The sequence below is a fragment of the Miscanthus floridulus genome, unplaced genomic scaffold (assembly GCF_019320115.1).
Source record: "Miscanthus floridulus cultivar M001 unplaced genomic scaffold, ASM1932011v1 fs_276_1_2, whole genome shotgun sequence".
NCBI classification, from domain to species: Eukaryota; Viridiplantae; Streptophyta; class Magnoliopsida; order Poales; family Poaceae; genus Miscanthus; species Miscanthus floridulus.
This window is the reverse complement of record NW_027096502.1, coordinates 14,875-80,000: the sequence shown is the minus strand read 5'-3', so window position 1 is coordinate 80,000 and position 65,126 is coordinate 14,875. Positions and strand designations below refer to the sequence as shown.

Genomic DNA, 65,126 nt, shown 5'->3' with positions numbered 1-65,126 from the left:
CTGACATGTTGGGTGCGTGCACCGTGTTTGCAAAGCAGTGAGCGAGCAGCATGCTCGCCGGTCGAACTTGTGAGTGAGATTAATGCGTAGCGTGTGCGACACACTATGGCAGTGGTAGCGCGTCGTGCACTGATGATTTTTTTCAAGGTGATTAGCAAGCGAAGTAAAGGCGGGATAATTAGAACAACGAGAGATGACAGTGGCGCGTCGCGAGATTAATGGAGATAAAAATCTTGCCAAGTGGTATGCTAATAATTAGTGAATGACAATAATTTATCATTTGACTTTGTGGCTAAGGAGCTCTCACATGGAGATAGATGACGTGCTGGAAGGACAACTTGGACAAGGAATAAATTAGAGCTCAATTTGAGAATTAGTGCAATAAAATTTAATTTCTCATTTACCACATGCAATAATACATAAACATGATGCTCATGACATGGTTTAATATTTTGATTAAGGCGTAACGCCGAGGGTGTTACACTTTATCTCCTTGAACTAGTGCTTTGTATGTACACAACATAGAGCCTTTACCTTGTCACAAACCTCCTTCCTCTGGCGCCGCAAAAAAATTAGCGATAAAATGTCGCATGCACCATCTGTGCACTAGAGGCGGGAACCCATTGATATGTTCATCTGCAGCATTAAGAAGCCCTGCGTGACGGTCCAAGATCAAACATATAGTGCGAGATGGGCCAAGCATTTGTACACGTAGAAGCCGTATGAACCATGACCACGATTCATTGTTCTCTCCCTCTACGAAAGCAAAAGCCACGGGTACTATCTGGTCCTCTGGATCAATAGCAACAGCCATCATCAAGGTGCCCCTGTACTTTCTGGTTAGGAAAGTGCCATCAATAAGTACGACTGGCCGACAATACTGAAATGTATGTTCCGTCTACGCGAACGACCAGAACACACGATACAGGACATGCCTCAACGGGTCCTCTAAATACATCCCTTCGATGTCTATAAACCATTTCAAGCCAGGGTTATAGTAATGCATTGCACATAATATTCGGGGAACCCTGTTGTACGCTTCCTCCCAGCTACCCCAACGAATCACCAGGGAAATTTTCTTAGCATGCCAAGCCTCTCCGTACTTCACATCATACTTAACGAATTTGGATATGGACTGTTGTAAGAAAGACACCGAAATATCGTTATTGTCATCAACGAGCCCCAATATACGATGGGCAAGGTAACGTGCAGTAAGCTGATGATGATTTTTCTTCCTCTTATTTGATAGGCAAGTGTGGGGTTAGACCACTTTACTTATCCTCCACTTATCATCACTTTGTCTCTTTTGTGCATTTAACCTCCACATACAGCTATTTTTGCATATTACGTGGTACCTCAACTCCTGGTCCGAATGAGTGACGGTGTACGGCACGTGGTGATAGACAGCATAGTCAACTTTATCTTTGACATTGTATTGAATATCATCCCCTTGCTTAGGATTTCATTCTCATGGTCATACAATGATTTCCTACACATCTGCAGACCAGTGTCACAAACTGTCATATCCGTCATGCTGACATCCCTATAGTTCGAAACACCACTGAAAGGTACGTTCATGGACCTCAGTTGCATAAGCTCTGTCGCTATGTAAGGTGGTGGTGGAACGTACTGTTGTGCTTCGCTAATTCTAGCCCATGAATCATAGGGGGTATCATCTTCTGGTAAATCTGTGACTAATCTACCATGAGCCGGCATAGCATGAAGTAACTCAGTTGGTACTGGTAATGGCATAGCATGAACCGGTACTGGCATGGCATCAACCGGTGTTGGCATAGCATCTCTACCTTCTTGGTCATCATCCGAATCGTCTGAATCACTACTAACTACATCACTGATCCTATCCTCCTCCTCCTGCTCCTCCTCTTCCCATTCGAACTCGTTCACATCAAAGTCATTGCTTATACAACCTATTGGGAACCGCCTAGAATCATCGACTGCCATTGGAGTTGAATGAAGCTGCTCCTGCGTCAACTGATCGTCTAATTCCATGTTACCCTAAGTTGCTTTCCCTTCAACCCCCAATTCTTGTTCATTGTCTCCAACACCATCAATGGACGGCCCATCCTGGAGACCCTGCATCCTCTACCCATTCTCCACCACCGCCTCAGCCATGGGCACATTGGAACCTTGGATCATCCTATTGTAGCGGGACCAGTGAGCACGGTCGCGCAAGGGCATTATGACATAGTGTGCCCTAGTCTTCCCACTATCAAACCTCCATTCAGTGTGAAGTCACCGCCAAACTTTACAATCAAACGAACATAAAGGTCGTTGAAGCTAGGAGGTTCACCAAACCATTCCAATTCTTCTTCCATATCCTCAAACATACCATCTTCTTTCCTAACACTTCCTCCGTAAAAAAACTCAGACACAACAATCCATCTACAAAAGCATTTGAGGAAACTTCATCAAGTCGTCCAAATCACCGTACCTATACTAACTATAACTATACTAACTAATATAATATTAATACCTATAGTAACTATTCTAACTAACAATACTAGACTAAACTAACTATACTAACTACACTATGTAATCTAATATTAATACCTACACCAACTAATCTAATATTACAGCCTATACTAACTATAATAATTAAAACCAACTATAGCTAAATATACAACAAAAACTATAATGCAACCTAAATAATATCATCAAATTGGTAACCCTAACCAATCAGTAAATTTTTTTTGAATCCTAACCCTAACTAACCAAAGTTCAATTCATCCACCAAATGGAGAAGGGGATTACCTTCACTAACAGCAGGGGCAGATTGGGGCTCACCCCAAGGCGACGAGGTTGCCGCCAGCGGCAATGGCCGGCCGGTGACGCTCGGATCCGGCGAGGAGACGGAGGGAGATGGGAGCAACTAAGGGGATGGTGGGAGAGTGGAAAGGGAGGCAGGGAGGGAAAGAGGGGGCCGCCCGGCGACAATGGCCGCCGGCGGCGGCGAGGGATTGAGGGAGAGCGGGAGGGAGAGGGCGGGTGGCTGAGGGAGTCAGGGAGAGCAAGGAGGGTTGTGGGGAGGGAGAGAGGCGGAAACGGCGGCGGCGGCGCGTGGAGGGAGCGAGGGGGTGGCGGCGGCGCGTCGAGGGATGCAAGTGAGAGAGAGTGAAAGAGGGATGGGCAGAGGATCCGGCGGCTCGGGCCTGTGTTGGGCCTTGCCGCGCTATATGGCGTGGCGCGGCGCGGCAGCGCCTGCCACGTCAGCGGTCAGCGGCCGGATCCGCTGCCATGTCAACCAAGCTGCCGCACCGCCATGCATGGCGCGGCAGTGTGGTTTGGCTGTGCCAGGGCAATAGGCGCGGTCAAAAGTGTTAATTTTGAAAATAAGAAATAAACAGTGTCAAATTTAGAAATAGTTTTAAAAAAGTGTTAAAAATCCATGACGATGAGCCAATGGCACTATTTTTAGTCATTTACAGAATATTTTGTGATGATCTTTAGTGTAGATTATGTGCAGCTGTGGTCGGTGTTCAGTTACCAGAGGGTGGTCGGAATTTCAAACGACGACCACCCCATGAACATTTCTCTTTCCCTCCTCTGGATCGGTACGAGTTTGAGATTTTGCATGCAAGACTAGGCGTTCCAGACGCCCCGAACTTCTGCAAAACCATACGCGGATTCGTCAAAGAAGAGGGTGTACGAGTTTGAACTTTGAAATGTCCAGCTGATGCCTGGATTTGATATTCTTGAAGCGAGGAGAGCACAAAGAAACCGATTCTGGTTCCTTGAGAATTTGTGATTGTTCCCTCGCAAAAAGAAGAAGAAGAAGAAGAAGAAAACAGGGTCATGCTTGTTTCTCGTCCTATGTTTCTGTCTTTATGGCTACGTACCATTTCTGAAGCTTCAGGAAACTGATGGCGCTTTTTTTATGAAGCGACATGCTTAGCTGACTTCTTCGATTACTGAGGTCGGTTATGAGTCGTCATAGGTACATGCTTTTCCGTCTGGATGCCACTGGGTTAAGGGCGTGGCTGGAGAGAGATCTGCCTGATCAAATGGGCCATTCTGTCGAAACAGCTTTTATCATCTACTACATGACTACAAGCTACTTTATCCGGTCATAAAAATATATCATTTATCAAAATATTTAATTAAACCTTATGAAAACTATTGTTAGACTGTGTATATGTGTATATAGGAGCCAAAAAACCCATCTATTTTGAACGTTTCTGAAAAGTGAAAACCAACATTAGGCAGCCCGTTTCTTTGAACGCCGATGGCACCTCCGCCCCGGTTGCTACTTGCTACTGTCTTCCTGTGGGTGCACCAGCGACAATCAGATACTCCATGCCTTCTACTCCACTTCATCAGAAGGCAGAGTACCGTTCGGCAAGGAAATCACCTTGGCACATTTGTTGTCAGTATCACATCGGCAATCCTGCTCCACTTCTCTGAAGCTTTAGAAATTCGATCTGCTTCTGCATGGATCGACATGCTTACCTGGCTTCTTCTTTTTTATTTATATATATATAATCGTGGATAGATAGCGGCTACACACCGTCTGTTTTCCTGAATCCTGGTGGCACCGTCACCGCCGCGCCGGCGGTTGCAGCTAGCGCTGGTGTCTGCGGTGCACAAGAGACGAACACACGCACTGTTTTCTATGCTGCTTCTGTTTCTAGTGAGACATCTCTGTTCCGAAACCATGCATACTAGGATCATAGTTATCCTGACTGACAACTGACATCATTGGCAACATGCATGGAGAAGCATCTGCTCATCTGCGTGCAACTAACCATGAGCGCCATGGCAGCAAGTTGGTGCCGCCGCCGGTTTTCATTCCTTCTCCTGCACCGAGCATATCCGTTGTATCTGCGCACGGCCGGATAAACAAGTGAGTGACGTCTCCGAACGGGAAACTCTGTCCCGGAACAGACGAAGGAAAGGAACAATTTCAACCACGGCAAGCTGACAAAGGCGCCGACCAAACAAAATGCCACGGCAGTGGTCATGCAAGTCTGTGCTGTACTTCATCAGTTTCCCTTTTATTCAGATCATAAAAGGCGTACATGCATGTGCCGCGCTCCCCTCTTTTTTCAGAAACTCTCGGGTTCAAACGTGCCGTTCGTTTGGGCTTGTTTGGCTTATAAGTCATGGCTGAAAGTACTATTAGCTAGTTTGGTGCGGGAGAAAAATATTGTTCGTTGCTGATAAGTCATGGCTTATAAGCTAAATACGACCAAACGTAACGGGCTGAAAGTTCAAACATAAATTTAATTAGTGGGGTCAATTAATTACGCGGCCATCATGATGTTCAGCTCTAATACAAGTATACAACATACCATGCACGCTTCACATCTATTTTACTCTCGTGTTATACTATCGAATCCATGACTTTATTAGTGTTTTATCATTTATCAAAGCAGGTGTTCTACCATTAGCAAATTGTAAGCTATGCCTTACTCTTATATTTGACGGACGCTACAACCTCAGATATATGGTACTCTACTACTCTCTTCATACAGTTAATTCAGGTTGTTTTGGACAGAATTTAGCATATCAAGGAGTGATGAATTAATGTGTATTTTTCCACGTTTGTCCTTATTAAATAGGGTTGCGGGCATCTCTCATGCAACAAACGTTTGCAGCTGGAGTGGTTAGCGCAGCGAGGCCGAGGCAAGAGGATCAAGTTTTGATCCCTCGCTGGCGCGGTATTTTTGCCTGACGCCCAGGGGCATTCATGTCCAAAAGATGGTTACAAGAGCTAAAACGACTTTAATTTTCAATACGGAGGGAGTACGTTCTTATCTATTCCATTTTATGACATATACTCATTTATTAATGGCTTCATTGACATGTCTTCTCATCGCTACAACCTTGATATATGAGTCGCATCCTATACCATCTTGTACAATTCAATTTTATGTCATACTCACTGACTGATGGCTTCATTGGCATTTCTTTTCTCATCGCTAGAGTTTATGATGCTAGCTATGTGGATTTTTTTTTTTTGCGCCCGAATAACGCTGTGACCTCAAGCTATAGGCTCAAGCCGAGTACAGAACGCTAATAGTAAGATTAGACATATAATGTAGACTTGGATTGTTACTAGCATTTTTTTATAAGTATTTTATTTAGATAGAGGCAGTTGAGAGCCACCTTCACGGATCAGCCTTCCAATGCATTTGATTAGGGTGAACATGTGAATTGTGATCCATGTACAACAAGATGGGTGCATTTATGGGAAAATGTCTAAGATAATATAGATTAATACTCTGGATATCTCACCAAAAAACTTTTAGAGATACTCTTTATTTACATACTTTAGTTAGCACAATAATAGATGCGCTTTTTGTGATCACTAAAGTAAACTTACTTGTTAAACTAATGTAGATATACTCTTTATTTACATAATTTTTAAATATATTCTTTATTTACATACTTTAGTTAGCACAATATAGACTAAGCACATGCCCAGGATGGCATCTCCAAAAGTTCTTTAAAAAAATACTTGTTAAACTAATAATTGTGTCAAGTAAACAAACCAAACATGGAGCCATATCATTGTCTTTCTTGTTTTTTTCTCCCAATAGTTAGCCTTTTGAAACTCAAAAATTGGAGAGAGAGAAAACCCGCGTGAAAACCACGGAGGAGGGGCGTCCGGACCGATAGCAGCGTTGAATGCATATGCATATTTGTAAGTTGAGGGATGGATTTATCAAATGTTTATTTTCATATAATTCAGATAAAACATTATTGTAGGGTTGGTTTTTTACAATAGGGACTATGAAATAGTTTTAAGGCGCTGTCGAGGTACTCTAATCTAACGTGTAAATAAAATGAGTATCACCTGGTTGTGTAGTTGTGTGTGCATGCATCTCATCCGATCACATCTAATAGACAAAATTTTGCTCTAAATAAAACGGAAATTTTATATTGAAAAAGACCAATGTTTTCATGAATGTAAAGAACTGCATTTCTGTCCAACCGCGAAATTGATTAGTTTTCTGAGAAAAAGAAAAATACATGCTTTGTGAATTGAATGTAGCTCAACTTGTGTTCTTTGTGGTGGAATTGTCCAACAAAGTTCAAGTTCTTGACTTGACGTGAATGCTTATATTTTTTTGATTTATTTATTTCATGATTTAATGTTGTTATTCTTTCGGTGTAAGTGCAGGTGCCTGTAATGATTTCATCAATCTCAAAACAGACCTATTCTAAACCTGTTTTTTTCTTCATTTTTTTTAGTAAAACTAAGATTCGGGTGCAACCACACATCAATTTAGTTACTATTAAATTATGTTAAATTGACACTCAGTATACTGGAGTTATAATGATTATTTTGCTATAGTTTCAAAGTAAATTTTGTGTAACTAATCGGGTGAAAGTCTTCTCTCTTGCTACTCAGTTTTAGTTACTATCAATTTATACAGGATTTTAGAAGAGTTACAGTGTTCATGTTTGTGTTTCTAGATAGAATTGGTGTAGCTAAAAATCTAGGTGTGGAGATGGAATATTTCACTCCATTCTTGCAAAACATTACATTTGGATGGGGAACTACTCTAAAACATTTTTTAACATGCTCATAATTTGGAAACAAAAGACAGGTGGTCAGGTGCACAAATACACTTTTAATTCACGCCGGGTAAAATATGTATATATATTCAGAAATCATTATTTTTCGTATATAGAATCCCGTCTGTCTCCGTTAAGAAGCCCCCCGCCACCGCCACCGCCACCGCCACCACGCCCACCGTCCAGACACTCGAATCGCAGACACGAACGACTCCTCGGGAGGGGAGAAGAGGCAGGGGGGAGAGAGAAGCGCGCGACGAGTCGACGCCATGGAAGAGAGGGTGCCGCTTCTGCCGCAGTACACGTTGCGGAACGGCGACGGACGGGAGGAGAAGTGCGGCGGCGGCGTGAGGTGGTGGAGGGACCTGCTGGCGCGGGAAGCCGGCAAGGTCGGTTGCGTGGCCCTGCCGATGGCGGCCGTGAGCATGTCGCAGTACGCGGTGCAGGTGGCGTCCAACATGATGGTCGGCCACCTCCCCGGCGTCCTCCCGCTCTCCGCCTCCGCCATCGCCACCTCCCTCGCCACCGTCTCCGGTTTCAGCCTCCTCGTACGTTTCACATTACGCACACCGTGCCTTCTCGTCTCCTTCGTGCTTAAATTTGTTACACAAGCGTTTTACTGTCCTGTCCCCATGTTAGCTGAGTTCACAATTCCTTCAAAATCCGTAACTACTGTGATTACAGAATCTGAGAACAAAAAAAAGGAACTAGCGTATTTAGAAGGAATTGTATTCACAGTTCCGATCTAATGTAGCATGGTAGCCGGTAAGGAACCTTGAAATTACACAGTGATTCTTCAACATCGCGTCGTATTTAGAAACTGGCATCGGAAATTTTAGATACAAGCTTTATAACTTCTTTGATGAAAAAGGAACTGTATATATCTGTAAAGGCAAGTTATACAGGTTTAGCTTATTGAATATATAAGTATCTAGATGCTTCTGCCGAAATTGTTTGCATGCATGCATGGCAGGTTAGTCCTTCATGATTTCGTCAACTAAAATAAATCTTTGCAGAATGGTGGCACATGAAGCAGACTTTTTCTTGCGAGGGGTACATCAAGCAACTTATGCTTTTCAGTAAAAAAAAAATAGCAACTTATGCTTCATTCAAGTAAAAACTTGCTCTCCTTATCCAGCACTTCTGGCGTAACCACGTATTTAGCACAACTACTAGCATCGTCTTCATTTTTTTTATCTTTGTGCAACTATCTTCTGATCTAATGAAACTATTGCCAATATTATTGTTCTTCCTGTAAGCCAATATTATTGTTCTTCCCATAACTTAACTTTTGTGCTTCTAAAACAGATTGGGATGGCAAGTGGATTGGAAACTCTATGCGGTCAAGCCTATGGGGCAAAACAGTATGACAAACTGGGGATGCACACCTATAGAGCTATAGTCACACTCATTGTTGTGAGCATTCCAATTTCACTTCTGTGGGCATTCTTAGGCAAACTCCTGATCCTCATAGGTCAGGACCCCTTGATCTCAAAGGAAGCTGGGAGATACATAGCCTGGCTGATTCCAGGTCTCTTTGCATACGCCATCAGCCAGCCTCTCACAAAATTTCTACAGTCTCAGAGTCTGATATTTCCTATGCTTTGGTCCTCCATTGCAACTTTGCTCTTGCACATTCCTCTTTGTTGGTTATTAGTGTTCAAGACCAGTTTGGGGTATATTGGAGCTTCTTTGGCGATAAGCTTGTCATATTGGTTAAATGTGATTATGCTTGCTGCTTACATCAGATGTTCGAATTCTTGTAAGGAAACCCGCTCACCTCCTACTGTTGAGGCTTTCAAAGGAGTTGGTGTGTTTCTACGCCTAGCCCTGCCATCTGCACTGATGTTGTGGTAAGTATAGTGATGTTCTTAAGCTTCTCTCTTTTTTTTTTAGAGAACAAGCTTCTTTCTCTTCTTCTGTGTAAGATTCCATATTGGGTTAATGAATTCTATTCCACAAATTTATAGTTTCGAATGGTGGTCTTTTGAGATCCTTATTCTTGTCTCAGGGATTTTACCAAATCCAGAGCTGCAAACTTCAGTTCTTTCAATCTGGTAAGTACTTTCACATCTACAGTAACGTGCAGTTGCAGTACATTGCTTTTTTCTAAAAGTATTTGCATTCTCTTCATCAGTTTGACGACTATCACGTTAATGTATACTATACCTTATGGGCTTGGAGCGGCTGCAAGGTATGAAGAAGCTTAACCACTCCTAGATACTACTTCCATATCAATACAAAGCCACAATTAACTTCGTTTATGCTGTCCAATGAGCAGCACTAGGGTAGCAAATGAATTGGGTGGTGGTAACCCTGAAGGAGCTCGATCATCTGTTCGGGTTGTCATGTGTATTGCAGTGATGGAAGCAGTTATAATCACAATTATATTGTTAGCGTCACAGCACATCTTGGGCTATGCATATAGCAGCGATAAGGATGTTGTCACGTATGTCAATGCAATGGTTCCCTTTCTGTGCGTCTCTGTTGCTGCTGACAGTCTACAAGGTGTTCTATCAGGTTACATCTCTTAACTTTCTTAAATTGTTTATCTGTCTTTCTCTTCATCCAAAGAGTACAAAGGAAAAGTATTTTCCTGCTTTTTGAACCTCGAAAAGACATCTTCCAATTATACCTGTGAAGTTATGAAACAATTTGTTTTTGCTCTTTACACCAAATTACTACACCTTTTACCCATAGTTTGACCTGCATAATTGAATCTGCGTGCTCTTCTCAATTTCGGTAACAAGCTCTGTCAGGTGGCAAGTGAACATTAATGTTTTTGTCAGTCATACCAATTTCATACCAGGTAAGATGCCGCTTCTGTTTTTACTTTGTTCCACGATACTAATGCTATTCTGTGTTGTGGAAGCAAAATTTTGTTACTTGGGGAGTTACTTGTTTGTTCCTTCAAAAATGGGCTCTTACGTGAACATGGATGCCGGTGTTTTCATCAACACGCATCTAGCAGAGATGTTACCGTAAGCAGGCTCCACATCACTATGTATGCAAATTACACCTTTTCTCCTAGCTACTAGTGGTATTTCTGTCTGCTACATATTTTGGTTTACTTCTTCTGAAGAGTGTTTGGGCACGTGAATAGCGATCTGAACTTAAAACAACACGCAAGAGTGTGGCTGTCATTTTGTAATGCTTGATGACTGACACCACTGTACTTCACAACAGAAGCATTCTGATTGTTCATGTCCTCTATGTTCCTCCCAGGATACATTGGTGTTAAATGCTAACCCTTCTAGTTTTGTGATCATCAGGTATCGCCCGAGGATGCGGGTGGCAACACTTGGGCGCCTATGTCAACCTGGGCTCGTTCTATCTCGTTGGGATTCCAACAGCACTCTTCCTCGGTTTTGTTCTGAAGATGGAGGCGAAAGGGCTTTGGATGGGCATTTCCTGCGGCTCCATAGTGCAGTTCTTACTTCTTGCAGTTATAACATTCTTCAGCAACTGGCAGAAGATGGTTTGTGCTTTCTATAAACCTATGCAAGCCTTTTTCCCCCTTATCAACGCTGAGTCGCTGACCACAGGAAGAAAACTGATTTATAGCTTATTGACCTGTTTCCGTCTTTGCAGTCTGAGAAGGCAAGGGAGAGAGTTTTCAGCGATGAGCCGTCAGATAAGGAACCTTTGGAATCGGATGGATTGAATTTGTTCTAATTTTCGCACGAGTCATCTGATCCCTTGTAAAGACGCAGCGGGCAAGATCTTGTAGAGAAAGAAGCCCCTCTTGGAACAGGTTTATGATGCCTTGCTTTCTGGTCTCTGAACTGAATGTACAGGGAACTCGCTGAACTCTGACCAGTGTTCTGTGTTCGTGCTTGCTGTTGTTTGTTGAAACAATGGGACAATTGTATCAGAAACATAAGGAATGATGATAACCACAGTTTACAACTTTGCATGTCTGTAGCCTGCTTTTGTGTGACCCAGATGTTGGTCCATTGTTTTGCAACTTTGTATGTCTGTACCCTGCTTTTGTGTGACCCTAGTGTTGGTCCATTGTTTTCTGCGCCAGCAGCTCAGCGTCGACTCACCATGGCGGCCGATGCAGGAGCTAACGGGCGTGCTCGGTGCTCCGCATGACTTGTAAGTGTCGATTATTAACTGAGGCAACACAGATAACACGACATTTCGGCAGATTTGTAGATAAACCAGCTGTGATGAGTTATCTTCCTTAGGAAAAACGGTAATGCTACCATTAAGTGCACTCATTGCCGCATGCGCCGCTCTCAACAAGAAAAAAAAATCAAATCCCCACGGGCTAGTGTGTCATGGCTTCACAGCGCCATGTGGCCATCCGACCGTTCCAATCCGCCGCGCCACCGCCCCTCCGACATGCTGCCGCTGTCGTCATCCCCCGCGACGCCCCCCATCCCCATGGCACCTCCGTCTCCCGCGGAGAGGAGGAATCCTCCGCGTCAGGTATGCTGCCAGCCGCCCCACCGACTGCAGCTGCTGCCAGACCCGGTCACCGGTGCCTCGTCCTCCGTCTCCAAGCTCCATGCGCATGCTCGACGAGTGTAGCAGTGCCTCCGTCCCCCGCCGTGCTACGTCCTTCGCTGCGCCTAGGCAAGGCAGCCAGGAGAGGAGCCCGTCGCTAGCAAGGCCTAGGCCAGGTGCAGGCGCAACTGGCCGCTGCCAGGCCGCGCCACCATCCACGGCTGCCAAATGGCCAGAACCGGCCGTAACGCGCTCTGCGCTTCATCGTACGGAAGAACGGTGAAAAATACATGTTGCAAGCGTCTGTTTCAAATGTTTCCGAGGTATGTTACATTTCATACGGATGTTGCAAAAGTAGATCGAGATGTTGTATATGTTGCAATGGTTGTACACATATGTTGCAAGCAGTATGTTGCATTTTCATACGGATGTTGCAAAAGTAGATCGGATGTTGCACAGGTTGCAATTGTTGTATACGTACGTTGCAAGCTCATATTCTCAATGTTTCATCTTTTTTTTAACGTATGTTGCAAGTATGTTTATCTGAATGTTGTATATGTTTTCACACATATGATGCAAGTGTTTTATCTGGATGTTGTGTATGTTTACAATGGTTCAAGTGTTTTTAAGTGTTTTTGCAAGTGTTTCAGACGCATGTTTCAATTGTTTTCAGACGTATGTTGCAATTGTTGCATCTGGATGTCTCAAAACTAGATCAAGTGTCGCATCTCCCTCCTCGCATTTCTACTGTGTCGCCTCGGTGTATGTTGCAATTGTTGCATCTGGATGTTTCAAAACTAGATCAGTGTTGCATCTCCTTCCTTGCCTTTCTGTTGTCTCGCCTCGGCGTATGTTGCAATTGTTGCATCTAGATATTTCAAAACTAGATCAAGTGCATCTCCCTCCTCGCCTTTCTGCTCACACCTCGGTGTCAAGCATAGGTAGGCGGAGGCGGTCCCCATCTGCGTGGGCGGGCCCCATGTGTTAGCGGGTGGGCGCAGCACCCAAGACGTGGGTCGGTAGGCGCGAGACTTGAGATAGGGGGGCAGCGGCTCGGGCGTCCGGACATTCGGGCACTAGACACGCCCTAGGAAAAAACTGGCCGGAAAACAAACTTCTTCGCTTAAACTTATCAGCCCGGTTTATCAGCCATGGTATAGTGTTTTTCTCTCACAACAAAATAGCATCAGCCGACTTATCAGTCGCAGAAACCATCAGCCGAACGGCTCGTAAGTGACTACGGGTCTGTTTGGTAGGCATGAGCACCTGAGAAGCAACCACTTTTGGTGGCTCCAGCTCCTGGCTTAAAAATAGCTCCGGCTCAATGGTCCGTCTTCCTAAAGTGTTTGGTAGAGCTCATCCGGCTCCTCTGCAGAAGTTGCTACAGGGGCCTAAGCCATGCAGGCCCTAAGATCTGGTGAACTTAAAAGTTCAAATCACCAGCATAAGATTTCCACACAACAAAGGATTAAAATTTGAGAAAGGTATTATGTTCCCAAATCATGATATCTCTCTCAAAAGGTACTGAATGTAAATCATGAGCCACAACATGGTTACATTGGAGCACTGGGCACCAATTCATATGATATCTTTGCAGAGATACAGAGGATAGATAAGGAGACAGGGGAGACTGGGGCATGACATCAACCAGAATATAGGCATACAAGCATTTGCCAACCACAAGTCCAGAAGTAGAACTACACATGCTGTAATACTCCAACTGTGCATGCTTTTTATCTCAATTTTGAAAATAATTTATTCCATGTTTCCAGTTAGTGAAGGCTATTCCTCAACAGAATAAGAGGAAACACATCATGGCATTAATAGTTGAAGAAAGTTGAAGACCGTTGAGCCTCAAAATTTCAGTAACAGTGCCGAACCAAGCAGCATGCAGCATCAACCCTGAGAATAGAGAAGCGCATGGAGCTGGCGGACATGAAAAGGATACAAACTAAGACTGTCAACAGCACCTGCACATAGCAACAGTCAACAACTAAGTTGTATGCAGTAAGAAACGATATGTGAATTCACAGAAACAAGATCAAAATGTTATCGGGTGTTCGCTTGAGCTTATTCAGCACTACTTTTCAGCCACGGAACAGTGTTTTCCTCTCACAACATTTCAACATAAACATCAGCATAAGCCAAATTTCAGCATAAGCGAACAACAGCTTATGAACAGTATAACTAACTAGGTCATTTTAACCCCACAACAAAATCTTTCATAGCAAATAGCAATGAAATAGTTCCTTTCCATCCCACAACATATATAATGATGAGTGATTGATACAATACCCTATAGCATTGCAGGATCACAGTTCATTTGATTAACGTGCTTGAAAACCTATTTGTGCTGTGCCACAACAATTTCCACAAGTTCATAGAGAAGAATTGTCCACAAGCCACTCATCCCTCCTTGCACTTAAAGTTGATCTGAAATGGAGCATAAATTTTCCGGATCTCACCACTGAAAAGGCTTGTTTTGATCAGTCCATAATGACCTTGGCGCCAACTGCCTTCATCTTCTCAACAATCGCCTCAGCCTCCTCCTTGGATACGCCGCCCTTGATCACCGCAGGCGCCTTCTCCACCAGCTCCTTGGCCTCCTTCAGCCCCAGGTCAGTGAACGACCGGATCTCCTTGATCACCTTGATCTTGCTCGCCGCGTCGAACGCCTCCAGCCGCAGCTCGAAGACCGTCTTCTCGGCTGCCGCCGCCGCCTTCTCCCCCGCCGCGCCGGCCGTGGCGCCGCCGCCGCCGCCCAGCCCCGCGGCGGAGTTGAGGATGGCGATGGGTGGTGCGGAGGGGATGTCGAGGCGGCGGAGGAGGAGAGAGGAGAGAGCGGCGGTCTCCGCGAGGGTCAGGGAGGAGACCTCCTCGACGAGACGCCACACGCGGTCGGACGGCGGCGGGCGGGAGGGGGAGGACGGGTCGAAGGTGGAGGGGTCGTAGTCAGTGGGAAGCTTGCGGACGTCGATGAGCTCCTCGGCCGCAGCGGTGGAGAATGCCGCGGAAAGGCGATGGCGGCGGAGGAAGAGGCGGTGGCCTGAGCGGAGCAAGGAGGCGGCCATGGCGACGAGGCTAGGGTTCTGGCTGCGGGATGCGGCATGGGGAGAGGAAGATGCGTTCGGAAGTTTGGCTCTGGGCTTAGGCCCATTTAAACATTTCGGCCCGATAACCCTCTCAGATGAGATGGGTTCTGTTAGATTGGGCAGGACTGAGCTACGCTAAGCAGGCCGAGCAGCTTCATTAAGGCAAGGCATTTTGATCTGGAAATAACATGGCTGTCAGTTGAAGCATCGATATAGTGTGTACCGCCACAAATAGCAAACATAACACAAACCTGAGGACAATGCGCCAATAAAACAGGAGATGAATTCATTTCACATGATTGTGCCAGCAAAATCTGAGTGTCCATCAATCAAAGTTTATATTCATTACTGGAAATGACAAATCGCAACTGCTACAGATCATCCAAGGAAAGGAACTGCTACATCAGTTCATGAGCTTTGCTTAGGTCTACATTGATAGTCTCACTAAAGATTATATCAATTACCAATACAAAAATTGAGTGTACAAGAGTCCATTGGGAATGTTCAACGTCATATGAAATTCTGCGTTTTCTTTGGCGAGTAGATCTTTCTATGTCCATCAGAAGATGTGAACAATGTCATAAGCAAATCTATATCTCTCGTCAAGGATGAACTCAAGAAGAAAAGGACCAACACTGAAACAGTTGAATATAGACAGGAAAGATGCATAAACATGTTTAGTGATTAGGAAAATAAACTGCTTTGCCCGTTCAGGGATTGGTTTGTATGATTGTCTAAAATATTGAATTTTCATTTATATTCCACCTTGACAAATTTGATGGCAGCAGTAAGCAGAAATCTGAAATATTCGTTGGTAGGCTTTCAGTAATAGCAGTATGTTACCCAATATGCAACCAGTAGAGTATGAATATGTTGGTTTACCATCCCAGCTGTAAGCAATATTCAACCTATCTATATAAGCACATGAAGAAGAGAAATGGAGTATGGACAAGACTCTTTATAAATTATCAAAGAAAAAGGATACGTCCAGAACAGCACAAATGACTGCAAAGGAAATTGCACTGTATTAGGACATCATTAAACAACATGATAAGCAACAGAATATGACATGGCAGTAAACAAGGCTTACCATAAGACCACCAAAAACTCCTTCAACTGAAATCCTAGTCCAACTATCGAAGTATGTCTGGACTGAAAACTTTGACTTCGCTAAGAGCCCAATAGATGCAACCATCATTATCAGAAAGTAGAAGACAAATCCCGTCAAGCCTGTGAATCCCCAGATTCCAGCAACAACTCCACCAATGATCGACAAGAATGTTCGACTGTAACATGAAAATACCTCATGTTTAGGATAAACCACCATAGTTAAAATAGCAAATCAGTCAGGCATGTTCAACATATGAGGTCCTTATGATATATTAGAAGGGGAAGTTGAGGGGTATGTCATCACACACAAAATAATATCTTCATGAGTTTTACATTGTGCCTTAAACCTGATTATAAGGAATACTATGTACATGTTCAGTTGATCCAATTATACTCACTAAAGTGTGAATATTCTCTGCAAAGCATGCTAAAGAATAAAAACCCTTTATGGCCAAGCGCAACACTAAAACCACAAAACCCTTTGCACACTGAACGTGCCTAGCGGTTCTAAGGGGTAGTTCTCACCTCTCAACAGAATTAAAAAGTCATATCAGATAACTGCTCAGTGCTCATGGATAACAGCATGAACTTCACTATTCATCAAGCATCATGGAATTCAATCCCTAGTTCTTAGGCCTAGCAATGTAATAGCATGGAGAACAAAGCGGGTCCAGATAATTCAACATAGAAAGGAGCAACTAACCGGTCACAAAACAGTTAATATTTACTAAATCTCTCAAAAGTGACCTCCACAACTTGTAGGAAAAAATATTTCAAGTTATCAACTCACAACTCTAGCGAATCAAAGGGGCAGTTCTCACTTCTCAACAGAATACACAAGTCTTAGCAGATAATAGCTCAGTGCTCATGGATAACAGTACGAACTCCACTATTCGTCAAGCATTGCAGAATTTAATCCCTAGTCCCTAGGCCTAGCAATGTAATAGCACGAAGAGCAACTCAAATCCAGTTAATTATAAGTAGCAGATTCAACTAGGCATCTATAGTAAGGAGCAATTCACCTATAACAAAATTTACTAAATCCCTCTGCAACTTGACATCAAAATTGTAGGAAAAGATATTTCAATTTATGAACTCACAACTCCCTTCTTCCTCTCTGATCAGCATTTAAACACTCTATAGTCCAACCTTTACCAGCAAAACTCCCCAATATACAGGGGACGTAAATTACCCCGTGGTTAGGCTACCAGTCCAAGAGATCTCGCTAAATCCAGATCAAACCTAACATTAAACTAAGCGCACCTCCAGATCGGATCGAGCGCATGGGGAGGGGGCGGAGGAAGAGAGAGGCAGACCTGTAGTAGATGGACTTGACGTTGCTGGTGAGGTTCTCTGCCTGCAGGATCGGGACATCGTCAGCTGAAACGCCGCCGGTCGCCGCCATCGCCTTGACAGCTTCGTGGGAGATTCGGATGCAGAGGCTGGGGCGGAACCGCGGAAGGAACAGCGGGGCGGCGCTCGTCGGCGGCAAGAAGGCAGGACGTCTCCGGCGCGGGGCGGCGCTCGGCGACGGTGCGGCGGACGGAGGGAGAGGAGCGAGCGACGCGGACAGCTAGCGATGCCGCCTCAGCCAGGTGCTGCTAGACTGCTAGGCTGCTAGCCAGAAAAGAAAAAAAAAACGAGAGAAGATCCTCGGGCTGTCAGGCTTTACTGGCGATGCCGCCTCAGCCACGAAGACAGCCTTTTTTTAATTAGATCTTTAAATGATATTTTCTTTTATTTAAAATTTCTCATTAGCCAAAAATAAAAGAACGGGATGTCTTTTAGATTTGTGCATAAGATATAAATGAGTCATTGGTAGGTGAAAAGATATAGAGAACAATTTTTATTCAAATGACTCTTTAAATGATAATTAGGACAACTCCAATGTTGACTTATGAGTTAGCTCTAACCTCTAAGCATAATATTAATTTAATACAAGGAAGAGAAAAGCTATCTCTAGATAAGAACTAGATTTCTACACATATTTTAAAATTATGTGACAGTCACGTAAAGTTATCCATATTACGAGCTACGCACTAAAAATTATAGCTAAAAGTTAATGTTATTGAAGAAATTTTCTTAAAGCTAGTAACTACCTTATATACTACAAAGCGCGCCTCTAGAAATGTTCCACGTTTAGTTGTCTCCCCTTTCTAAGACAGACATCTATATATTTTTCAAACTACTAAGTACTTTATCAGTCCAGTTTACAAGTCATAGTCGGAAAACATGGCTTTCTAAATTATTTTTTACTATTCATATATTTTACATTATATTTTGATAATTATAAATTTACAATTAATGGATATTATATTCAATTAAAATAATATCAAATTTGTACTCCCTCACTTCTAAATCATAAGGCATTCCATTTTTTAGAGGCCATCACCCAATTTTTCCAAGGGAAGCTCCACCCCTGCCAAAAGTGTCCCCACCACGATTTTTTTAGACCCCCTCATTGAGGACTTTCCAAACTTTTAATTAACATTTGTCGTAGAAATCTAATTTTTCATTTTAGAAAGGTACTATAATAACAACGGTAAAGCTCTGTCTAGGATGTCCGTCCGTCCGAACGGCCTCGTTGGTGGGCCGCGATGCCCACGAGGCTTTCTTAAAAAATATCACTGCAGCGTCGCGAGTCCGTGACTGGGCTCCGTGGGCACCTCCCGCCCACCCTTTCTCTTCGTCGCCTCGCCCGGACACATCCCGCACTGCTCTGTGCCCCGCGCCATGCCCATCCACCTCGCTCGTCGCAAAAGGAGAGGTAGGGGGGCCTGCACCTGCAACCCCCATCCAACGTGACCATCAGCAGGAAGGGGAGGCCTGCGCACTGCGCTTGGGGTGTACACTGGACCGTTGCTCTCGACGTCCTACTAACCCGAGCTTGCTAGCTACCAGAGTTCCCCACCAGGTAGGTTGTGGCCGTCGACTACGCTGTGTTTCAAGTGTTCCAGCGTTTTGGACTTATGTTTCAATTGTTTCATCTAGATGTTATAAAAGTAGATCTGGGATGTTTTATATTTTGCAATGACAATATACGCATGTTTCAATCCTATGTTCAAAGTGTTTGAGTTGTTTCAGACGTATGTTTCAAGTGTTGCATATGTTTGCTATAGTTGCACACACATGTTTTAAGTGTTTGTTTTCATATAGTTCAGATGTTTCAGACTTATGTTGCAAAAGTGGATCTGAGTTACCTATGTAGCTATGGCTATACACACATGTTTCAAGAGCTTATTTCAAATATTTCATCTATTTCAGTTGTATGTTGCAAAGGTTTCATCTTTATGTTTCAAAAGTAGATCTAGTGTTGCACATGTTGCAATGCGCGCTGGTGGATGGCGGACAACGGCCTGATGCTACTGCGGGGGCATCATCGTGGTTCACGTGCGAGCGTAGGATGGGCACGACAGGCCTGGTGCTACTGCGGGGGCGCCGCCGTGGTTTACGTGCGGACGCGGTTCCAGACGCTGGCGCGCGATGCGGGTGGGCGTCGGCTGCAGGCGCGGAGCTCTGTCTGGACGAACGCGGCCTACATAGCGGGATTTGGCGTGGGGCGAAGGGAGTGACGTGCATTAGGCACAGGTGTGGGAGCTGCGTCGCGTTCCGAACGTCTGCCGGAATGCTCAAGCTTATCTTGTATTCAAAATACATGATGAATCCATGTCTATCGATCCCACCTAAAAACGAGATCATGCAAAAACCGATAAAGAAACACCTCGTCCCGTTTCGCATGTCCTTTTCACATTTTCTTTTTGAGAATACAAAAACGTGCGAGATAAACATAGAAAACGAAACGGGATTTTTTCGTCCGTTTTATCCCTAATGCCAACCCTCACTGAATGACCCCAACAACCCTCTTGCATTGCCTGATCGATAGAGAATCATGATCATGAGATCAATCAATGATTTGACCAAGGGGAGGGACGTCCCTGATTTTCATCTTAAGAAGTTGGTGCCTGTTGACACCGTTTTTTGCACGTGTCAAAATGATCAGAGTGGGCTAATCGGCAGGTGGAAAGTTACTGTATACGTTGACAGCCGATGAAAATCAGCTTGTAAAGATGGTTGCCGATGAATGGTGGTGATCGATGGAAAAGTTGATTTACTCGGGCGTTGCCGATAAGGTTGGAGATGTTATTGTCGATGCCGATGAAGGGAGGCTTGAAGACTACTGCCGATGAAACAGGAAGTATGCCGATGGAAAGGAGGTTGGTGAGATTTCCATCGTAATTGAAGCGGACAGGGAAATAGATAGGAGTTGATTTCCTTTTCTATATTTGTTAGAGTATAATTCATGTAAAGAGTCATGTGTTTCCTTAGATATGGACTTGGTGTCCTAGTTGTATTTTGGTTATGTCTCTTTAGATCAGGGTATAAATATAGATTGAGGAGCAATGTAATATATATATCAATCAATATCAAAACCAATTTTTACTCCTATTTGCATCTACTTACTTTTCGGCGACTTCGTCAATTTGCATATTTTTTCTTTTTACGAGTTCTCATTGATTCGGTGAGTTGCATCGTTTCAGTGTGACCTTCGGCGATTCTCGAGTTCCGTGTGAGTACCTCTTGGCCGTGACTTCCGGGCGTATCGCTGTTGTCAGGACCAAAGTGCTCGTATCTTCATCCTTGTCGATTAACAGGTCAAATCGACTGGCACGCTTTGGATATCGATTCGGGTATTAGCCCTTTGTGTTTGTAGATCCACTTTTGCATTAACACATCTTTTGGCACGCCCGGTGGGACCAATCAATCCGATCAATATGATCAATTCCGAGATCGATTCAGGGAACATTATCGCGGTATCAGAAGAAGATCTTAAGGAAGAGCAGAGGCAGGCCATGGAAAAGGCTATAGAAGAATACAGGCAGCTTTGTCTGAGATCATTTAGCCTGAACAAAAGTGGACAAGTCATCTAGAAGCAAGATTTGCCTTGCCTCGGCAGGTTACCTTTGACTCCAATCCTGGTAAACTTCAAGAGATGGTTAATTCTGCAGTAAATCATGCTTTGATTAATCATTCCAATGTGCTGTCCAATACTGTTCATAATGCTGTGGTTCGAACTCTCAAAGAAAGACAAGCGTCACCGCATTACGTTGGGCCTGCCTATCACCAACTAGAGCCGGCATCTGTCAATACTCCATCGGCTCCCTCGGCCGTTGTGGGTACAGAAGTTACTTCTCCTCCAGTATCGGCAGGCTTACCTAATATTCAATCTACACCGATACTATCAGATCTGGTACTACCAGGAGGACGAGTTCAGCTTAATACAGATCTATCGGCATCAGCTATGTCCGGCCCTGTGTCTCAGAATAGCCAGATTCCTGCTAGTTGGTGGGGATATGGTATGCCTCCGGAGTCATCTGCTTTCAATTCTGGGTTACCTCAAGTGTTTGATGCAGTAGGAAAAGCTCCTATACCATCGGCTGTTTTGCCGATGACTCAAGTGCCTGAATATGCCACAGCAACTACTGTGCAACCAACTCCAGGAGGTTTCCAGATGCCTTTGGTTCAAACACACAATTCAAGTCCATCGGCAAGCTTACTGCCGATGCAGCAGAAAGCCCCTGCTATAAGTCAAACTGGGGTTCAGTTCATGCCTCAAGCTGGTTATAATTATCCAACAATGTCAGCAAATTACCAGCCATCGGTAAGTTTTGTACCGATGAGTTCTAATAATGGTTGGTTAGGACAGTTACCTGTTCAACATGCAGTTTAGCAAAATCAGCAGGTTGCAGGGATTCAACAAGGTCATATGCAAGCTGGTTTCCAGAATCAAGCATCGGCAGCTCAGCCGATGAATCCTTTCCAGCAGGTTAATGGACCACAAGTAACGGCAAATATGCCGATTACTGGAGATCGTGGGCCACAAAGATATGTGGAGGGATATCAGCAGGTACCTCCTATAGAAATTTAGCCAGTTCGTCAGCAGAAGGCTGATGCTTTTTGGGCCGATAAGATAGCAGAAATTATGAAGGATCAGTTTGGGATAAAGCCCAAGGTCAATACTTATTCTTATCGGACTCCATACCCTCCTGCATATGATTTAATTTCTCTCCCAAATCGGTACAAGGTACCAGATTTCACTAAATTCTCTAGGCAAGATGATACATCAACAATGGAACACGCCAATCGCTTCATTATTCAATGTGGAGAGGCAGCTAGCAGAGATGAATTAAGAGTTCGATTATTTTCATCATCTTTGTCTGGATCGACATTTACATGGTTTATTTCATTACCACCAAATTCTATTATTACTTGGGCTGATCTAGAAAAACAATTTCATAAGTATTTCTTTGCTGGAATCTATGAAAAGAAGCTTACCGATTTAGTAAAATTGAGATAGCGTAATGATGAATCGGTAGAAAGCTTTGTGCAAAGGCTACGAGATGTAAAAAATAAGTGCTATAGCCTGGTGCTGGATGATCGGCAGCTTGCCGATCTGGCTTTCCAAGGGTTATTGCCACATCTTAAAGACAGATATGCTTCTCAGGAGTTTGAAAGCCTTAGTCATCTTGTGCAAAGGATCTCTGATCAAGATACTAGGGTCTTTGAACCTAAAAAGAATTGGAGTAAAAAAGTATCATTTGTTGAAGAAGTAGGAGATTCTGATTCTGATGAAGAACCAGTTATCGGCTTAGCTGAGTGGGTTAAAAATAAAAAGCCGATATCTTGTCCCTTTGGTCAGAAAGAGCCAGAAAAGTGTACCTTTGATATCACCAAGGCCGACAAGATATTTGATCTTCTGCTTCAAGAGGGCCAAATTAAGAGGTCACCTAATCATGTGATCCCATCGACAGAAGAGTTGAAGAAGATCTTGTACTGCAAATGGCACAATGTAACTTCGCACAGTACAAATGAGTGCAAGGTGTTCAGGCAACAGTTACAATCGGCTATTGAATCTGGGAGAATTAAGTTTGGTACTTCCAAGGCCCAGAAGCCGATGAAAATTGATCAACACCCTTTTCTAGCAAATATGTTGGAGGCCAAAGGGAAGACCAAGGTATTGACGTCAGAGGCTGCTGAGAAAAACGTATCAGTGGATCCCCAACATCGGATAACTACCGATGATGCAAAAAGTAAGGGTTTGTTGGGAGAAAGCAGTAGTTCCAAAAACCCTCCTCGACCTGGCATTGTGATTACCCATCGAAGGCAGCAGGAGGGTTGGCGTCAGCGTAAGGACCGATATCAATAACAGCAAGAAGAGAGATGTTGGGAAGAATGGTATCGGCATAAAGATCATTGGAGGTTCCCGTTTTTCATCCATTGCTGGGAAGAAGGTATTAGATTGCCAACTGTTGAAAATTGCCCTGAGTGCAATGGTTATTATGGGGTCAATCGGTCAGAAAGAGGTTTCAGCCTGACAATCAGGGTTTATTTATCAATGAGCCGATCAGAGGTAGAGCATCAGTGCATGATCGGCTGGGGGTAGACTTAGTGTACATGAGAGGCTTGGTAAACGCGCTGGATATTTTCCAAGGAATCAAGAGGAGCTGGAGGAAATGGCAAACGCAAGAGTTCTCGATGAAGAAATATTCTACAGGGACCCTAATATACGCCGTGTAGAATCAACTGGGACCTATTATCAGCCGGTTTGGAAAACCAAGTTTCCTCGATGGTGCTCGGAGGGTCTGACAAATACACAGAAAAGAAGGATGCAACGTGAGCATCAGGAGGATTTATACCGAGAGGAAAATTCCTCTAATGAGAGGTCTGGTCATCAGTAGTGGCAGGTAAAACACAAAAATAAGGGTCCATCGGCAGATGTTAATATGGTATTCATGTTGCCGATGAAGTTTTTGGCACTATCTGATAATGAGGAAGAAGTTGTTCTCTCTGATCAAGTAGCTCAGTTGACACTAGATCCGATGATGGCTGTTTTTGAGAAACCTACCGATAACGAGAGACAGCATCTTAAGGCTTTGTTTGTGAAAGGCAGAGTTGATGGACAGCCTGTATCTAAGATACTTATCGATGGAGGGGCTACGATTAATATTATGCCTTATGTGATGTATCGGAAACTTGGTAAGGGAGATCAAGACTTGACCAAAACCGATATGATGCTGAAGGATTTTGAAGGCAATGTGTCACCAGCTAAAGGGGCAGTATGCGTTGAATTGACCATCGGCAGCAAAACCTTGCCGACAACGTTCTTTGTTATTAATGGCAAGGGTGCATATAATCTGCTTCTAGGGAGAGATTGGATTCATGCTAATTGTTGTGTTCCTTCTACAATGCATCAATACCTTGTACAGTGGATTAGGGATAAGATTGAGGTTGTCCCTGGTGATTCTTCTTATATCATCGCATCGGCAGAATCAGATACTTATGAGCGAACTAAATGCATATCAGGAGAAGTTTGAGAAAAAGAGTTCCTTAGAGTTGCTGATTATGAAATTCCACCGATCCAAGCAGCCGGTTCTGAAGAAGAGTTTTAATGGATAGGTTTGCCGATGATGGAAAATTAGGTCAAGGGTTCACATCGGCAGATGATTTAGTAAAAGTAGATATTGGTGATGGCGATAGGCCAAGACCTACTTTTATTTGTGCTAAGTTAGATTCCGAGTGTAAGCAGCAAATAACTGATTTGTTAAAAGAGTATAAAGATTGTTTTGCTTAGGATTATACTGAGATGCCTGGATTAGACCGATCGATAGTTGAACATCGGTTACCTATCAAATCTGGATTTTGGCCACATCAGCAGCCAGCGCGCCGATGCAACCCTAATATACTTCCTGACATTAAGGCCGAAATAACTAAATTAATTGAGGCAAAGTTTATTCGGCAGTATCGATATGCAGAGTGAATTTCTAATGTGGTTCCTGTTTATAAGAAAAATGGAAAACTTCGTGTTTGTATTGATTTCAGGAATCTCAACAAAGCCACACCGATGGATGGTTATCCAATGCCGATTGCCGATTTATTGATTGATGCTGCAGCCGGACATCAAATTATCAGCTTCATGGATGGTAATGCAGGTTACAATCAAATATTCATGGCTGAAGAAGATATTCCCAAGACTGCTTTCAGATGTCCAGGTCATGTAGGGTTGTTTGAGTGGATAGTCATGACGTTTGGTTTGAAAAATGCCGGCGCTACTTATCAAAGAGCTATGAACTTTATTTTTCATGAATACATCGGCACATTAGTGGAAATCTACATTGATGATGTAGTGATTAAGTCTGGAGATATCACAAAACATCTAGCCGATCTACAAAAGATACTGGAGTGCACAAGGAAGCATGGATTGAAGATGAATCCTAATAAATGTGCATTTGGTGTATCGGCAGGTCAATTCTTGGGTTTTATGGTGCATCAGCGGGGCATCGAAATCAGTAGGAAGTCTATTGATGCAATTAACAAGGTGGTTGCTCCTGCCAATAAAACTGAATTGCAATCTTTGATCGGTAATATTAATTTCATTAGAAGATTCATATCTAATCTGTCGGGTAAGATCAAGGCTTTCAGTCCATTACTTAAATTGAAGGCCAATCAGGAATTTGTATGGGGAGCTGAGCAGCAGTTAGCCCTAGATGAAATTAAGAAATATTTAACGAATCCTCCAGTGCTAGTTCCACCTCAACACGGGAAACCTTTCAGGTTGTATTTGTCAACTGATGATACCGTTATCGGTTCAGCTCTTATTCAAGAATTTGAAGGGAAAGAACGTGTTATTTATTATTTGAGCAAAAGATTAGTGGATGCTGAGACAAGGTATTCGACCATCAAAAAATTATGTCTGTGTTTATACTTTTCTTGTGTCAAATTAAGATATTATTTGTTATCTGCCGAATGTACGGTCATATGCAAAGACGACGTAGTCAAGTATATGCTGTCGATGCCGATAATAAGTGGTAGAATCGGCAAGTGGATTTTAGCATTATCAGAATTTGAACTACGTTACGAATCGACTAAGGCAGTTAAGGGGCAAGTTATGGCTGATTTTGTCACTCAGCATTGTAAAACAGTGGACTCTCTGGAGGTTGCTCCTTGGACACTTTTCTTCGATGGGTCCACATGTGGTGAAGGAGCAGGGATCGGCATTGTGTTGATTTCACCTCAAGGAAGGAAGTATGAGTTTTCATTGCCGATTGTTGCTACATCAACAAACAATCAGGCTGAATACCAAGCCTTGATAAAAGGGTTAGAATTGCTGAAGGAGATACGTGCCGATGCTGTTGAAATCTTTGGTGATTCTATGCTAGTTATAAATCAATTGGCTGGGATTTATGAATGCCGAAGTGAAGTTTTAATTTTGTATTACGAAAGATGTTTGCAATTGTTGAAAGGGTTTAGAGATTTTCGTCTTGAACATATTTCTCGACTGCATAATGAGGAGGCTAATCGACTAGCTCAGCATGCTTCAGGGTATCAGCCTATTCAGGAAGTGCTAACATCGGCAGTTGATACCGATGACTGGAGAAAGGAGATTGTCGATTATTTAAAGGATCCATATAAAAAGGTTGAAAGACGTATAAGGTTCCAAGCTACCAAGTATGTGCTCCTTGATGATGAATTATATTATCGAACTATAGATGGAGTTTTACTCAGATGTGTTAGCAGTGATGAATCGAAAAGTTTGATGGGTGAAATTCATAAAGGAGTGTGTGGAGCGCATCAATCGGCTTTCAAGATGAAGTGGATGATCAGAAGGAATGGATACTATTGGCCGACTATTCTTGAAGATTGTTTTAGATATTTTAAAGGATGTCAGGGGTGTCAAAAGTTTGGTAATATTCAAAGAGCGCCTGCATCGGCTATGAACCCTATAATTAAACCTTGGCCGTTTTGGGGATGGGCTATCGATCTCGTCGGTCAGATTTATCCGCCATCGAGCAAAGGACATAAATTTATTCTGGTTGCTACCGATTATTTCACAAAATGGGTTGAGGCAATTCCTTTAAAGAAGGTGACATCGGCTAATATGATCAATTTTGTGAAAGAGCATATTGTTTACCGATTTGGTATTCCTCAAACTATCACTACCGATCAGGGTACTATGTTTACATCGGGAGAATTTGATGAGTTTGCTATAGGTATGGGAATTAAAGTTTTAAATTCTTCTCCATATTATGCTCAAGCTAATGGTCAGGCTAAGGCTTCTAACAAAGGGATCATCAAACTCATTAAGCGCAAAATTAAAGAAAATCCTAAGAGGTGGCATACAGTATTAAATAAAGCCTTGTGGTCATATCGGATGTCATGTCATGGCGCAACCAAAGTAACACCTTATCAGTTAGTATATGGACACGACACAGTATTGCCTTGGGAGATTAAAACTGGCTCTAGGCGAATACGTTCTCAAAATCAGCTGACAGCCGATGATTATGATACTCTTATGAAGGATGAGTTGGAAGATGTGGCGGGTCATCGGTTAAGGGCTTTAGTTAGCATCGAAGAAAATAAGAAAAGAGTAGCCAGATGGTATGACAAGAAGGTGAAGGTAAAGGAATTTACCGATGGAGATCTGGTCTGGAAATTGATTTTACCGATTGGGACTAAAAGTTCAAAGTTTGGAAAGTGGTCTCCTAATTGGGAAGGTCCATATCGGATAAATCAGTCTGTTCCTGGTAACGCATATATTCTAGAAACCCTTGAAGGGGTTGTGTTTCCCAGAGCATTAAATGGAAAATATTTAAAGAAATATTACCCTAGTATCTGGATGGATGCATAAAAGTATAAGTGCCGATAACAGTCCTATCGGCTAAAATTATACAAGGATATCAATGTCTCATAAAAGTGCCGATGCAATAGATAAGATTTACAAGTTTAACAAGGATTGGATAGCCAATATCGCACGCAGGTGAATCTGGTCGGCTTCCTTCATTTCTTTGATGTCTTCATCGGCAGCACCCTCCACAGGCTTGAGTTTTTTCTTCATGGCCAAGGCTTTACGAGCCTGGATGTCTCTTTCTTGCTGAAGGGCCTTGATGGCATCGGGTAGCTGGCTTTCTTCGTGTTGGGCATGAGTTAAGGCTGCCTCGACTTCTTTCAATTCAGCCAATAGAGCCATCCTCTTTGCCGATAAATCTAAGATTTTCTGCTTAAGTTCAGCGCCCGAAGTCTGCAAGTTGCCGATGCCCTTGTGCTTCTCATCGGCAATCTGTTTTAGTTGTAGCATCTCTTCTTTGAGTTGAGCCTGAGCTGCTCTATCGGCAATGCGTTGAGCAGCCCGTTGATATTGCAGTTGGTGGCTTTCTAAATGGGCTGCTGGGAAGAGTGCTTCTTCAACATCGGCAGGGACCTGGCCACGGATTGTTTTGAAAATTGCCTTTGTGGGGTCCGAGTCATCTACTAGTTGGGCGGTATCCTGTTGTAACAAGTCCAGAAGAGCTTCCAACTTGGACTTAATTTCTGCCGATATTGTTCCCAATGCAAGGGAAGAACTTGTTTCCTCTCCCTCATCGTCAGAAACATCAATGGCAAAGGAAAATAGGCTATTTGGGGAGTCTTGTTCCTGAGAAAAAGAAAAAGAGGTCAGTTAAGGATAAGTATGAATGTTATAAATCGACTAGGTCAATAGGCTTACCTGTTTCAAGGCAATTTCCTGTAATTGGCTGGAGGAAGCAGCCTGGAGTATGCCGTGTGGAGGATCGGCTGAGCTTGCCGATGGGATATCCTCTGTGGCCTCGTCGGTGGTTGGCCCTTGGGGTATGATGACCGATGGTATGTCCTATATAGGAGGATTAACTGCTTGCTCAGTTGCATCGACTGATTCTGGCCGGCTTGCAGACGTTGGGGCAGATGTGGGGATCAGCATGGACTTCTGTCGTTTTGGCTGTGCCTCGGCATCTGTTAAGGCTTTGTGCTTTGCTTGGGCCTCAGCAACGGTTGGCTGGGGGGCATCGGCACTTGTTGGTTGTGGAGCTTGAACATCTGGTACGCTTGCCGATGTACCCATTTGTTGCTGCAAAACAAGTGTAAGGTATGATATTTAACAGATAAAATGTAAAATCAAAGGAATACCTCTGAAGGTTTGCCAGAGGTAGTGGTGCTTGATGTCGAAGGAATTGCCGATGACGATCCAGCAGCGGCTCTTACACCTTGATGATTAATGTTAATACAGTTTGTGATCGGCATGAATAGAAATAAACAGGGTTGTTACCTTGAATGCCTTGACCAGGGTTGTAGCAGCAGCCAATGGAGTGGCCCTAGCTGTAGCCAATTTGGACTTGGAGGTGATGGTCTTGGCACAGGTCTTCTGGTGAGCCAAAGCAGCTAAGGTGGGGCGTTGTAGCCGATCGGTGATATTAGGGAAACAGGCCGAAGATCGAAGGGTTTCCCACTTTTGCTCATAGATGGTGCTGGGTTGTTAACCTGTCACGAGAAAGTTAGTTACCAATATATGAAAGGAAAAAGCAGAAGGGAGTTAAAAGAAACTTACTGCGTCATTGGGAATGGCGTATTCAGGGTCGATCATGTGCCGATATGTGTGAGCAGATGTTGCAAACAGTTGTTCCCTCCACTCTCACCACCATTGCTTATATGATTTGGTGATGAAAGATGCTGGCGTCCAGATGGATATATCGACATCTGTAGTATCGGCATCGGGGAAGAGTTGCACTACCTTGCTCCAATCTGTTCCGCAGGTGATTGTTTCTCTGGGTTTGATCACATCGGCAAAATAAAGTTTGATTGGCAGTTGCCCAAAAGCCAATTGATGGGATACTGCCGATGGATTGTAGAATTCGTACGTGATATTGGTGTTTTTTCCCGCTACCGAATGTGTTTATTGGGATTGTCCTGGGAGTAATGATGGCCATCATGAGTTCATTATCTTGATTCAGAGTGTCATCGGCAAAGTTGAAAAGAAGGAGGAATCTATTTTCTTCGTCGATATAAGGTACCCAGGCCCTATGATCACGAGAAAGACCATTGTAGAAGCTTTGGAAGAATCTGCCGATCTGGTCTTCATTGGCCTCTGTCCCAGGGAGGACAATTATGGCTTCACCAAAATTGAGGGGTGAGCGTGTTGCCGATTCCTCATCCCCAAGCACGTGGTCTTCAGTAATTTCTCGTGGGAATTATTGGGCAAAGAAGTCCCATTGCAAACGTTTGTGCATATGGGCATTCAGCCACATGTTGATAAACCACCACGGGCCTCCTAAGTTATCGATGGGTTCGCCAAGCAAAAGTTTCTGAGACACTTGATGAAGAAGATGATAAGCAGAGCTCAGAAGGTATCGGCCAAGAGGGAACCTTACACCATTGGTCAAGAGTTCAGCCGCGGGGAGGAAGGCGTTGGTTGGTCCTACTGATCGACCACAGAAGATAAATTTTTCTAACCACATATTCAAGAATGTGGCATGTTCTGTTTGGTTAACTGTCCCAGTCCTCTGGCATTCTTGAATATATCCTGTCCAACCGCCGATGTTGCGGGTGTTCACCCTATGTTCAGATTTTCTGCCATAGATGGAGCCTTCATCGGCAGTTGAAATGTCCAAGCCAGTGAGCATGTAGACATCGGCAAGTGTGGGAGTAGCTGGGCCATGTCCAAACATAAAAGTGTTTGTTGTGTCTGACCAGAAGTAAGCAGCTGCAATCATCATTGACTCGTTCTTTTGCATATCGGCAATGGATAGCCTGATGCATTGGTCTAGCTTCCGTTCTGCCCAGTGTACTTGCATCGACCTATTGACCCTTAAGTACCAATCTTTCCACCCTTTGGTGGGTTTGGGCCAAGATCGGAATGTATCTTTCCATAGATTCAGAGAAAAATTTTGGGCTCTAAAAGGGATTCTGTTAACCTCTGCATTAATCAGATCAGTTGGATCTGGGTTGCCCATTGGTCCTAGGCATTGGAAATGCGGCTGATCGGTTGGAATAACTAATTTATTGCGAAGTTCCTAAGTTTAGAAGATCCGAAGAACAAAGAAAAAGAGAAAAATTACCAACTGTATGAACTCACAATCAAGGTAAAAAGTAACGGAAGTGGAACGAACCGCAGGGACGTCGAAGTTGATTACCATTATCTTGAGGTAGATGGGGGCACGAGTTGGAGACTCGAGGTTGACGCTGGAGAAAAGTTCTTGTTGGTTGAGGTCGCGCAGTTGTTCGTCGGAGTCGCCGCCAGAAAGAGAGAATGCCAAAGATTGGAGTCTGAGGGTAGAAAACGAGGGTTCCGGAGAAATCTATTTATAAGCCGCTTGGAGTAGGGGTATTTTGGACTTATCTCTATGCCGCGTGCATGTAGGTCGAGATGGTTCAGATGGATATGGTAACTGTTCACACGATAATCAAGGAATTGTACAGATGATTTGATGACAAGTAATCATGATTTGGAAGAGATCTCGGTACAGGATATTTTAATTCTGAAAATGGCGGCATTATTGTGTTAGGATCTTGCCGATGGATTATTGTTTCGGTATCTTAACCATAATCAGGGCAAGAGTGGTTGGAAATTGTGTGATATTTACTGAGGTGCATGAATCAGGACTAGATTTGATTAGATTTGATAACAGATCAAGTTTTGACTTGGAGGATGAGTTACGGTAATTGGGCGAAGGCAAACGTTATCTGTAGTAAATTTTAGAGCAATAATGGTTTTATACTCCGAAATTGGGGGCATGTGTTGACACCTTTTTTTGCACGTGTCAAAATGATCAGAGTGGGCTAATCGGCAGGTGGAAAGTTACTCTATACGTTGACAGCCGATGAAAATCAGCTTGTAAAGATGGTTGCCGATGAATGGTGGTGATCGATGGAAAAGTTGATTTACTCGGGCGTTGCCGATAAGGTTGGAGATGTTATTGTCGATGCCGATGAAGGGAGACTTGAAGACTACTGCCGATGAAACAGGAAGTATGCCGATGAAAAGGAGGTTGGTGAAATTTTCATCGTAATTGAAGCGGACAGGGAAATAGATAGGAGTTGATTTCCTTTTCTATATTTGTTAGAGTATGATTCATGTAAAGAGTCACGTGTTTCCTTAGATATGGACTTGGTGTCCTAGTTGTATTTTGGTTATGTCTCTTTAGATCAGGGTATAAATATAGATTGAGGGGCAATGTAATATATATATCAATCAATATCAAAACCAATTTTTACTCCTATTTGCATCTACTTACTTTTTGGCGACTTCGTCAATTTGCATATTTTTTCTTTTTACGAGTTCTCATTGATTCGACGAGTTGCATCGTTTCAGTGCGACCTTCGGCGATTCTCGAGTTCCATGTGAGTACCTCTTGGCCGTGACTTCCGGACGTATCGCTGTTGTCAGGACCAAAGTGCTCGTATCTTCATCCTTGTCGATTAATAGGTCAAATCGACTGGCACGCTTTGGATATCGATTCGGGTATTAGCCCTTTGTGTTTGCAGATCCACTTTTGCATCAACAGTGCCGTGACTCGAACCTGGACTGGCTCAACCAATCACTTCTTTGGCGTGTTATGCTGACCAGTTGCATCATGAGAGTGTTGGCATGAGATCAATCAATGGCTCCGTTCGACTTACCTTCATATTCGACTTATTCGATTTCTTTTTCAACCAAAACAGTATTTTTCTCTCACAACAATTCAGCCAGAACAGTATTTTTAATCCGGTTTCACCTAAAATTCGATGTCTCTGGGACTCCGACGATTCTCTCCCTTGGTTTTTTTTGGAGGACGAATCTTCTCCTGTTCAGCTGTAATGGCAAACCGTTGTTGTCCAGCGGGCAAACTCATATGCTTCGGTGGTCCTCTCGGTCCGTAGTACTCCCCCCATACTGGCTAAAACGACACGATTCAGAGAGGTAGTACCTCTTTTGCCACGAATTGGCCCCGATCCTGCGCTGGTTTTGCATCATGGATGTGGTGGAAGTCTCTGTGTGGGCATCCTCAAAGGACCTCCTTGCATTGCGTGCCCGTGCGGCTGGTGGCTTTGTGATCATGCGTGCCGTGGTCCAAACGGACCAAACCCGATAATCGTCATGTGCTAATGCGTGTAGAATCCTTGATCGTAATCGAACGACGCACGAGGTTGTGAGCTGTGAGATGTACTGTATATGCTGCGCCGTGTGCACAAAATAAAATGGGTCCAGAGGCCTGGACCATATATGTACTCGTCTTTCAAAAAAAGGTTTCGAGGTACGGTCATCCAGATTGAATTTTACTATAACGTGGAGGAAGAACTGTGAAGGTATATACTCTCTTTTCTATTTTAGTTTAGTTTTGTCGTCGAACTTTTGAAAGAAGTGAAGGGCGCGATGCTTAGTAAGAAGCAAAGACCCGACACCGCTGATCTCAGAACATACCGGCTTAATCTTTTGGAAGAAAATATGCAGTTAAGGTGTGTGTTTCTTCATTATTGTGGGTCTGTATAGATGGTTAGCATAATTTAGAAATAGTACATGATTTGTCTTCTATATTTAGAAGTGAATTATTAAAATCAATGATCTTATTTAGAGAGTGTTTGAAACTGCTGCACAAACTCCACTATGACGTAACTCCAAGCACCTTTTTATGTGCTCTCATAACTCTATATTTTTTCTCGAACAAAGTGTGTGGAGCTAAAACTGTTTAACTTAAAGACATGGAGCGGATCAGTTCCAAACACCCCTTTATTTCTCTCAATATTTTTTGGTAAGTTTGAAAACACCATAATTTTAGGAGGAAATTCTTATGAACTCCTGGAGATACAGTCTAGTATTTACCAGCTGGGGCCGACGATAAGTTTCGGGTTTGACTTTTCCTTATCTAACGGTAGCAAAAGGCAGCAGCTTTCTTTGGTTCTACGGAAAAGAATCTGAAGGAGAGAAGATTCTTTGGGCGACATGGAAGAATCTGATGCCTAAAAGCGACGAAGAATATGCTACCGGCTTTATCATCACGAAGGAACCAAAACCTTGTGTCGCTGAGTGATTGGGACCAGACTAGTGATAACGTTTCATCATTTACATCATGGTATACTAGTACATCATGCGCGCCATCGCGCGCGCCGGTAAATTACCTAGTTAAGACGTAGGTAAAGAGGATGTTTAATATTTGCATGAAAACAATATTAGGAGTTTAATGTAGATATGTCATGCACAAGAACAGAATGATTGGAGCTCTTTTTATATTTAACATGGTAAAATTATTGAGAATTGTAAACATGAAATGATTGATGTGGTAGATGACATTTCGTAGCAAAAAAAAATAGAAGGCAATGCAATAAACTATTTGAGGTGTTCACACTGCATGAGCAATATTCTAAAGCTTCTGTTTTCACACCGACCATGAAGCATGAGTTTTTTTTTCTCTAGAGTCACATAGAGATTAGAAACTGGAAGAAGGACATGGCATTTACCTTACCCGTGTATTTACGTCTTCGTGGCCTACACCCATGAATTCTGTACCTAAGCAATCAGTCATAAATTTATTGTTAAGTTTTGGTACAGCAGGTGTGGGACAAAACACTTTTTGAATAAAAGTAGCCGATTTGTGAATTGTGCTGAGGCATCTGAACTTGCTTGAATACTTTAAATGCATACAGAAGCAACTAATTAACTATTTTCAGATCTTAACATCCTACCTTCTTCATTTATACAAAACGCTTAATCTCTTGTTAAAATAAATACAACTGTTTCATAATCCACAAGATCGTGCTACCTTCGTGGTAGAAGCTTAATAACTTCATAAATCAGGTCAACATACTATAAACAGCGCAAGCCACCTTTCTGGCTTGGTTGAGAAGGAAAAAGGCTTGGAAAATTGGTTAATCTACTACAAAAATAAGCATTCTAGAATCCCTGAAAAAAATATAAATAAAGGCACATCATCTCTGTTGGAACCATACTCTCCTGTACTGAATGACTTCTGTCATCTAGAATGTTTTTTCCTATGCTAAATGACTTCTAACATCTAATGCTATTTGAGTGGATTCATAAAAGATTGCAATTGGTATCACTCCAGTAAATTTGTTATACATAGGCTTGTGGGGTGTTTGGGTACAAAGAATGACTGACTGGCTGCTATAGAATACTATCCAAAAAACGAGGATTCAGCAATACTACACAAATGGTGCTACGTTACCGTAGATCTTTATCGACTAAAACATCTTTTTTTGACCTCCAATGCTCAGCGCCCAAATTAGGCCGCGAAAGAATATTTTTTTAGTCTAGAAACCAAGTAGGAGATAGCAAAACAAACAAGACAATGCACAACCTGAAATCGATAAGCTCATAATTTATGTCAACACAAGGTAAGAAATAGTGCTTATGTTGAAACATGGGTAGGAGTCATAATAATCTTAGCCTGTATTTATGTCAATCAGGTACAAAGCAGGAACACAAATGTGCTTTGATCTGACCGTCTGTACCGAATGTGGAGGTAATGTTAAAATGCTTGTTTATTTCCAAATTTCGTACGCCTTATAGGTAACACCCAAAAAATTATAATGTTTTGCACAATGATTATGAGAATAGTGCTGTCCAGATATGCAGTTAATTAGGGGGTTGAATATGGCATTGGAAGAGGTACGTATTCTTGGGTAGCAAGCATTTGACAGCAGGCTACGGAACCATACAGGAAACCAAAGACATCATTCTAACTGAAAATAATAACGATATGGGTGCTGAAAATAATAACCATGCAACCACGAAACTAACGATGCTCAGATTATTACCTTGCTGCAGGCAGTCTTGAAACTGAAGCATGACTGACCTGATTTTTCAGCAAGCATGGTCTGATCATGCACCCAAAAAAAGAGTGTGTTTCAAAAGATTATCTATCTGGGAAATTAATAGCTGTAGTGCATCAAACTATGTCGACGAGATTATTTAGAACACGGATAGATCGATAAGATTGTTTATTGCAGCTAAAAAAACCGTTAAATATTTATGTCGCTCTGAAACGTATAAACAGAATATATATCATCAACGGGGGATGATGTATATGTAGAGGCAAAACGTCCTAAGGCACAGGTGGTGGTACCTTGTCATCAAATGTATGGTCCATGAGGCTTATGGTTCTGGCAGGCTACACCATGTCACCAAAACATATGTACATGTACATGGCAGTCCTCCACGCATGCAGATGGCAGCCTGGAAAACAATAATAAATGCAATCGGTGCTTAGCATGTAAAACCAAATTCGTGTACTCCGTCGCAGCAAGCTGATGGTAAGAAAATAAGCACAAAAGTAAGCCATGCACGTGTTCGAAAGCAAGACACCAAATTGCATAGTGTGTAAACCTTTAGAATCACATAGTGGGAAAAATTAAGGATGTAATTTATGCACTAAAAGTATGCAGCAGGAATGTTTCGATGCAGGGTGATTGTTTGTCGAGATTGGGGATTAATCTAAACACGAGGGAGATTGAAAGGAACCTGCGAACTAACGGTATCATCATGCTGAAAGTATTTGTACCTGTAAAAATTATCGTCTCAAAAAATGAAGTAACTTTTGAAAAATTGTACTGTCTCTGCATTATATATGGGAGACGTTGCCTATCAGGAGCAATCTGAATTTTAGATGCTGGTGCCTAATGTGTATATTTTAGGTGGCGGTATGTATAAGTTTAATAAATCAATTTATCACCTAAAGGAAATGAGATATGTGCTTATTTTGTCGATCTTCGATGGCACTTCATATTGGGCAAACCAAAAAATATCTTCTATGATCGGTCTTGGCAATAGTTTAATTCTTTGTACTGTAAAGGCCATATGGTATTTTCAGCAAAGAACAATAAATCATTATATCACCAAAAGCATGAGATCAACTATCTCTGCCGGTGTACATTTCATATGGGAGTTTATATTGGCCAAAGAAATAATATCTTATAAGCATATGTTTGTATGCTGTTTGTTGGCATACGATCATTGGGCCAGAGTGAGTGAACATCTATGTCTGTATTATGATTCGAAGAAAAGAAAGACATTAGTCTTGGTATTGTGGGCGTATCACCCCATTACCGAGATTTCCTCCAGAGTCATAACAACTAGGAAGGTAATGAGTAAGTCATATTAGGAAGGTAGGCGCAGGTGAGGGGAAATGGGGAAAAGAAAAACAAAGGGAAAAATGGGAAGGAAAAAACAAAGAAATAAAGATATTAAAGTAATAAAAATAATTAAAAATTTGAAATTATAAAAATAAAAATAAGCAGTGTTGAATAGTAGCTGGAGGCTTGAGAGGCCGGGAATTCCCGGAGTGTTAAAGAGAGCATATATAGTTATCTCAATAATCAAGAAGAGAAAAGAAAGAAAATGCAATCTGTAGCCGAACCAACTATGGCAATGCCCAAAAACAAGGCCCTGATCCTGTCTACAGTAGGAAATCTGAGAGCAAATTAAACAACCAGGAACAATTTAACACAAAAACAAAAAGATGTACACAGTGTTTTGGGGAGACGATTATTTGCTCTCTTAACTTTTTGAGGTCATGGCTGATATCTTTTTTGATCTATCATTCTGTCTCTTTGTCGTGCTGTGGTAGTGTGTAGAGCGAGGCCAGTACGTCTGACAGGCCTGATGAGGTCCCTCGCATACATCCATTATGTTTGAAGCAAAATAGCAGATCTTATTATCCAAAGGAAAGAATTGACAGAGATGAAGAAATACAAACACAACAGCTTCCTGCATTTGGGTTAATCTAATAGGACCAATGCAGGAAGCACATATGGGAAAATATAAAGCCATGTAGGTGTGTAAGCCAAAAAGAATGGATCATGTGGAAGCTTTTTTGAAGAAGAGATAATTAAGCCTATAGCAGGCCACATTGGCTCATGACAGTTTGCAGCAATTTAATACAGGATGTTGGAACAAAGATCATGATATTAGAAAACCAAAAGCAGCACATTAAAATGTGAAAAAAGCAAGGATGAGAAAATAGGCAAATGTGATGCTAACTCAATCACAATAGAGGCAGAGGTGTGTACTGGTAGATTAAGCCCTAGGATAAACAAAGAACCTGGATGTTGAAAAATTTAAAAAAAATCTCCATGAAGGAAAAGAGGGAAAAAAACTAAAAATAGATGGAAATGAAAAGGGAATGAGAGAGGGGGTGGATCAGCCTGTCTGGCATATTTTGGTAAGGCAATAACTATAATAAGTACATAGGTAAACACACGCTGCTATCATGTACCTTGGACAAACCATAGTAACCATACTCATTCATTTGATCTAATACTTTAGTATGGTATAAGGCATAGAAGCATAGTACATCAACATATAACCATATATGATTAATTAATCTTAACATTTATGAAAACAACACCTCGCTGTAGTCCACAAGATGTATTAGCATTTAGAAACAAACCAAATAAAAATACATACAGAGGTAAGAGGTTACAAATCTGGCAGGAGATGACACCGTTTTGCTGATAGTGCACGTGGATCAGGCAGGACCTTACATCATCATCATATCAACCTGCCAGGAATAACAATAGACAAAAGGACGTCATGTCATAATCATTGTAGCATGAAAAGAAACTTATAAGCTAGGGAGCACTGTATTTTGTTGCTTCCTAATCTATTAGCCACACGAAGATTTAGCATATATGGTGTCAATTGCATCCCGAGCCAGAATGCGTAGACATTGCTGACAAATATAATTAACGAAGCTAAGTATTTAGAAAGATTTTGTCACTGAACCTTTTTTTCGCCATAATATGAGCCTTACCAATTGGACTACCTTTTTTATCTTTAGTTCTAATTTGAAACCACGTGTTAACGTGCAACTTCATGGACTAATTCTCAGTTCACAAAGGAGTTAGCAGTTGTCCTTCTCCATTAGTGCAGCATGCTGTTTATCTGCCTCGATTTGGTTTCAGACAACATGATAGGAAGGTCTAGGTGAGGCCACTGCATCGACAGTAAGGACTGAATACTAATTGCAGGCAGACGACACGCACTAGCATAATAGATGGAAAACAAAGACATGGCCAGCGATTAAGACCTAAGAAACTTTATATATGCGCAAACCTAACTTACAAATATATGACGTGGTAGACACAAACCATTCCAACCAGTCAAGGTAGACGAACAAATCTAACCTTGGAGAGGACTAAGCCTGCCATTGACATGATTAGAATATAATGGGTAGACCAAAGTAGCAGATAACCATGGAACCACCATTCTGTCAACTATCCTTTAGGCAGCACTGAACCATTAAATATGCTTAATGTCTATACTAACTGCAAGTATATGACATATGTATCTATATATAAGTGGATCGCAAAAAATATGGCACAAAACTGTATTTTGTAGCTGAAGGACACCTATCACCAGAGAAACAGTTGCAGTGCAAGCTTAGAGATGGCATGTAATCATTGCAATAAAATATGACATGATTTCCAATTGGGTCAACTACGAATAATCCAAAAAAAAATTCTGGTAGGACAGTAAATTTGAACCAATAAATTAAACTATATTTCACAAAATACCCGATGATAATAGGGATGGGAGTTTGACCATCAATTTAATATTTTCACTTGCTTCAGCACTCTCTTTGGCAAATTGAAAGGTGCTATGGAAGTATTAGTTTTGACTATTTTAGAAATTAGGGATTAAAGCGTATGGTTAAACATTGAAGTAGCTATCTCGAGAACACATGCTAAAGCTGGTCAGGGACCTGGACCAGAGAACCGACATATCTAGCATCTCTTCAAATTTGACTATGAGGATGGAACACCGAATTCTAAAACTATGACAAAGAGAAAACAAAGAGCACTTGTTTGTCTTGCTTAAGCAGAACAGTTGATGTGATATTTGTAAACTGAAGGACATTTTAGTACTCAAGCTTGATAATTGACATGATCCTAATTAGGCGAGATGGAGAGGAAATCGCAGCGCAAACCTAAAACTAATCAATGCACCACAGGTTATATTTTAGGGCTGAGTAAATTCAGGCAGCGCGGGAAGGAGGCTGAGAAAAAAACCCCCTTTATGTCCTTTCCTACCTTTCCTGGCATCGGTGGAGGCCATGTAGCCGGATGTAGTGGAGACGGGGAGGGTCCGCGCTTGATCCGCCTGCTGGCCGCAGATCCATCGCCTCCGCTGCCTGCGCGAGCTCCACGCCGTGCTCCAGCTTCAGATCCGCCGCCGGGATGGGACCCGCGGGCGCCCGCTCTAGATCCACCGCCGCTGTTGCTGACGTGACCTCCTCATCGTCATCCGCGGCCAGCACGGAGTTTCGTCCGCTGCCAGAGCCCTCCGGCGCGTCAGGGCGTCCGCTGGCTGGCCGTGCGGTCGTGGGGAGGACCGGCAACGGAGGCGCCAAACCCTAGGCCGCGTGACCCGCTGCCCTGCGCCACAATGAGGAAGTGGCGTGGGGTGGTGGGGGTGGAGGAGGAGGAGGAGGAGGGCCACCGCCGCCGCGTGGATTTGGGGCCACCGTCGAGGTCGTCCCGTGCGTTCGCCTGAGCCGCTTCGCGAGTGGGGAGCGAGGGAGGGAGAGAGAGAGAGCGAGAGAGCGGAGAGGAGGAGGGCGTCGGTGTCGGTGAGACCCGCCGAGGTTTTCATCGTGGGCCCTAGATCTGTAGCGAGCGGTGGAGAGAGCAAGGCCCGTCGATCTGAAGATCGGATGGGGCGGGGAAATCGAGGCGACGTGGACGGGCTGAGAGGCGGCCGAACCTCCTTGCTTTGATAGTAAGAAATATCTATCCAACCTACTGGAATATTTTCATAAAAAAAGAGTAATATGCATCGTAGGCCCTTGAACTTATCTTGGGGTGTCACTTAGGTCCACAAACTTTTAAATCGCACTTCTGGCACCTTAATGTTGTTTAAATATGCCACTTAGGTCCATAACTCATCGGAACAAGGTTTTGGTCGACGTGGCGTGGATAGCGTGGCGCAAGCTGCATGCACGAGCAGCAGCACAGGAACATGCACGAGCCGCCGCTGCGCAGGCGAGCCCGTGGCTGCGCACAGGCACACGCGCAAGCCGCCGTCGTGCAGGCTAGCACCAGCCGCGGCCGTGCACAGGCGCGCGAGCGAGCCGGCTCCCAAACCGTGCCTGTCACGGGCTGCCGGGGTGCCGCGCTTGCGCATAGACACATTCGCGAGCCACGACCGCGCAAGCGAGCAGTAGGCGTGCATGCGAGAAGCCATCGGCGGCGGCGCAAAGGTGTACGTGAGCAGCGAGAACTGCTCCACCGTTGTGTTCGGGCCCTTGGAGAGCAGCGCGCTGAGCCGCCGCTCCACGCGCGGCGCTGGACCAATTGGCTCGGCGTGGATGCGTCCGGGGTCCTGAGAGATGGCGCTCCGTTGCCGGCGAAGGCAGTAGACCGCCACCACCACGGCGATGGCAGCAAGCACTCCCGAGCCGATTCCGGCACTGACCAATGCGATCGCGAGGTCGCTCGACCGCCGCTTCAACCTCATGTGGCTCGTCGACGAGTTCGAAGTAGGAAGCGTCGACACCATCAGCTGCGGACTTTAGTTGCAGGGGTAGCAGACGGCTATGTATCCTGAGCCGCCGCCACAGAGAGGCGTGGAGCTCGACCTGACACCGCACGTGCACGACATCCACGGTGCGCAGGGGCCCGGCAGCACGCGGTTGAACACTCTGCTCACCCCGCCCGCGGCTTCGGCCGACACGTCGGGGCCCTAGTAGACGAGCGAGTGGTCGGATATGAGCACCCCGCACACCACCTTCCCCCTGGCCTCCAGAGCGATGAACTGCTGCTGCGCCACCGGCCATGGCGACACCGCCTCCTCCGGCGGCCCGCACGAGACCTTCTAGTTCCCCCCACAGCACGCACGTGATCACGTCGCCCACCGCCAGCGATGACACCAGGCGCCCAACTACCGTCGGCGATGGCGACGTGGCCGCCACCGTGGCGGCCACACCCCAGCACACCACCTCGCCACTATCCGCCTTCACCGCGCACGTGTGCCGCTCTCCCGCGGCGAGCATGGCGTGGCTCCCCTTCGGCTCCCGCCTCACGGCTTTCCGGCTGCCGAGACACTTCACCTCGCCGGAGCCCTTCGCCAGCCTACACACGAACCCGCCGCCCACAGCCACGGCCGAGAAATGCAGGCTCTTCAGGAACGTCCCGGACGACCACCTCCAGCACTGTATCCTCTCATCCACGAGCCCGCTAAAAGGTCGAGATGGCGACTAGAGGGGAGTGAATAGTCCTTTTTAAAACTTAATCACGTTGGCTAACCGAAACAAGTGCGGAATTAAAACTATTGGTCTAGCCAAGACTACTGTAACACCCCGGTGTTATGCCTGCATTTAGGCATTGCTAATCATACATATCGTGCATCATCAAGCATCCTATTCATACACGCATAATCTTGCATATAACAACTGAAACATTACTTCGAAACATACGAAACATGTTTGTGAAAAGAAAATGATGCATACACTTATTAGAGTTGTTTTGCTCTGATTCTTGCTTGCTAGTTGAGTAGAAATTGTTGGTTATGCTTGTAAATCATCTAGAATTGTTTAGCACAATTTTTGGAGCAAGGTTTGTATTTAAATTAATTAAAAATTTTGCTTCCAAAGTAATTTCCCAAAATTAGGGTTTTGAGTTAAAATTTAACTTTGATTCTATAATTTAAAATCTAGATAGAATTGGACTTTGGTCATAAAAGCAAAGTTGTAGGGAATTAAATTCTAAGCAACTTTCATTTTTGGTACATTTTCAAAAGAGGTCATTTTCTTGCTCAAAATAATATTTGAAAACTGTTATTTGAAAATTTATTGAAAATGGAAATTGAAAAGAATGTTTCTGTTTTCGCGGGCCGCCGCCTCCTTTCCGGCCCAGCCCCGCAAGCCGGCCCAGCGAAGCCCCCGCGCGCCTCGCGCTTCCACCGCGCCCCGGCCCAGCCCAGCGCCGCGCTGGCCTGCCTCCGCGCGCCTGCTCGCTGACGCGCCGCGCCGCGCGTCCCGACCGCGGCAGAGCTTGCCCGCCGCGTGGCCGCCCTGCGCTGGCGTCGCCCGCCGCGCGGCAGCCGTGGCCTGGCACTGCGCCCACACACCTGCCTTCACCTGCTGGTGCCCGCGCACTCGCTCCCTCGTGCCCGCACTTCCTCCCTTTCTCCTCCACAGCCGCGAGCTCCGAGCTCCGCCATCACCGTGCTCGAGCTCCGCCGGCGTCCAACTCACGCACCACCGCGCCATTCTCCAATTCCTTGTGCCCCGAGCTCCGCCTCGCCTTCCTTGAGGTCGCGCTCGAGCTTACTCCGCCTTCCGAGCACAGGTCGGGCCTCCCCGCGTCTCGCCGCCGACGGCCATGGCGCCGCTGTGCACGGCCGCCATGGAATCCGTCTTCCTTCTCCCCTCCAGCCTCGCCTAGCTACCCTACCGAGCTCGCCTTCTCCTCGCACATCTCCTGCGCTCGCTCGCTGGCGCTGCCATGGCCGGAGACGGCCGCCGGCCGCTGGCCGAGCCGCGCCGTCGCGCCCGCGCGCGCACCGGCGAGGCCTCTGCCTTCGCCAGCCAGCCAGGCCGGCCAGGCAAAGCAGCCGTGGGCCGAAGCCCTGCCAGGCCGCCGCGCTCCTCCTTTCGCTCGGGCCGCGTAGGCCGAAAACGGCCGTGGGCCAGCTGTTCCCCACGGGCCGGCCCAGTAGTTCTTAAATGAATTGATTTCCATTTATTATTTGTTATTTGAAATCAAAAATGGTTTGAAAAATGTTTGGATGATCAAACTTGTTCCAAATTTGTTGAAACAAAATTTGCTAGGTTCCTTATCACCAGATCTACTTGGGAAAAATAGTGCATGTCATGTTTGGGATACTTTTCTGTAGGATTTTAATTAATCATGGATATTGCTGATAACTTGAAAAATATGTAGAAAAATCTATAGTCTGCAGAAAAATATGATTTTGAGTTTGTTAATCTTCTTAGGTCATGTACTTCCTAGGAAAAATATGTTTCATGCATGTGCTGTGGAAAACTTTGGAGGTGTAGTTCAAGTGCCTTTAATGGCTGATTTTTGTTATTTTTGCTAGAGAGCAAACTTTGTATAAAACATGCATGTGGTAATTTTTGTACAGTCATTATATGCTATTAAGAACCTAGGAAAAATACTAATTCTGTTGTTTGACACTTTTCATAGTACAAAGTAATTTCATGCTCATTTTTATGCTATAGCTTGTCATTTTTTGTGTAGGATAGTTTGCTTATCCAAATGCTATGAAATTTTTATGGTAGTCTGCTTAGAGTAGTACTATGCTACTGTAATTTTCTTAGATTTTTAGGAGCATCAGAAATATAGGTTGCTATTCAAACCTATTATTAATTAGGGTTTAAGCAAGTGTTGCTTTAAGTGTGATTAAGAAATTAGTAAAGCTTTGGTGTATCTTTGAAGCATTTCTTAAGATATGTTAACTTAACATATTAGTAGTAGAAGAGAATGCAGTAGATGACATGTGCTTATAGTATAGTTTCTTGGACGATGTTGACTACCTTGCATTTCAACATATCCATTACATTCATCTCCTTCGATGCACCGATTGCATGAGCACTTACGCGCATTACATCATACAGGATCGCAAACCGAGAACCCCGTCATCATACCCGAGGAGCCAGAGGAGCAGCTCGAGGTGCAGCAGCAGGAAGTGCCAGAAGCCGACGAGGAGGACGTTGAGGAACTTCCGGAGTGCCCCGATCACCGTCCGAGCTCCTTCGAGAGAGGCAAGCCCCGGAGCATTTTCCTCCCGGTTTGCAATGATTTAATTAAATGCTTTACTTTAATTGATGCATTACGTTCAGGAGTTGTTTGCAACCGTTGCTGCATTATACCTTGCTTACCTTTGTTATACTATATCCTTGTTACCCTGGTATCCGCAGTCAAGTAAATGCTTAGCTGGCTTAGACCGGTAGAAGTCGGGTGATTTTCTGTCACCTGCGAGCTATAGGTGGTTACCTGGATCTGCTTGGATGACTATGAAGTCATGGTATAACTAAGTGTTAAATGAAGTTGAGACCGGACGGAGACTTGCAGAGTTTTGGACTGTAGTGCTTTCCGTCTGTGTCGATTAAGGACCGACCGTTGTTGGGCCTCGAGTCATGTTGAACGCATGCCTTACATTTAGCTGGCCGGATAAAGTACCTTCCGACCGCGAAGCTGGGAGATTTTTCGGGCCGAGTAAATTGCCCGCAGCGCACTGTGCCGAAGCAGGTGTGGTAGGACACGGGGGCGGGATGATAAGGCCAAAGTGCAGTCGGTCGGCCCCCGGGTACATGTGGTTCCTGGCAAACTCGAGGTTCCTGGAAAGTTGACTCGGTGATCAATATCTCACTTTAGCGGGTGAGTGAGATTTGTGTAAGGAACAAATCACCAGCTGGTTAGGAATCGATTCGAATCGCCATCGCTCCTGGATAGTGAGCACTTGACTTGAGTTACTTCATCGTAGTAAATGTTATGGAACACTTGGACAGTTATAATGAATATGACAGTATGGAAGTTGCGTAATGATCATTGGTTATCATTATCTGCTTAATCACATGTTTACTCTAGTATAGGTGCAAATCTAGTTGACAGGTTAATAATAATTAATTTGGCAATACTGTTTTTAGAAAGGTTCTTGAAATGCTAAAAATGCTTCTTTTTGCGAATGAGTCAGCTACCCTACCATAAAGCCCTTCATAATCCTTGGTGTCATTTATTTTCGGTTATGTCGGGTAAGTCTGGCTGAGTACCTTCTCGTACTCAGGGTTTTATTCCCACTTGTTGCAGATGGGCAGATGTACTATGGCTACTGTATCAACTGCCTGTATCCTGCGATGGGTGATGCTTAGGACCATGGGCATGGTCATTCCTTACGTCTCGTCTAATGCTTTCGTTGGAGATGATCATCAGCTGGCACTATATTTGAACTCCGTGTGAGTGTGTGTGGTTTTTAAACAAATGACTTCCGCTACTTTTATTCGAACTTGTTTTGTAATAAGTATGTTTAAACTCTGATGTATCTGTTATGCAAACTTTTATGTAATATGTGATTGGTGACCGCTAAACTTATTACGATCATGGCTGGGACACGAATTGGTTTGAAATCCTTCGTGATTTCACGGACTACCGGGTTATACGGGCTTAAGTTGGCTAAATCGTCTGCTCTGGTGGATGATTTTTTCTTACTTAATTTCATATAATTGGTCGGTTCTGTTATAGCCCGGTCGGAGGGACGTGGGATCGAAGTCAGAAGTAGCGCTTGGGCCAGGCCTTCCGATCGGAAGAGGGCGTCCGGAGGTGGCTGGAGGCCGAAGCGAGTGCTCCGATCGGAGTGGTGGACCTAATGGGGTCGACGAGCAGGCGCCGCTCCTTTTGGTCCAGACCTTTAGGTCGACGACTGGGCCGTCCTTCCGGCCTGTTGTATTTAGGACTCTTGGGCCGAGCCTTGGCGCGGAAGCCGGGTCCCCGAGGAACCCTGAGTTTATGAACCCGACAGAAGCCCCCGAGCCCCCAGATGATTCGGGTCGAATCGTTCGGGGGATTTTTGTCTTGCCGACGGGTGCGCGCGAGCGCACCCACGGGTGTAGCCCCTGAGCCCCCGGGCGGTTCGGGTGGAACCGTCTGAGGGGTTTTCTATTTTGTCGGTGAGTGCACGCGAGCGCAACCCGTGGGTGTAGCCCCTGAGCCCCCGGGCAGTTCGAGCAGAACCGTCTGGGGGTGTTGTTCTGGTGGGCGTGTGTGCGTGTTTTTAGTCTGAGACGGAATTTTGTCGTCCGAGGCGTCGTTGTGCAGCCGAGGCGGTTTTTAGTTTGTTTTGAGAGATCGGGTGAGAGGGAGCTTGTGGATCCCGGCGTCGGTGTGCACCGTGGGATCGAGCAAGGGAGTCAGTCAAGGGTTTTGGACGAGACAGAGCTCACTGATCCTGGCGTCGACGCGCGCCGTGGGATCGGGTGAGGCAGTTATTTTAGGACGAGATAGAGCCCATTGATCCTGGCGTCGATGCGCGCCGTGGGATCGAGTGAGGGAGTCCGTGTTTGGACAAGACAGAGCTCGCTGATGTTGGCGTCAATGCGCACCGTGGGATTGAGCGAGTTGGAGTCACGTTTTGGACGAGCCAGAGCTCACTGATCCCGGCGTTGATGCGTGTCGTGGGATCGAGCGAGTCAGAGTCATGTTTTGGACGAGCCAGAGCTCGCTGATGCTGGCATCGATGTGCGTCATGGGATCGAGCGAGTCGGAGTCGTGTTTTGGACGAGACAGAGCTCACTAATGCTGGCGTCAATGCGCGCCGTGGGATCGAGTGAGGGAGTCCGTGTTTGGATGAGACAGAGCTCGCTGATGCTGGCGTCGATGCGTGCCGTGGGATCGAGTGAGTCGGAGTTATGTTTTGGATGAGCCAGAGCTCACTGATGCTGGCGTCGATGCGCGCCGTGGGATCGAGCGAGTCGGAGTCGCGTTTTGGATGAGGCCAGAGCTCGCTGATCCTAGCGTCGATGCGCGCCGTGGGATCGAGCGAGTCAGAGTCGTGTTTTGGACGAGCCAGAGCTCGTTGATGCTGGCGTCGATGCCCATCGTGGGATCGAGCGAGTCGAAGTCATGTTTGGATGAGACAGAGCTCACTGATCCTGGCGTCGATGAGCGCCGTGGGATCGAGTGAGGGATTCCATGTTTGGATGAGACAGAGCTTGCTGATGCTGGCATCGATGCGCGCCGTGGGATCAAGCGAGTCGGAGTCGTGTTTTGGACAAGCCAGAGCTCACTGATCCTGGCGTCGATGTGCGCCGTGGGATCGAGTGAGGGAGTTAGTTCGGTCGTGAGAGAGCTCACTGATCCTGGCATCGATGCGCGCCATGGGATCGGGTGAGGGAGTTAGTTTGGACAAACCCTGGTGTCGGTGCGTGTCGTGGTTTCTAAATAGTTAGTTTAGGGGTCGGACGAGACCGAGACTGTGGGTCCTGGCGTCGGTGCACGCCGTGGGACCGAGCAGGTCAGAGTCGTGGATCCCAGCCTCGGCGCAGCCTAGGCGGCCGAGGGTAGTTAGTTTAGTTAGTTTTTCATGTGAGTTCGGAGTCACGGTCCCTGGATTTTTGGAGCGCAGTCGGAAGTGAAGCCGTTACGCGAGTTCGGAGTCGCGGTCCCAAGCCGTAGCCGGATGTCATAGATCCTATCGACGCGAGTTCGGAGTTGCGGTCCTAAACCATAGCCGAATGTCGTAGATCCTATCGACGCGAGTTCGAGGTCACGGTCCTAGGGTTTTTGGAGCGTAGATGAAGCATAGTTAGTTAGTTAAAGATCGGACGAGGCGGTGCTCGTGGATCCAGGCGTCGGTGCGCACTGTGGGATCGGGCAAGTCATAGTTGTGGATCTGGCAAGTTCGAGGTCGCTTCCTAGGTGCTTATCTTGAGCCCCCGAGCCCTATCGGGCCTTCATGGGGGTCAATGTGAGTTGTGTGCGTTACCCCATCTGGTTCCTCACAACCGAAGGGGCTGAGTTTCGTCGCTTGTCCCGTTCGCTCAGTCTCGAAGACTAGCTTGGTGAGTTTGCTAACGGGTGTGATCGAGCGGAATCTGGGTCTGTCGTTCGTGACGGGGTCGGCATAGCCCTCTTATGACATTCCACTACTCTTTTACCTGCAACCCGGCAGATGCCTAGGTCATTCCGGAGACCGCCCCGGGTGGCCTAACGGCCTCCATTGATGGAGATTATGTGGGCCTGGCGAGAGGTTTAGGATCGAACGAGAAGATTGAGATGACCCGGTCTGCCAGACCGGGCGAGTGCCGCACGGTGCTCATCTACGGTTTTCTCTCCTAGCTCTATTGGTTACTCATGTCGAATGAGGCAATCGCCGCTTCATGACGCAACACGGAGCGTTCTGATGCATTTCGCTGCACGTGCGATGCTTAGTTCCTAAGCCCCGGGCGGTTCAGGGCCTAAATCGTCCGGGAGGCGTGGGCATATGGAATGAATGCGCGTATGGATGTATGAAATGATTGTAAGGAAATAGAGGGGGTTGGTAGTGCTCACTTTGATGGCTTAAGTGATGGGGTTCGGAGAGCTTCGGTCAGAAATGTCCGACCGGGACCTGCACTCGTCAATCGTGGGTGAGCCCTTGTGTGAACAGTTTTTGTATTAATGAACGCATGCTCACCTTGATGACCTGAGTGACAGGGTTCGAAGAGCTTCAGTTGGAAATGTCCGACCGGGACCTTGATGACCTGAGTGATGGGGTTTGGAGAGCTTCAGTCAAAAATGTCCGATCGAGACCCGCGCTCGTCGTTCGTGATGGAGTCGGCATGGCCTACATGGGGCGTCACTTCGCTTCCTACCCATTGCGCTTGACGAAGTCGAGGGAGCGGAACCGAACGGATCCCTTGCGGTCATAGTAGTATTTGCAGTAGTCGAAAATGTAAAAGTTAAGTTTGTGGGGGAGCCCCGTGTAAATATTACTATGTGTTTAATGACTACCGTCAGTTTTGTTTTCTGTGATGGAATTGCTCCGTTCGGGGGAGTCTGTTCCCTTTCGTTCCTTAGTTTTTCCTTAGCATAATTTTGTTTTTTTATTCTTTCTTTCTTGTACCTGCCTGTTTGTCCCATAGGCCGCGACCTTGGGAGCCCGGGGCATGGCCCGCGAGGCTCGGTTGCTCGTAACCGTAGGGAAAGGCGGGGTGCGATTGGTTGGAATGTTTTTTAAAGCAAAGCTATGTAAAGCAAAACTAAGGAACAAACTATCCCGTTGGTTAGGTAGGAAGGAATTCCACCATAGGTAAACAAAACAGGGAGGTAGTCATTAAGCATAATGATAGTAGTGTACCCTAGTGGAGCCCCTGAGCGCCCTGGGCAAAAAGTGTTCGGGTTGGGGTGCTTTTGTAGGAGCATATACTAAGTAAACAATGGTAAGATTGAAGTTTAGGAAAAACAACATAGCTATTCCAGTAGTTCGGAGAGATGGGCGTCGTTGTCATCCTTCGGTCGGTAGGCGTCCGGTCGGATCACTTCAACCTTCAGTCGTCTGGATCCTCGCCCGCTGCGCCCCCTTCTTTGGTCGCTGCTTCCTCGCCTTTTTCTTCCTTTGGCCTGCTAGCTTACCTCAGCAGGCGCTTGAGGAGCTAGCAGTCTTTGTAGAGGTGTTTGACGGGGTAGTCGTGATTGATGCACGGGCTCTCCATGAGATCGTGGAAGTGGCCCGGAGGGTCTTGCTGGGGCTGCGTGCCCATGCGATCGGCCGCGGCGACCGACGCGAAGTTGGTTGGTCAGCGGCGATCCTTTCTATTCTTTTTTTCCCTCTGTGTGGAGGGGCCCTCGTCTTGACCCTGGCGCTTGGCCTTACCTTTGCCATGGCCTTCGTTGAAGCGTGGTGGGAACGACGCTTGCTGAGGAGTTGGATGAAGGTCCGCGGTCCCGAGCCATCAGGGCTAGGACTCCGGTCGCTGCTACGTGTGTCTCGGTTCGGTCCGAGCCACGCGAATACAGGCAGTTGGTGCGGAGCGGTCGCTGAGTCAAGACGAGGTGCCAGTGCGGCCTCCTATGCCGCACTCGGCGATTGTAGCGGCGATCGGGTGGAGCGATCCGTCTACCGAGTTCTTGTTCCCCTGGTGGAGAGCGAGGATGCATGTCGGCGTCGCGTTATTGAGCACTTCGCTTATTGAATGGCGTCGGTCTCCACTAGTGCCCGGAGGTTCCGGTGGATCACCTGTTCATGAGGGTCGTTTGGCTCGGACAGGTCGCGCAGAAGCATTGCCGCGGCGACGATGTTCTGGTTCGCCCGAGCGAAGTGCGGGGGATCGTTCCCCCTGTCCATGGTGTTGTGTTGGACCTGACGGGTGCGCCCCTAGGCGCCGCTCGCCGGTCTATGCGCGCGGGGCGCAGTGTGGTGCACCGGGCATGCTGGCGTAGTTGGTGGCTGATGTAGCCGCCGTTGTCGTAGTTCATCCCCGTGCTCAAGTGTGAGCTCGGGGGTCTCCGCGTGAGGGCCCGGAGGGGCGTGGGTCCAGAAGGACTCCGTTACCCCTATCGGCTGTTTCGGAGTGTCCGCCACAGCATGCTCCCGAGACGGACGGTGGCTAAGTGCCACGTCGCTGATGCTGGAGCTGTCACTCCCGACGTCGTCATCCATGATGTCGAGGAAACAGGTGGGAGCATAGCTCACCATCCCCACGAACTCAGACGTGAGAGGGTGCGGTGCCAGCATCTTTTGGAGTCCCTAGGCGTATGCGTCTATGGAAGACGCGAGGCCATAGGGGAATTGGTCGTATGGCGGTTGCGTTGGGGACAACGGGGTTCAGCCAGGTAATCGGCGGAAGATAAAGAATAGTAAGTAAATAACAACATGTATATTACTCACAGTGGGGTTTGAGCAGAGAGTTTGCTCGGAAAGAAGCGCAGATGCCGCGCTATTGAAGTCACGTGTCCCGGAGTCGATGGAGGACGTCTCTCCGACGGGTGCTAGGTCACGAGTCTCCTTGGGGAGGTGGAGTACGCCGAGCCGGTCGGCGATGAATTCTAGGCTTCCAAAGAGAAAGACCTGGGATGGCTCGAAAACGGGTGGAACCCGCATCCCAGCAGGTGAGAGTGTAGGAAACTCTAGCGAGCCGAAGCGAATCGTATCGCCCGAGCCCGCCACGGCGAGGGTGGCGAAAAAGTGGGCCATCCGATGACAAAAAGTGTTGAACGTACAACGTCTTCCCTACGGACGGCGCCAACTGTCGGTACAGAAAGTGACCAACTAGTGAATATTTGTAGTTTTGCTGTACGTTGTGATCGGAGGTGGCCAAGTACTCAATGACACATGATTTATACTGGTTCAGGCAACGTGTTCTACGTCTAGTCGGAGTCGGTTGGTGACTTTATTCCTAAGTCTAGGTGCTCGAAGTTTGCTGTGGGGTTACAAACGAGAAGGAGAAAGATGGGGTGTACAAGAGGCCCGGTTAGCTCTGGTCAGTAGGGCCAAGAGCGACGGGGACTCCGCTATGAACTAAGTGTTCAAGCGTGTGCTTGAGGTCTGAACCTAGCGGTTCTGTGGTTGTGAGCTATTGGACGAATGAATATAAAGGAACTAAGCTTGGATCATTCGGTCTAAGGAACTCTGATCAACTGGCATCGGTCGGTCTCCTTTGTTGGAGGAAGCGTGTAACACCTCGGTGTTAAGCGTGCAATACCATTTCATCCCATGAGCATAATCACCATCACCTTATGCATAAGCATCATTCATGCATTTTATTTCGAAAGAAATGAAGTATCATTTCATGTGGTGCTTAAGTTGATTGAAATTCATTATGTTTAAAATAATGTGAAATGCCATGCTCATGTTTGGATGCCATGATTTCTTGTTTTGATCACTAAGATAGCTTATAAATATTTAGGATACAATTTGGAGCAAAGTTCATATTTAAATTTGTACCAAATTTTGCCTTTAAAAATAATTCTTTAAAATTAGGGTTTTGAATTAATATCGATTTTATTTTGTAATTCAAAATCTATTTGGAATTTGACTTTGGTCATAAAAGCAAAGTTGTAGATCTTGAAAAATGGAACAACTTTTATTTTTACACCAACTTTTGAAACTGCTTTAAAATAGTTCAAAATTTCATTTGAATGAAAAGGGATTTGAAAATAGTTTGAAAAATCTCATTTTTCCTTTAATGGGCCGCCGCCTCGCTTTCGGCCTAGCCGCACAGGCTGGCCCGGCCTGCCTCCGCGCCGCGCCCGTCCGCCGTGCACGCGCCCGGCTAAGTCAGAGCGCGCACACCGCGTGGCCGCCATGCGCCGACGAGCAGGCCGCGCGGCACCGCCGGCCTGCCCCACGCCCCTCCTGTCGCGCCTACACCTGCCCGACCGTGCTGCGCTCCTCCTCACTCCTCCACTTCGCTCTCTCGCCTCCTCCAGCGCTAGCAGCAGCCGCAGCGCTCGCCTCCGCCACCGCCCACACCAGCAGCTCGCTGGAGTTGGCCATTCCGGCTGCTCCAGTTCGCCTGAGCCATCTCCATCTTGCCCTGAGCCTCGCCTCCTCCTCGCGCACCTCGTGCCCGCCTCGGTAAGCCATGAGAAGCTCCCCTTCCCCGAGAATCTCTCGTCGGAGTCGTGGCCGAGCTCGCCGGAGTGCTCCGCTCTGTGGACCTCGCCTCTCCGTCCTCCTTCTCGCTCTCCCTTCACGCGCATGAGCACCGCACGAGCTCGGTGAAGCTCCCACGCCACCTCTCACGCCCCTTCTCGGCCGGAGATGGCTGGCCGTCGGTGAGCTGCACCACCGTGCCGCCATGGCCGCTGGCCAGCTCGCTCTCGAGCTCCTCTAACCCTGTCGCTTGCACTACCGTGTCTGCCTTGGCAAGGTGGTCACGTTGGTGGTGACCTCGTCGCCGGCCACCTCGCCGACGGTGAGCTCACGCCGGTCAGCGCAGCCTCCTCTGCCTCAGGGGCTGGTAGGTGGGGCTCGGCTAACTCGCGGGGGCCACTATCAGCCATAGGGATGCACGCCTGGGTAGAAAGCCAGGTGGATCTAGCAGTTTTGAACATGGATTTTCAGAAAGGATTTAAGAAATGATTTTTCAGATTTCTATGTAACACTTTGGGAATTTATAACTTGCTCAAAATAGCTCTAAATTTGTTGAAACAAATTTTGCTAGGTTCCTTGTTACCAGATCTACATGATAAAAATATTGCATGTCATGTTTGAGATACTTTAATGTAGAGCTTTATTTAATTCTTGATATTGCTGATATCTTGTAAAATGTTAAGTAAATCCTATATGTATCAGAAAAATATGATTCCAAGTTTGTTACTCTTCTTGTGTAATGTAATTCCTAGGAAAAATATATGCCATGCATGTCCTATAGAAAAATTATGAGGTGTAGTTCAAGTGCTGTTAATGGCTGATTTTTGTTATTTTTGCTAGAGAGCAAAATTTGTATAAAACGTGCATGTGATAATTTTTGTGCAGTGATTATTTACTGTGTAGAACATAGGAAAAATATTACATCTGTTGTTTGACACTTTTCACAGTGCAAAGTATTTTCATGATCATAATTATGCCATAGCTTGTCATTTTTATGTAGGCTAATCCACTTATCCAAATGCCATAAAAATTTAATGGTAGACTACTTAGGGTAGTACTGTGCTATGGTAATTTTCTAAGATTTTTCTATGCTATAAAAATAGATGTTGCTATTCAAACCTATTATTAATTAGGGTTTAATCAAATGTTGCTTTATGCATGATTAAGAAATTAGTGAAGCTTTGGTGTATCTTTGAAGCATTTAATGAGAATACAGTAGATAACATGTGCTTGTAGTACATGTTCTTGGATGATGTTGACTACCTTGCATGCAAGCACATTCATTGTGTCCATTTCATCCGATGCACCTTTTGCATAAGCACTTACGCACCTATATCATACAGGATTGCAAACGGAGAGTCCAGTCATCATACCCGAGGAGCCCAAGGAGCAGCTCGAGGTGCAGCCGCAAGAAGTGACCGAAGTAGACGAGGAGGACATTGAGGAACTTCCGGAGTGCCCCGATCACCGCCCGAGCTCCTTCGAGAGAGGCAAGCCCCGGAGCATTTTTCTCCCCGGTTTGCGATTATTAATTAATGCTTTACTTTAATTGATGCATTACGTTCAGGAGTTGTTTGCAACCGTTACTGCATTATACCTTGTCTACCTTTGTTATACTATATCCTTGTTACCCTGGTATCCACAGTCGAGTCAATGCTTAGCTGGCTTAGACCGGTAGAAGGCAGTTGATTTCCTATCACCTGCGAGCTATAGGTGGTTACCTAGATCTGCTCGGATAACTATGGAGTCATGGTATAACTAAGTGTTAATTTGAAGTTGAGACCAGACGGAGACTTACAGGGTTTGGACTGTAGTGCTTTCCGTCTGTGTCGATTAAGGATCGACCGTTGTTGGGCCTCGGGTCATGTTGAACGCATGCCTTACATTTAGCTGGCCAAATAACGTACATTTCGACCGTGAAGCTAGGAGATTATTCGGGCCGAGTGGATTGCCCGCAGCGCACTGTACTGGAGTAGGTGTGGTAGGACATGGGGGCATGATGATAAGACCGAAAGGTAGTCGGTCGGCCCCTGGGTACATGTGGTTCCTAGCAAACTCGAGATTTTTCCTAGATGGTTGACTCAGTGACCAATACCTCACTTTAGCGGGTGAGTGAGGTTTGTGTAAGGAATAAATTACCAGCTGTTTAATAATCGATTCGAATCGCCATCGTTCACTGGATAGTGAACACTTGACTTGAGTTACTTCATCGTAGTAATGTTGATGGAACACTTGGACAGTTATAATGGATATGACATTATGGAAGTTGTTAATGATCGTTGGTCATCATTATTTGCTTAATCACATGCTTGCTCTAGCATAGGTGCAAATGTAGTCGACAGGTTAATAATAATTAACTTGACAATAATGCTTTTGGAAAGGTTCTTAAAATGCTAAAAATGCCTTTTTGCAAATGAGTCAGCTACCCTACTATAAAGCCCTTCATAATCCTTGGTGTCACTTTATTTTCGGTTATGTCGGGTAAGTCTAGCTGAGTATCTTCTTGTACTCAGGGTTTTGTTCTCACTTGTTGCAGATGGGCAGATGTATTACGACTACTGTATCAACTGCCTTTATCCTGCGATGGGTGATGCTTAGGACCATGGGCATGGTCATTCCTTACGTCTCGTCTAATGCTTTTGTCGGAGATGATCATTAGCTGGCATTGTATTTGAACTCCGTGTGAGTGTGTGTGGTTTTGAACAAATGGCTTCTGCTACTTTTATTTGAACTCGGTTTGTAATAACTATGTTTAAACTCTGATGTACCGGTGGTGCGAACTTTTATGTAATATGTGATGGTGACCGCTAAATTTATTATGATCTTGGCTGGTATGTGAGTTGGTTTGAAATCCTTCGTGATTTCATGGACTACCGGGTTATACGGGCTTAAGTTTGCTACATCGTCTGCTCTGGCGGATGATTTTCTTACTTAATTTCGTATAATTGGTCGGTTCTGTTACAGCTAGCATCAGAGCCTGGTTTAGCATGTTACTGTTCACAAGTGTATTTAAAACAAAAAGGAGTTTGAAAAATGTGAGTTCCAAACTAAAAAGTGTGCTAGTGGTCATATCCTTTATGCCCAGTTAAGGACTCTAGGTGGCTTAATTAAGTACTGACTTGGGGTTCTTGCATCATATTTCTCTTTCATTGCTCATACGGCGTGCTATTGTATGAGTGCCACTTGTTTGAGTGGTAGTGTATGGATCATTTCCTCTATGCCTCGGTAAATGTGAGTTGTGAGAGCATGATCGGATACACCACCGATCTAGGGTGAATGCTTATATGATGCTAGAGTAATTACATGTTATACGCATGTTTTACAAAGGTATCTCATGTGTGGGTATTCCGTCCGTTGAGGCAATGCCGTCAATAGGACGATGGTTCGGGTAGTTACTACCGTTGTATGCGTATCTGGGGATTTGTGTAGAGCAGGTAGATAAAAATTTACTGCTTTTATGCATTCATTGGGAATTGGGCTGAAATGAATCTTCTGCGGGTATATAACAATGTTATCGTGTAGAACGTATTAGATATGTATTTGAGAGATCGTTTGTATGCCACCGAATTCATCACTAGAAATTATTATTTCATAAGTTTGTGAGAACGTACGACATGTACATACATCATATTACTTGTGCATTTCATTCATGTCATGCATTTCTCCCCTTATAAATTGATTATCTCATTTTGATAAAAGTTGTATCACCTAAAATATGTTCCCACGGGGGTAATAAAAGAAATTTTTGCTACAGATGGCCCGCACGAAGTAGACTGCCCGTAAGTCCACCAGAGGAAGAGCACCTCAACGCCAGTTGGCCCTGAGGGAGCACCGCACCATGGACACCTTCTTGAGCGAGTTTGGCATGCCGACCTTGCTTTGGAGAGTGCTCCATGATGTGGGGTACCTAGAGGGTCAAGAGCCGGTGTACTCTTAGAATGAGAGCTAGTTAGCAGAGTATGGACTTGCAGTGGTAGAGATCACAGTTCCTGCTCTTGGTGATGCTCCAGAATGGGATGGTTGGCACTTGGAGTTTGAGGGTCGCACTCCTGTTGAGGGTGTAGAGGGAGCCGCTTTCCACATCATCAGGGATATCATGAGCAGATTTCCCAGTGAGCTTGCAGTAGCTCTAGCTGGCACCTTTCCTAGGGATGATCCTCGCGATGCTATTTGGGTTCAGCCTCAGGGAAGTGCTTTGGTCAGAGGTCCAGCTGAGGGACAGGCTAGTGACAACCATGCTATGAGTGCTATGTTTGCGCTATTAGAGCGTATCAGGGTCTTGAGTGTACCTACTGGACTTTGACTGGCTTGCGTGGTGATGATAAGCTCAAGGTAAGAAAGCAGAAGAAGAAGCAGGCACGTGCTATAGCTAGTTTGCAGGAGAAGTTGGCTGATATGAGCTTACAACGGGACCAGGTGGTAGAAAGAGGTGATAGAGCTATGCAGCAGGTGCATACGTTGACTCAGGCCAACAATAATGCAGACCGCATGATTGGACAGTTGGTTCAGGAAAGGAATGAAGCCTGGAACGAGAGGGACCTTCTGCTACAGAGGGTCGATGAGCTAGAGGAGTACAACGTCAACCTACACAAGGAGTTTCACGCGCTCTACAATGGGGTTGGCCCATATGCTCCTCCAGATGCCGCTGGTATAGACATCGACGACGACGACGAGGACGAGCCTGTAGTTTCACCTGGGGGCGATGGTGACGTCTCCGACCCCGATGACGGCCCCGAGGAGTAGGCTAGTTGCCTTGCGCTAGTGTTTAGGTCCTGTCGCGATGACCTTTCTTTTGTCGGCATGTAACCTAATGTAACTTGCTTCGAACTTATGAGACTTGGCATGTGATTGGAACTTGGCTAGTAATGCGATATCTGAATGCATAAAAGTCCAGTGTATGTATGCTGGCAATTCGGTTGTATGGACGCGATGTTTGCCTTTGAAGTAATTTAATTAGTGATGTTGTTTTAATTGTGATGCGATTATTGTGCCTCTGTTTTATTGTATGAATTTATTCTCTCCAGTAAATTCTGTACGGCATAATTTTTCATTCACTCACAATTATTACAGCTTCACTCAATCATTACTTGTTGCTGAAATATGCAGATGACAAATAATCGCCGTACCACTTATGAGGCCGCTGAGACAGGTGGTAATGGCGCTGGGACAGGTGGAAGTGGTGGGAAACAATGTCAACAACAATGAGCCCCCCATGAACCGCATTTGCCACCTCCTCCCCCATTCACCCTAGAGGTGTTCTTCGCACAGTTGCTCGGGAGTCAGCGCAACACGGAGCAATCTCAGAAGAACATGGAGGATTTTCTGCGTACCATTGCCAACAATGTTCAACGCGGTAACAATCAGGGTGGTGGTAATGGGGTGAATCAGCACAGCAACTTCAAGGATTTTATGGACACCAGGCCGCCAATATTCAAGGAAGCAACAGAACCACTCGATGCTGAAGAATGGATCAACACTATGGAAGATAAATTCCGTGTGTTGAGGATGACTAAGGTATTGAAAACTGAGTATGCTGCACATCAGTTGCAAGGGCCAGTGGGAATGTGGTGGAAGCATCATCGCACCACCTTCTCTCCAAATGCTCAGATTACATGGAGAGAGTTCACTGAGGCCTTCCGTGGAGTTTATATTCCACCCGGGCTGACCGAGATAAAGTTGGGAGAGTTCTTGGCATTGAATCAGGGCACCAAAACCATGACGCAATATTTGTATGCTTTCAACAACTTGTGCCGTTATGCTCCCGACATGGTTGACATCGATGCTAAGAGAATCGCTAGTTTCAAGAGAGGACTCAATCCAAAGATGATGAAGTATGTGGGTACCAACACCCGCGCCAGATTCAATGACTTTATCAGTGATTGTCTGAAGTAGGAAAAGAACAACAACGCCAGTACCGCAGCAAAGACTCACAAGAGAGCACTAGAAGGTGGTCCGTCCCAAGCAAGAGCACCTGCAGGAGGTCACCCTCCCTATCGTCCATCTGCACCTGGCGCTAGGTTCAGCCCACCACAGCAGAGAGGTCAGAATTTCAGGGGACCATAGAAGCCTTACAAGATGGCAGTGTAGTCCAACAAGGCAGCCGTAACTACGGTACAGGGCAGTTCCAAGGGAGCTATGGGATCTGCTGGTATAGTAAGGGGACCCTGCTACAATTGTGATCAACTCGGCCACTTCTCAAGGTTCTGTCCTTATCCGCCCAAGAAGAAGTAGTAGACCTATACTGCTCGGGTGCATAGTACAACTGTGGATGAGATTCCTGAGGGAGAGCCCATAACTGCTGGTAAGTTTCCTATCAACCAACACCCTGCAGTTGTTCTATTTGATTTTGGATCATCGTATTCTTTTATGAGTCAAGCATTTGCACAGAAACATGAACAACTATGCACAAAATTGGGTTATGGTTACCGTATAAGTTCAGCGGGGGCTGATATTTTGACCAATCAGATGGTTCGAGGGGCAACCCTTGAATTAGGTAGCAGAAAGTTTCGAGTGAACTTGATAGTTATGCCTGGATTAGTTCTGGATGTTATTATAAGGATGAATTGGATGAAGGATTGGGGAGCAGTTATAGATATAGGAAGTCGGGTACTTACCCTTAAGGATCCCCAGGGTGAGGGTACTTTCCAAGTACCATTGCCTCGAAGAACGGACCTTATAAGTGTGACATGTGCTACTGAAGTTATTCCTATTCATCAGATTCCGGTAGTGTGTGAGTTTCCGGATGTATTCCTAGACGAGTTACCTGGTCTTTCGCCAGATAGGGATATTGAGTTTGGAATTGAGTTAATCCCCAGGACAGCTCTGATTTCAAGGAGACCCTATCGGATGCCTCCGGATGAATTAGTTGAGCTGAAGAAGCAACTAGAAGAGTTATCGAAAAAGGGGTTTATCTGGCTAAGCAAGTCTGAATGGGGATGTCACGCCTTGTTTGTGAAGAAGAAGAAAGAGGGCACGTTGAGAATGTACGTGGATTACAGGCCACTTAACGCTGTAACCATCAAGAATAAGTATCCCTTGCCTCATATTGATGTTCTGTTTGACCAGTTAGCCAAGGCTAAGGTGTTCTCTAAGATAGATTTGAGATTCGGTTATCATCAGATCAAGATTAGGCCCCAAGATATATCGAAAACCACATTTTCCACTAGATACGGGTTGTATGAGTATCTTGTCATGTCCTTTGGCTTGACAAATGCTCCTACATACTTTATGTTTTTGATGAATACAGTTTTCATGCCAGAATTAGATAAGTTTGTGGTTGTGTTCATTGATGACATTCTGGTGTACTCCGAGAATGAGAAGGATCATGAAGAGCATCTGAGAATTGTCTTGACCAGACTTAGAGATCATAAGCTGTATGCTAAGTTTAGCAAGTGTGGATTTTGGTTGAAGAAAGTTCCTTTCCTTGGTCACATTCTGTCAGAAAATGGAGTTTCAGTCGATCCAAGTAAGGTGCAAGAGGTTATGGATTGGAAGGCACCGACCATAGTTCCTGATGTTAGAAGTTTCTTAGGATTAGCTGGTTACTATCGACGTTTTATACTAGATTTCTCAAAGATTACCAAGCCAATGACAAGTCTGCTACAGAAAGATCACAAGTTCGTGTGGATAGAGGAGTGTGAAGCAGCTTTCCACACCTTGTGGAAACTGTTGACCACTGCTCCTGTTCTAGCACAACCAGACATTGAGAAACCATTTGATGTGTTTTGCGACATATCGAAAACTGGATTGGGCTGTGTTCTTATGCAAGAAGGAAGAGTCATTGCTTATGCCTCACGTCAGTTGAGAAAGCACGAGGTCAACTATCCGACACATGATCTTGAACTAGCTGCAGTTGTGCATGCCCTAAAAATTTAGAGACATTATCTACTTGGTCATGTGTGCAATATTTTCATAGATCATAAGAGTCTTAAGTACATCTTTACCCAACCAGAGCTAAACATGAGACAGTGAAGGTGGTTAGAATTGATCAAAGATTACAACTTGAATGTGCAGTATCATCCTGGAAAGGCCAATGTAGTGGTAGATGCTTTGAGTAGAAAGTCACATTGCTTGAATGTACAGCCATTTCTTGAAGATGGGTTCGATCTGATGCATCCTGCTATGTTACATAGTATTCAGATTAGTTGCTCTTTAGAGAGTAAGATAATAGAAGGCCAGAAAATAGACAAGGGAATATTTCACATCAAAGAGAAAATAAAAGAAGAGTCGTCTAAGCACTTTAGAGTGGATGAATAGGGCGTGTTGTGGTTTGACGACCATCTTGTGGTTCCCAAGGATCGAGAGCTTAAGAATAAACTCATGAATGAAGCTCACCTTTCTAAGCTATCTATCCATCCGGGAAGTAGTAAGATGTATCAAGAACTAAGACCTCGTTATTGGTGGACCAAGATGAAGAAAGAAGTTACAGCCTATGTTGCCAGATGTGGACACGCGTTGTAGAGTGAAAGCTATCATATGAAACCTGCTGGTTTGTTGCAATCTTTGTCCGTACCTAGTTGGAAGTGGGATGATATAAGTATGGATTTTATCTCGGGTTTGCCCCACTACTCAAAAGGGACATGATTCGATTTGGGTGATTATGGATCGTCTTACCAAGACCGCTCATTTCTTACCTGTCAAGACAGATTATCGACCACCTCAATATGTCGAGAAGTATATTGTAGAAATTGTGAGGTTGCATGGTATACCAAAGGACTATAGTATCTGATAGAGGGCCACAGTTCATGGCTCATTTTTTGGAACATTTGCACAAAGGCTTGGGAACTAGTTTGATTCGTAGTACCGCTTATCTTCCACAGACAGATGGTCAGATTGAACGAGTTAATGTTATTCTAGAGGATATGTTAAGAGCCTGTGTGTTGTCTTCTAGGGTTCATGGGAGTCATGGTTACCTTTAGTTGAGTTTGCTTACAATAACAGTTATCAAGAAAGCATCAAGATGGCTCCATTCGAAAGCTTTGTATGGGCAGAAAAATGTAGACACCACTGAATTGGGTCGAGCCAGGAGAAAGAAGGTATTATGGTATTGACTTTGTAGAAGAGGCTGAGAAGAAAGTTCATATTATTCAACAAAATATGAAGGCGGCCTAATCACGTCAGAAAAGTTATGCAGATAGAAGAAGAAGACCCCTCTGTGTTTGAAGTTGGTGACTATGTTTATCTGAAGGTCACGCCAATGAAGAAAGAAACGTTTTGGGTCCGAAGAAGCTTGCCGCTAGATTCGTAGACCATACAAGATCTTGGAAAGAAGAAGTCAGTAGCTTATAAGTTAGAGTTACCGAGACAATGAGTACCGTCTTCCCAGTTTTCCATGTATCACATCTCAAGAAGTGTTTGCGTGTTTCGGATGAAAGAATAGAACCTCGGGGCATCAAACTCAATCAGATTTGGTGTATCGTGAGCAACCGGTCCGTGTATTAGACACTAAAGAATGTGCTACTCAGAATAGTGTAGTGAAACATACAAGATACAGTGGAATCATCATGATGAGGGAGATGCAACTTGGGAAAATGGTGGAATATATACAAAAAGCTTATAAAGATTTTTATAATAAATGGTTCGTAACCCAAATCTTGGGATGAGATTTTTATAAGGGGAGGGGCTGTGTAACACCTCAGTGTTAAGTATGCATTACCATTTCATCGCATGAGCATAATCACCATCACCTCATGCATAAGCATCATTCATGCATTTCATTTCGAAAGAAATGAAGTATCATTTCATGTGGTGCTTAAGTTGATTGAAATTCATTATGTTTAAAACAATGTGAAATGCCATGCTCATGTTTGGATGCCATGATTTCTTGTTTTGATCACTAAGATAGCTTATAAATATTTAGGATACAATTTGGAGCAAAGTTCATATTTAAATTTGTACCAAATTTTGCCTTTAAAAATAATTCTTCCAAAATTAGGGTTTTGAATTAATATCGATTTTATTTTGTAATTCAAAATCTATTGGAATTTGACTTTGGTCATAAAAGCAAAGTTGTAGATCTTCAAAAATGGAACAACTTTCATTTTACACCAACTTTTGAAACCTGCTTGAAATAGTTCAAAATTTCATTTGAATGAAAAGGGATTTGAAAATAGTTTGAAAAATCTCATTTTTCCTTTAATGGGCCGCCGCCTCGCTTCGGCCCAGCCGCACAGGCCGGCCCGGCCTGCCTCCGTGCCGCGCCCGTTTGCCGCACACACACCCGACCGCGTCAGTAGAGCGTGCACGCCGCGTGGCCGCCATGCGCCGACGAGCACGCCACGCGGCACCACCGGCCTGCCCCGCGCCCCTCCTGTCGTGCCTACACCTGCTCGACCGGTGCTGCGCTCCTCCTCACTCCTCCACCTTCGCTCTCTCGCCTCCGCCAGTTGCCAGCAGCAGCCGCCAGCGCTTGCCTCCGCCACCGCCCCGCACCAGCAGCTCGCCGGAGTTGGCCGTTCCGGCTGCTCCAGTGGCGCGGAAGCCATCTCCATCTTGCCCTGAGCCGCGCCTCCTCCTCGCGCACCTCATGCTCGCCTCGGTAAGCCATGAGAAGCTCCCTCTTCCCAGGAAATCTCTCGCTGGAGTCGTGGCCGAGCTCGCCGGAGTGCTCCGCTCCATGGACCTTTGTCTCCCTCTATCCTCCTTCTCGCTCTCCCTTCACGCGCACGAGCACCGCACGAGCTCGTGAAGCTCCCCGCGCCACCTCTCATGCCCCTTCTCGCCGAGATGGCCGGCAATTGGTGAGCCGCACCACCGCCCGCCATGGCCACTGGCCAGCTCGCTCTCGAGCTCCTCCGACCCTACCGCTGCACTACCGTGGTCTGCCTTGGCAAGGTGGTCACGTTGGTGGTGACCTCGTCGCCGGCCACCTCGTCGACGGCGAGCTCACGCCGGTCAGCGCAGCCTCCTCTGCCTCAGGGGCTGGTAGGTGGGGCCGGCTGACCCACAGGCCACTGTCAGCCATAGGGGATGCACGCCTGGGTAGAAAGCCGGGTGGATCTAGCAGTTTTGAACATGGATTTTCAGAAAGGATTTAAGAAATGATTTTCAGATTTCTATTTATGTAATGCTTTGGGAATTTATAACTTGCTCAAAATAGCTCCAAATTTGTTGAAACAAATTTTGCTAGGTTCCTTGTTACCAGATCTATATCATAAAAATATTGCATGTCATTTTGAGATACTTTAATGTAGAGCTTTATTTAATTCTTGATATTGCTGATATCTTGTAAAATGTTTAGTAAATCCTATATGTATCAGAAAAATATGATTCCAAGTTTGTTACTCTTGTTCTGTAATGTACTTCCTAGGAAAAATATATGCCACATGTCCTGTAGAAAAATTATGAGGTGTAGTTCAAGTGCCTTTAATGGCTGATTTTTGTTATTTTTGTAGAGAGCAAAATTTGTATAAAACATGCAATGTGATAATTTTTGTGCAGTGATTATTTACTGTGTAGAACATAGGAAAAATATTACATCTGTTGTTTGACACTTTTCACAGTTCAAAGTATTTTCATGATCATAATTATGCCATAGCTTGTCATTTTTGTGTAGGCTAATCCACTTATCCAAATGCCATAAAAATTTAATGGTAGACTACTTAGGGTAGTACTATGCTATGGTAATTTTCTAAGATTTTTCTATGCTATAAAAATAGATGTTGCTATTCAAACCTATTATTAATTAGGGTTTAATCAAATGTTGCTTTATGCATGATTAAGAAATTAGTGAAGCTTTGGTGTATCTTTGAAGCATTTAATGAGATGTGTTGACGTAGCATATTGGTAGTAGAAGAGAATGCAGTAGATAACATGTGCTTGTAGTACATGTTCTTGGATGATGTTGACTACCTTGCATGCAAGCACATTCATTGTGTCATTTCATCCGATGCACCTTTTGCATAAGCACTTGCGCACCTGCATCATACAGGATCACAACCGAGAGCCCGGTCGTCATACCCGAGGAGCCCGAGGAGCAGCTCGAGGTGCAGCCACAAGAAGTGACCGAATCAGACGAGGAGGACGTTGAGGAACTTCTGGAGTGCCCCGATCACCGCCTGAGC

General features: G+C 45.1%; 4 protein-coding genes across 6 annotated transcripts; 2 read left to right on the top strand and 2 right to left on the bottom strand.

Moving 5' to 3' along the window:
• Positions 1-7,737: 7,737 nt before the first annotated feature.
• On the top strand, positions 7,738-11,433 carry LOC136531088 (protein DETOXIFICATION 14-like). 2 transcript variants are annotated; one of them, XM_066523813.1, is made up of 7 exons: positions 7,738-8,090; positions 8,851-9,395; positions 9,513-9,599; positions 9,680-9,736; positions 9,824-10,062; positions 10,815-11,020; positions 11,134-11,433. In XM_066523813.1, exons 1-7 carry the CDS (start codon positions 7,812-7,814, stop codon positions 11,215-11,217), a joined length of 1,497 nt encoding a protein of 498 aa, XP_066379910.1. In that variant the 5' UTR covers positions 7,738-7,811; the 3' UTR covers positions 11,218-11,433. The 2 variants fall into 2 exon arrangements, 1 of the variants encoding a protein (XP_066379910.1); XR_010777960.1 differs by lacking the exon at positions 11,134-11,433 and having other exon boundaries at positions 9,824-10,546; positions 10,815-10,954.
• Positions 11,434-13,528: 2,095 nt separating this feature from the next.
• Positions 13,529-15,271, bottom strand: LOC136531085 (uncharacterized). Its single transcript, XM_066523807.1, has 2 exons — positions 14,463-15,271; positions 13,529-13,967 (listed from the first exon to the last, which is right to left on the bottom strand). The coding sequence occupies exon 1, from the start codon at positions 15,066-15,068 to the stop codon at positions 14,484-14,486; it is 585 nt and encodes a 194-aa protein (XP_066379904.1). The 5' UTR covers positions 15,069-15,271; the 3' UTR covers positions 13,529-13,967; positions 14,463-14,483.
• Positions 15,272-15,404: 133 nt separating this feature from the next.
• LOC136531086 (uncharacterized) lies at positions 15,405-17,878 on the bottom strand. 2 transcript variants are annotated; one of them, XM_066523809.1, is made up of 4 exons: positions 17,516-17,871; positions 16,180-16,375; positions 16,075-16,094; positions 15,405-15,679 (listed from the first exon to the last, which is right to left on the bottom strand). In XM_066523809.1, exons 1-4 carry the CDS (start codon positions 17,602-17,604, stop codon positions 15,649-15,651), a joined length of 336 nt encoding a protein of 111 aa, XP_066379906.1. In that variant the 5' UTR covers positions 17,605-17,871; the 3' UTR covers positions 15,405-15,648. The 2 variants fall into 2 exon arrangements, with proteins under 2 accessions (XP_066379906.1, XP_066379905.1); XM_066523808.1 differs by lacking the exon at positions 15,405-15,679 and having other exon boundaries at positions 15,687-16,094; positions 17,516-17,878.
• Positions 17,879-41,807: 23,929 nt separating this feature from the next.
• LOC136531084 (uncharacterized) lies at positions 41,808-43,644 on the top strand. The gene is made up of 2 exons (XM_066523806.1): positions 41,808-42,216; positions 42,845-43,644. Exons 1-2 carry the CDS (start codon positions 41,808-41,810, stop codon positions 43,642-43,644), a joined length of 1,209 nt encoding a protein of 402 aa, XP_066379903.1.
• Positions 43,645-65,126: the final 21,482 nt, after the last annotated feature.

Coding starts and splice junctions, on each gene's coding strand:
- LOC136531088 (XM_066523813.1), top strand. CDS start 7,812: ATGGAAGAGAGGGTGCCGCTTCTGCCGCAGTACACGTTGCGGAACGGC. Junction 9,600..9,679: donor ACTTCAGTTCTTTCAATCTG/GTAAGTACTTTC, acceptor TCTCTTCATCAG/TTTGACGACTATCACGTTAA. Junction 9,737..9,823: donor GGGCTTGGAGCGGCTGCAAG/GTATGAAGAAGC, acceptor TCCAATGAGCAG/CACTAGGGTAGCAAATGAAT.
- LOC136531084 (XM_066523806.1), top strand. CDS start 41,808: ATGGCGACACCGCCTCCTCCGGCGGCCCGCACGAGACCTTCTAGTTCC. Junction 42,217..42,844: donor ATCCACGAGCCCGCTAAAAG/GTCGAGATGGCG, acceptor GAAATTGAAAAG/AATGTTTCTGTTTTCGCGGG.
- LOC136531085 (XM_066523807.1), bottom strand. CDS start 15,068: ATGGCCGCCTCCTTGCTCCGCTCAGGCCACCGCCTCTTCCTCCGCCGC.
- LOC136531086 (XM_066523808.1), bottom strand. CDS start 17,604: ATGGCGGCGACCGGCGGCGTTTCAGCTGACGATGTCCCGATCCTGCAG. Junction 16,376..17,515: donor GTCAAGTCCATCTACTACAG/GTCTGCCTCTCT, acceptor TTCATGTTACAG/TCGAACATTCTTGTCGATCA. Junction 16,095..16,179: donor GAGTTTTTGGTGGTCTTATG/GTAAGCCTTGTT, acceptor TTTCCTTTGCAG/TCATTTGTGCTGTTCTGGAC.